Consider the following 72089-nt stretch of genomic DNA (forward strand, 5'->3'; position numbering starts at 1 on the left):
ACGCCAGAAGCATAAAATACAATATAAATATAACAGTTTTTCCAACGTATAAAACGAATAATAGCAACCAGTGTGAAAGTTATGGTCATTTCTACGTTCCGGGCAGCCTAGGCTTCACTCTAGGGCGTTGCTCCACCAGATCAAACAGGTAGGACCTAAGAAGTGAACGCCAGAAGCATAAAATACAATATAAATACAACAGCCTTTCCATCGTATAAAAGGAATAACTGCAACCAGTGTGAATGTACTGGTCATTTCTACGTTCCGGGTAACCTATGTTTCACTCTAGGGCGTTGCTCCACCAGATTGAGTAGCTAGGGACTCAGAATTTAACGCCAGAAGGATAAAATACAATATAAGTACAACAGTATTTCCATCGTATAAAATGAATAATTGCAGACATTGAGAAAGTAATGGTCATTTCTACGTTCCGGTCAACTTAGGCGTCACTCTAGGGCGTTGCTCCACCACGTCTAATAGCTACGGCCTTAGAAGTCAACGCCAGGAGCATAAAATACAATATAAATACAACCGCTTTTCCATCGTATAAAATGAATAATTGCAAACACTGTGCAAGTAATGGTCATTTCTACGTTCCGGGCAACCTAGGCCTCAATCTAGGGCGGTGCTCCGCCATATCGAATAGCTACGGCCTTAGAAGCCTACGCCTGAAGCATAAAATACAATAAAAATACAACGGTCTTTTCATCGTATAACAGGAATAATTGCAACCCGTGTGAAAGTGATGGTCATTTCTACGTTCCGGGCAGCCTAGGCTTCACCCTAGGGCGTTGTTCCACCAGACCGAATAGTTAGGGCCTAACAAGTGAACGCCAGAAGCATAAAATACAATATAAATACAACAGTTTTTCCATCGTATAAAACGAATAATTGCAACCAGTGTGAAAGTAATGGTCATTTCTGCATTCCGAGCAACCTAGGCTTCACTCTAGGGCGTTGCACCTACAGATTGAATAGTTAGGGCCTTAGAAGTCATCGCCCGAAGCATAAAATGCAATAAAAATACAACAGTTTTTCCATCGTATAACAGGTTTAATTGCAACCAGTTTGAAAGTGATGGTCATTTCTACGTTCCGGGCAACCTAGGCTTCACTCTAGGGCGTTGCTCCACCAGATCAAACAGTTAGGGCCTTAGAAGTCAACGCCCGAAGCATAAAATACAAAATAAATAGAACAGTTTTTCCATTGTATAAAACGAATAATTGCTACCAGTGTAAAAGTTATGGGCATTTCTACATTCCGAGCAACCTAGGCTTCACTCTAGGGCGTTGCTCCAACAGATTGAATAGTTAGGGCCTTAGGAGTCAATGCCCGAAGCACAAAATGCAATAAAAATACAACAGTTTTTCCATCGTATAACAGAATTAATTGCAACCAGTTTGAAAGTGATGGTCATTTCTACGTTCCGTTCAACCTAGGCTTCACTCTAGGGCGTTGCTCCACTAGATCGAATAGCTAGGGCCTATGAAGCCAACACCAGAAGAATAAAATACAAAATAAATACAACAGCCTTTACACCGTATAAAACGAATAATTGCAACCTGTGTGAAGGTTATGCTCATATCTACGTTCCGGGCAACCTAGGCTTCACTGTATGGCGTTGCTCCACCAGATCGAAGAGTTAGGGCCTAAGAAGTCAACGCCCGAAGCATAAAATACGATATAAATACAGCAGCATTTCCATCGTATAAAAGGAATAATTGCAAACAGTGTGAAAGTAATGGTCATTTCTACGTTCCGGGCAACCTAGGCTTCACTCTAGGGCGTTGCTCCACCAGATCAAACAGTTAGGGCCTTAGAAGTCAACGACCGAAGCATAAAATACAAAATAAATACAACAGTTTTTCCATTGTATAAAACGGATAATTGCTACCAGTGTAAAAGTTATGATCATTTCTACGTTCCGGGCAACCTAGGCTTCACCCTAGGGCGTTGTTCCACCAGATCGAATAGTTAGGGCCTAAGAAGTGAACGCCAGAAGCATAAAATACAATATAAATACAACAGCCTTTCCATCGTATAAATGGAATAATTGCACACAGTGTGAAAGTAATGGTCATTTCTACGTTCCGGGCAACCTAGGCTTCACTCTAGGGCGTTGCTCCACCAGATCAAACAGTTAGGGCCTTAGAAGTCAACGCCCGAAGCATAAAATACAAAACAAATAGAACAGTTTTTCCATGGTATAAAACGAATAATTGCTACCAGTGTAAAAGTTATGGTCATTTCTACGTTCCGTGCAACCTAGGCTTCACTCTAGGGCGTTGCTCTACCAGGTCGAATAGTAAGGGCCTAAGAAGTGAACGCCAGAAGCATAAAACACAATATAAACACAACAGTTTTTCCATCGCATAAAACGAATAATTGCAACCAGTTTGATAGTGATGGTCATTTGTACGTACCGGGCAACCTAGGCTTCACTCTAGGGCGTTGCTCCACCAGATCGAATAGTTAGGGCCTTAGAAGTCAACGCCCGAAGCATAAAATACAAAATAAATACAACAGTTTTTCCATCGTATAAAACGAATAATTGCTACCAGTGCGAAAGTTATGGTCATTTCTACTTCCCGGGCAACCTAGGCTTCACCCTAGGGCGTTGTTCCACCAGATGGAATAGTTAGGGCCTAAGAAGTCAACGCCAGAAGCATAAAATACGATATAAATACAACAGCTTTTCCATCGTATGAAACAAATAATTGCAACGAGTTTGATAGTGATGGTCACTTCTACGTACCGGGCAACCTAGGCTTCACTCTAGGGCGTTGCTCCACCGGATTGAAGTGTTAGGGCCTAAGAAGTCAACGATCGAAGCATAAAATACAATAGAAATACAACAGTTTTTCCATCGTATAAATCGAATAATTGCAACCATTATGAAACCTATGGTCATTTCTACGTTCCGGGCAACCTAGGCTTCACTCTATGGCGTTCTTCCACCACATCGAATAGCTACGGCCTCAGAAGTCAACGCCCGAAGCATAAAATACAATAAAAATGCAACAGTCTTTCCATCCTATAACAGGAATAATTGCAACCCGTGTGAAAGTGATGGTCATTTCTACGTTCCAGGCAACCTAGGCTTCACTCTAGGGCGTTGTTCCACCAGATCGAATAGTTAGGGCCTGAGAAGTCAACGCCAGAAGCATAAAATACAATATAAATATAACAGTTTTTCCAACGTATAAAACGAATAATAGCAACCAGTGTGAAAGTTATGGTCATTTCTACGTTCCAGGCAGCCTAGGCTTCACTCTAGGGCGTTGCTCCACCAGATCAAACAGTTAGGGCCCTAGAAGTCGACGCCCGAAGCATAAAATACAAAATAAATACAACAGTTTTTCCATTGTATAAAACGAATAACTGCTCCCAGCGTAAAAGTTATGGTCATTTCTACGTTCCGGGCAACCTAGGCTTCACTCTATGGCGTTCTTCCACCACATCGAATAGCTACGGCCTCAGTAGTCAACGCCTGAAGCATAAAATACAATATAAATATAACAGTTTTTCCATCGTATAAAACGAATAATAGCAACCAGTGTGAAAGCTATGATCATTTCTACGTTCCGGGCAACCTAGGCTTCACTCTAGGGCGTTGCTCCACCAGATCAAACAGTTAGGGCCTTAGGAGCCAACGCCCGAAGCATTAAGTACAAAATAAATAGAACAGTTTTTCCATTCTGTAAAACGAATAATTGCTACCAGTGTAAAAGTTATGGCCATTTCTACGTTGCGGGCAACCTAGGCTTCACCTTAGGCCGTTGTTCCACCAGATCGAATAGTTAGGGCCTAAGAAGTGAACGCCAGAAGCATAAAATACAATATAAATACAACAGTTTTTCCATCATATAAAACGAATAATTGCAACCAGTATGAAAGTTATGGTCATTTCTACTTTCCGGGCAACCGAGGATATACCCTAGGGCCTTTCTCCAACAGATTGAATAGTTAGCGCCTTAGAAGTCAACGCCCGAAGCATAAAATGCAAAATAATTAGAACAGTTTTTCCATCGTATAAAACGAATAACTGCAACCAGTGTGAAAGTACTGGTCATTTCTACGACCCGGGCAACCTAGGCTTCACCTTAGGGCGTTGTTCCACCAGATGGAATAGTTATGGCCTAAGAAGTCAACGCCAGAAGCATAAAATACGATATAAATTCAACAGCTTTTCCATTGTTTAAAACGAATAATGGTAACCAGTGTGAAAGTTATGGTCATTTCTACGTTCCGGTCAACCTAGGCTTCACCCTAGGGCGTTGCTCCACCAGATTAAACAGTTAGGGCCTTAGAAGTCAACGCCCGAAACATAAAATACAAAATAAATAGAACAGTTATTCCATTGTATAAAACGAATAATTGCTACCAGTGTAAAAGTTATGGTCATTTCTACGTTCCGGGCAATCTAGGCTTCACCCTTGGGCGTTGTTCCACCAGATCGAATAGTTAGGGCCTAAGAAGTGAACGCCAGAAGCATAAAATACAATATAAATACAACAGTTTTTCCATCGTATAACAGGATTAATTGCAACCAGTTTGAAAGTGATGGTCACTTCTACGTTCCGGGCAACCTAGGCTTCACTCTAGGGCGTTGCTACACTAGATCGAATAGCTAGGGCCTTAGAAGTCAACGCCAGAGTCATAAAATACAATATAAATACAACAGCTTTTCCATCGTAAAGAACGTATAATTGCAACCAGTGTGAAAGTTATGGTTATTTCTACATTCCGAGCAACCTAGGCTTCACTCTAGGGCGTTGCTCCACCAGATCGAATAGTTAGGTCCTTAGAAGTCAACGCCAGAAGCATAAAATACGATATAAATACAACAGCTTTTGCATCGTATAAAAGGAATAATTGCAAACAGTGTGAAAGTAATCGTCATTTCTACGTTCCGGGCAACCTAGGCTACACTCTAGGGCGTTGCTCCACCAGATCAAACAGTTAGGGCCTTAGAAGTCAACGCCCGAAGCGTAAAATACAAAATAAATAGAACAGTTTTTCCATCGCAGAAAACGAATAATTGCAACCAGTGTGAAAGTTATGGTCATTTCTATATTCCGAGCAACCTAGGCTTCACTCTAGGGCGTTGCTCTACCAGGTCGAATAGTTAGGGCCTAAGAAGTGAACGCCAGAAGCATAAAACACAATATAAATACAACAGTTTTTCCATCGTATAAAACGAATAATTGCAACCAGTGTGAAAGTAATGATCATTTCTACATTCCGAGCAACCTAGGCTTCACTCTAGGGCGTTGCTCCAACAGATTGAATAGTTAGGGCCTTAGAAGTCAACGCCCGAAGCATAAAATGCAATAAAAATACAACAGTTTTTCCATCGTATAACAGGATTAATTGCAACCAGTTTGAAAGTGATGGTCATTTCTACGTTCCGGGCAACCTAGGCTTCACTCTAGGGCGTTGCTCCACCATATCAAACGGTTAGGGCCTTAGAAGTCAACGCCCGAAGCATAAAGTACAAAATAAATAGAACAGTTTTTCCATTGTAAAAAACGAATAATTGCTACCAGTGTAAAAGTTATGGTCATTTCTACGTTCCGGGCAACCTAGGCTTCACCCTAGGGCGTTGTTCCACCAGATCGAATAGTTAGGGCCTAAGAAGTGAACGCCAGAAGCATAAAATGCAATAAAAATACAACAGTCTTTCCATCCTATAACAGGAATAATTGCAATCCGTGTGAAAGTGATGGTCATTTGTACGTTCCAGGCAACCTAGGCTTCACACTAGGGCGTTGCTCCTCCAGATCGAATTGTTAGGGCCAAAGAAGTCAACGCCCGAAGAATAAGATACAAAATAAATAGAACAGTTTTTCCATCGTATAAAAGGAATAATTGCAAACAGTGTGAAAGTAATGGTCATTTCTACGTTCCGGGCAACCTAGGCTTCACTCTACGGCGTTGTTCCACCAGATCGAATAGTTAGGGCCTAAGAAGTCAACACCAGAAGAATAAAATACAAAATAAATACAACAGCCTTTACACCGTATAAAACGAATAATTGCAATCTGTGTGAAGGTTATGGTCATATCTACGTTCCGGGCAACCTAGGCTTCACTGTAGGGCGTTGCTCCACCAGATCGAAGTGTTAGGGCCTAAGAAGTCAACGCACGAAGCATAAAATACAATGGAAATACAACAGTTTTTCCATCGTATAAAACGAATAATTGCAACCATTATGAAACTTATGGTCATTTCTACGTTCCGGGCAACCAAGGCTTCACTCTGTGGCGTTCTTCCACGACATCGAATAGCTACGGCCTCAGAAGTCAACGCCTGAAGCATAAAATACAATAAAAATGCAACAGTCTTTCCATCCTATAACAGGAATAATTGCAACCCGTGTGAAAGTGATGGTCATTTCTACGTTCCAGGCAACCTAGGCTTCACTCAAGGGCGTTGTTCCACCAGATCGAATAGTTAGGGCCGAAGAAGTCAACGCCAGAAGCATAAAATACAATATAAATACGACAGTTTTTCCATCGTATAAAACGAATAATAGCAGCCAGTGTGAAAGTTATGGTCATTTCTACGTTCCGGGCAACCTAGGCTTCACTCTAGGGCGTTGCTCCACCAGATCAAACAGCTAGGGCCTTAGAAGTCAACGCCCGAAGCATAAAATACAAAATAAATAGAACAGTTTTTCCATTGTGTAAAACGAATAATTGCTACAAGTGTAAAAGTTATGGTCATTTCTACGTTCCGGGCAACCTAGGCTTCACCCAAGGGCGTTATTCCACAAGATCGAATAGTTAGGGCCTAAGAAGTGAACTCCAGAAGCATAAAATGCAATAAAAATACAACAGTCTTTCCATCCTATAACAGGAATAATTGCAATCCGTGTGAAAGTGATGGTCATTTGTACGTTCCAGGCAACCTAGGCTTCACTCTAGGGCGTTGCTCCACGAGATCGAATCGTTAGGGCCAAAGAAGTCAACGCCCGAAGCATAAAATACAAAATAAATAGAACATTTTTTCCATTGTATAAAACAAATAATTGCTACCAGTGTAAAAGTTATGGTCATTTCTACGTTCCGGGCAACCTAGGCTTCACTCTAGGGCGGTGCTGCACCATATCGAATAGCTACGGCCTTAGAAGCCTACGCCTGAAGCATAAAATACAATAAAAATACAACGGTCTTTTCATCGTATAACAGGAATAATTGCAACAAGCGTGAAAGTAATGATCATTTGGGCGTTTCGGGCATCCTAGACTTAACTCTGAGGCATTGCTCCACCAGATCGAATAGTTAGGGCCTAAGAAGTCATCGCCAGAAGCATAAAATACGATATAAATACAACAGCTTTTCAATCGTATAAAAGGAATAATTGCAAACAGTGTGAAAGTAATGGTCATTCCTACGTTCCGGGCAACCTAGGCTTCACCCTAGGGCGTTGCTCCACCAGATCAAACAGTTAGGTCCTTGAAGTCAACGCCCGAAGCATAAAATACAAAATAAATAGAACAGTTTTTCCATTGTATAAAACGAATAATTGCTACCAGTGTAAAAGTTATGGTCATTTCTACGTTCCGGGCAACCTAGGCTTCACCCTTGGGCGTTGTTCCACCAGATCGAATGGTTAGGGCCTAATAAGTGAACGCCAGAAGCATAAAATACAATATAAATACAACAGTTTTTCCATCGTATAAAACGAATAATTGCAACCAGTGTGAAAGTTATGGTTATTTCTACATTCCGAGCAACCTAGGCTTCACTCTAGGGCGTTGCTCCAACAGATTGAATAGTTAGGGCCTTAGAAGTCAACGCCCGAAGCATAAAATGCAATAAAAATACAACAGTTTTTCCATCGTATAACAGGATTAATTGCAACCAGTTTGAAAGTGATGGTCATTTCTACGTTCCGGGCCACCTAGGCTTCACTATAGGGCGTTGCTCCACTAGATCGAATAGCTAGGGCCTTAGAAGTCAACGCCAGAGGCATATAATACAATATAAATACAACAGCTTTTCCATCGTAAAAAACGAATAATTGCAAACAGTGTGAAAGTAATTGTCATTCCTTCGTTCCGGGCAACCTAGGCTTCACTCTAGGGCGTTGCTCCACCAGATCAAACAGTTAGGGCCTTAGAAGTCAACGCCCGAAGCATAAAATACAAAATAAAAAGAACAGTTTTTCCATTGTATAAAACGAATAATTGCTACCAGTGTAAATGTTATGCTCATTTCTACGTTCCGGGCAACCTAGGCTTCACCCTAGGGCGTTGTTCCACCAGATCGAATAGTTAGGTCCTTAGAAGTCAACGCCAGACGCATAAAATACGATATAAATACAGCAGCTTTTCCATCGTATAAAAGGAATAATTGCAAACAGTGTGAAAGTAATGGTCATTTATACGTTCCGGGCAACCTAGGCTTCACTCTACGGCGTTGTTCCACCAGATCGAATAGTTAGGGCCTAAGAAGTCAACACCAGAAGAATAAAATACAAAATAAATACAACAGCCTTTACACCGTATAAAACGAATAATTGCAACCTGTGTGAAGGTTATGGCCATATCTACGTTCCGGGCAAACTAGGCTTCACTGTAGGCCGTTGCTCCACCAGATCGAAGTGTTAGGGCCTAAGAAGTCAACGCCCGAAGCATAAAATACAATAGAAATACAACAGTTTTTCCATCGTATAAAACGAATAATTGCAACCAGTGTGAAAGTAATGATCATTTCTACATTCCGAGCAACCTAGGCTTCACTCTAGGGCGTTGCTCCAACAGATTGAATAGTTAGGGCCTTAGAAGTCAACGCCCGAAGCGTAAAATACAAAATAAATAGAACAGTTTTTCCATCGCAGAAAACGAATAATTGCAACCAGTGTGAAAGTAATGATCATTTCTACATTCCGAGCAACCTAGGTTTCACTCTAGGGCGTTGCTCCAACAGATTGAATAGTTAGGGCCTTAGAAGTCAACGCCCGAAGCATAAAATGCAATAAAAATACAACAGTTTTTCCATCGTATAACAGGATTAATTGCAACCAGTTTGAAAGTGATGGTCATTTCTACGTTCCGGGCAACCTAGGCTTCACTCTAGGGCGTTGCTCCACCAGATCAAACAGTTAGGGCCTTAGAAGTCAACGCCCGAAGCATAAAGTACAAAATAAATAGAACAGTTTTTCCATTGTAAAAAACGAATAATTGCTACCAGTGTAAAAGTTATGGTCATTTCTACGGTCCGGGCAACCTAGGCTTCACTCTACGGCGTTGTTCCACCAGATCGAATAGTTAGGGCCTAAGAAGTCAACACCAGAAGAATAAAATACAAAATAAATACAACAGCCTTTACACCGTATAAAACGAATAATTGCAACCTGTGTGAAGGTTATGGCCATATCTACGTCCCGGCAACCTAGGCTTCACTGTAGGGCGTTGCTCCACCAGATCGAAGTGTTAGGGCCTAAGAAGTCAACGCCCGAAGCATAAAATACAATAGAAATACAACAGTTTTTCCATCGTATAAAACGAATAATTGCAACCATTATGAAACTTATGGTCATTTCTACGTTCCGGGCAACCTAGGCTTCACTCTACGGCGTTGTTCTACCAGATCGAATAGTTAGGGCCTAAGAAGTCAACACCAGAAGAATAAAATACAAAATAAATACAACAGCCTTTACACCGTATAAAACGAATAATTGCAACCTGTGTGAAGGTTATGGTCATACCTACGTTCCGGGCAACCTAGGCTTCACTGTAGGGCGTTGCTCCACCAGATCGAAGTGTTAGGACCTAAGAAGTCAACGCCAGAAGCATAAAATACAATATAAATACAACAGTTTTTCCATCGTATAAAACGAATAATTGCAACCAGTTTGAAAGTGGTGGTCACTTCTACGTTCCGGGCAACCTAGGCTTCACTCTAGGGCGTTGCTCCACCAGATCGAATAGTTAGGTACTAACAAGTGAACGCCAGAATCATAAAATACAATATAAATACAACAGTTTTTCCATCGCATAAATCGAATAATTGCAAACAGTGTGAAAGTAATGGTCATTTCTACGTTCCGGGCAACCTAGGCTTCACTCTAGGGCGTTGTTCCACCAGATCGAATAGTTAGGGCCTGAGAAGTCAACGCCAGAAGCATAAAATACAATATAAATATAACAGTTTTTCCATCGTATAAAACGAATAATTGCAACCCGTGTGAAAGTGAATGTCATTTGTACGTTCCAGGGAACCTAGGCTTCACTCTAGGGCGTTGCTCCACCAGATCGAATTGTTAGGGCCAAAGAAGTCAACGCCCGAATCATAAAATACAAAATAAATAGAACAGTTTTTCCATTGTATAAAACGAATAATTGCTGCTAGTGTAAAAGTTATGGTCATTTCTACGTTCAGGGCAACCTAGGCTTCACCCTAGAGCATTGTTCCATCAGATCGAATAGTTAGGCCCTAAGAAGTGAACGACAGAAGCATAAAGTACAATATAAATACAACAGTTCTTCCATCGGAGAAAACGAATAATTGCAACCTGTGTGAAGGTTATGGTCATATCTACGTTCCGGGCAACCTAGGCTACACTGTAGGGCGTTGCTCCACCAGATCGAAGTGTTAGGGCCTAAGAAGTCAACGCCCGAAGCATAAAATACTATATAAATACAACAGCTTTTCCATCGTATTAAATGAATAATTGCAAACAGTGTGAAAGTAGTGGTCATTTCTGCGTTCCGAGCAACCTAGGCTTCACTCTAGGGCGGTGCTCCACCATATCGAACAGCTACGGCCTTAGAAGCCTACGCCTGATGCATAAAATACAATAAAAATACAACAGTCTTTTCATCGTATAACAGGAATAATTGCAACATGCGTGAAAGTAATGATCATTTCGGCGTTTCGGGCATCCTAGACTTAACTCTGAGGCATTGCTCCACCAGATCGAATAGTTAGGGCCTAAGGAGTCAACGCCAGAAGCATAAAATACAATATAAATGCAACAGCTTTGCCACCGTATAAAATGAATAATTGCAAACAGTGTGAAAGATATGGACATTTCTACGTTCCGGGCAACCTAGGCTTCACTCTATGGCGTTCGTCCACCACATCGAATAGCTACGGCCTCAGATGTCAGCGCCTGAAGCATAAAATACAATATAAATATAACAGTTTTTCCATCGTATAAAACGAATAATAGCAACCAGTGTGAAAGCTATGTTCATTTCTACGTTCCGGGCAACCTAGGCTTCACTCTAGGGCGTTGCTCCACCAGATGAAACAGTTAGGGCCTTAGAAGCCAACGCCCGAAGCATTAAATACAAAATAAATAGAACAGTTTTTCCATTGTGTAAAACGAATAATTGCTACCAGTGTATAAGTTATTGCCATTTCTACGTTGCGGGCAACCTAGGCTTCACCTTAGGCCGTTGTTCCACCAGATCGAATATTTAGGGTCTAAGAAGTGAACGCCAGAAGCTTAAAATACAATATAAATACAACAGTTTTTCCATCATATAAAACGAATAATTGCAACCAGTATGAAAGTTATGGTCATTTCTACTTTCCGGGCAACCTAGGAGACACCCTAGGGCGTTTCTCCAACAGATTGAATAGTTAGCGCCTTAGAACTCAACGCCCGAAGCATAAAATGCAATAAAAATACAACAGTTTTTCCATCGTATAACAGGTTTAATTGCAACCAGTTTGAAAGTGATGGTCATTTCTACGTTCCGGGCAACCTAGGCTTCACTCTAGGGCGTTGCTCCACCAGATCAAACAGTTAGGGCCAAAGAAGTCAACGCCCGAAGCATAAAATACAAAATAAATAGAACAGTTTTTCCATCGTATAAAAGGAATAATTGCAAACAGTGTGAAAGTAATGGTCATTTCTACGTTCCGGGCAACCTAGGCTTCACTCTAGGGCGTTATTCCACCAGATCAAACAGTTAGGGCCTTAGAAGTCAACGCCCGAAGCATAAAGTACAAAATAAATAGAACAGTTTTTCCATTGTATAAAACGAATAATTGCTACCAGTGTAAAAGTTATGGTCATTTCTACTTCCCGGGCTACCTAGGCTTCACCCTAGGGCGTTGTTCCACCAGATGGAATAGTTAGGGCCTAAGAAGTCAACGCCAGAAGCATAAAATACGATATAAATACAACAGCTTTTCCATCGTATGAAACAAATAATTGCAACCAGTTTGATAGTGAATGTCACTTCTACGTAGCGGGCAACCTAGGCTTCACTCTAGGGCGTTGCTCCACCAGATCGAATAGCTAGGGCCTTAGAAGTCAACGCCCGAAGCATAAAATGCAATAAAAATACAACAGTTTTTCCATCGTATAACAGGATTAATTGCAACCAGTTTGAAAGTGATGGTCATTTCTACGTTCCGGGCCACCTAGGCTTCACTATAGGGCGTTGCTCCACTAGATCGAATAGCTAGGGCCTTAGAAGTCAACGCCAGAGGCATATAATACAATATAAATACAACAGCTTTTCCATCGTAAAAAACGAATAATTGCAAACAGTGTGAAAGTAATTATCATTCCTTCGTTCCGGGCAACCTAGGCTTCACTCTAGGGCGTTGCTCCACCAGATCAAACAGTTAGGGCCTTAGAAGTCAACGCCCGAAGCATAAAATACAAAATAAAAAGAACAGCTTTCCATTGTATAAAACGAATAATTGCTACCAGTGTAAATGTTATGCTCATTTCTACGTTCCGGGCAACCTAGGCTTCACCCTAGGGCGTTGTTCCACCAGATCGAATAGTTAGGTCCTTAGAAGTCAACGCCAGACGCATAAAATACGATATAAATTCAGCAGCTTTTCCATCGTATAAAAGGAATAATTGCAAACAGTGTGAAAGTAATGGTCATTTATACGTTCCGGGCAACCTAGGCTTCACTCTACGGCGTTGTTCCACCAGATCGAATAGTTAGGGCCTAAGAAGTCAACACCAGAAGAATAAAATACAAAATAAATACAACAGCCTTTACACCGTATAAAACGAATAATTGCAACCTGTGTGAAGGTTATGGCCATATCTACGTTCCGGGCAACCTAGGCTTCACTGTAGGGCGTTGCTCCACCAGATCGAAGTGTTAGGGCCTAAGAAGTCAACGCCCGAAGCGTAAAATACAAAATAAATAGAACAGTTTTTCCATCGCAGAAAACGAATAATTGCAACCAGTGTGAAAGTAATGATCATTTCTACATTCCGAGCAACCTAGGCTTCACTCTAGGGCGTTGCTCCAACAGATTGAATAGTTAGGGCCTTAGAAGTCAACGCCCGAAGCATAAAATGCAATATAAATACAACAGCTTTTCAATCGTATAAAAGGAATAATTGCAAACAGTGTGAAAGTAATGGTCATTTCTACGTTCCGGGCAACCTAGGCTTCACCCTAGGGCGTTGTTCCACCAGATTAAACAGTTAGGGCCTTAGAAGTCAACGCCCGAAGCATAAAATACAAAATAAATAGAACAGTTTTTCCATTGTATAAAACGAATAATTGCTACCAGTGTAAAAGTTATGGTCATTTCTACGTTCCGGGCAACCTAGGCTTCACCCTTGGGCGTTGTTCCACCAGATCGAATGGTTAGGGCCTAATAAGTGAACGCCAGAAGCATAAAATACAACATAAATACAACAGTTTTTCCATCGTATAAAACGAATAATTGCAACCAGTGTGAAAGTTATGGTTATTTCTACATTCCGAGCAACCTAGGCTTCACTCTAGGGCGTTGCTCCAACAGATTGAATAGTTAGGGCCTTAGAAGTCAACGCCCGAAGCATAAAATGCAATAAAAATACAACAGTTTTTCCATCGTATAACAGGATTAATTGCAACCAGTTTGAAAGTGATGGTCATTTCTACGTTCCGGGCCACCTAGGCTTCACTATAGGGCGTTGCTCCACTAGATCGAATAGCTAGGGCCTTAGAAGTCAACGCCAGAGGCATATAATACAATATAAATACAACAGCTTTTCCATCGTAAAAAACGAATAATTGCAAACAGTGTGAAAGTAATTGTCATTCCTTCGTTCCGGGCAACCTAGGCTTCACTCTAGGGCGTTGCTCCACCAGATCAAACAGTTAGGGCCTTAGAAGTCAACGCCCGAAGCATAAAATACAAAATAAAAAGAACAGTTTTTCCATTGTATAAAACGAATAATTGCTACCAGTGTAAATGTTATGCTCATTTCTACGTTCCGGGCAACCTAGGCTTCACCCTAGGGCGTTGTTCCACCAGATCGAATAGTTAGGTCCTTAGAAGTCAACGCCAGACGCATAAAATACGATATAAATACAGCAGCCTTTCCATCGTATAAAAGGTATAATTGCAAACAGTGTGAAAGTAATGGTCATTTATACGTTCCGGGCAACCTAGGCTTCACTCTACGGCGTTGTTCCACCAGATCGAATAGTTAGGGCCTAAGAAGTCAACACCAGAAGAATAAAATACAAAATAAATACAACAGCCTTTACACCGTATAAAACGAATAATTGCAACCTGTGTGAAGGTTATGGCCATATCTACGTTCCGGGCAACCTAGGCTTCACTGTAGGCCGTTGCTCCACCAGATCGAAGTGTTAGGGCCTAAGAAGTCAACGCCCGAAGCATAAAATACAATAGAAATACAACAGTTTTTCCATCGTATAAAACGAATAATTGCAACCAGTGTGAAAGTAATGATCATTTCTACATTCCGAGCAACCTAGGCTTCACTCTAGGGCGTTGCTCCAACAGATTGAATAGTTAGGGCCTTAGAAGTCAACGCCCGAAGCGTAAAATACAAAATAAATAGAACAGTTTTTCCATCGCAGAAAACGAATAATTGCAACCAGTGTGAAAGTAATGATCATTTCTACATTCCGAGCAACCTAGGCTTCACTCTAGGGCGTTGCTCCAACAGTTTGAATAGTTAGGGCCTTAGAAGTCAACGCCCGAAGCATAAAATGCAATAAAAATACAACAGTTTTTCCATCGTATAACAGGATTAATTGCAACCAGTTTGAAAGTGATGGTCATTTCTACGTTCCGGGCAACCTAGGCTTCACTCTAGGGCGTTGCTCCACCAGATCAAACAGTTAGGGCCTTAGAAGTCAACGCCCGAAGCATAAAGTACAAAATAAATAGAACAGTTTTTCCATTGTAAAAAACGAATAATTGCTACCAGTGTAAAAGTTATGGTCATTTCTACGGTCCGGGCAACCTAGGCTTCACTCTACGGCGTTGTTCCACCAGATCGAATAGTTAGGGCCTAAGAAGTCAACACCAGAAGAATAAAATACAAAATAAATACAACAGCCTTTACACCGTATAAAACGAATAATTGCAACCTGTGTGAAGGTTATGGCCATATCTACGTTCCGGGCAACCTAGGCTTCACTGTAGGGCGTTGCTCCACCAGATCGAAGTGTTAGGGCCTAAGAAGTCAACGCCCGAAGCATAAAATACAATAGAAATACAACAGTTTTTCCATCGTATAAAACGAATAATTGCAACCATTATGAAACTTATGGTCATTTCTACGTTCCGGGCAACCTAGGCTTCACTCTACGGCGTTGTTCTACCAGATCGAATAGTTAGGGCCTAAGAAGTCAACACCAGAAGAATAAAATACAAAATAAATACAACAGCCTTTACACCGTATAAAACGAATAATTGCAACCTGTGTGAAGGTTATGGTCATACCTACGTTCCGGGCAACCTAGGCTTCACTGTAGGGCGTTGCTCCACCAGATCGAAGTGTTAGGACCTAAGAAGTCAACGCCAGAAGCATAAAATACAATATAAATACAACAGTTTTTCCATCGTATAAAACGAATAATTGCAACCAATTTGAAAGTGGTGGTCACTTCTACGTTCCGGGCAACCTAGGCTTCACTCTAGGGCGTTGTTCCACCAGATCGAATAGTTAGGGCCTGAGAAGTCAACGCCAGAAGCATAAAATACAATATAAATATAACAGTTTTTCCATCGTATAAAACGAATAATTGCAACCCGTGTGAAAGTGAATGTCATTTGTACGTTCCAGAGAACCTAGGCTTCACTCTAGGGCGTTGCTCCACCAGATCGAATTGTTAGGGCCAAAGAAGTCAACGCCCGAATCATAAAATACAAAATAAATAGAACAGTTTTTCCATTGTATAAAACGAATAATTGCTGCTAGTGTAAAAGTTATGGTCATTTCTACGTTCAGGGCAACCTAGGCTTCACCCTAGAGCATTGTTCCATCAGATCGAATAGTTAGGCCCTAAGAAGTGAACGACAGAAGCATAAAGTACAATATAAATACAACAGTTCTTCCATCGGAGAAAACGAATAATTGCAACCTGTGTGAAGGTTATGGTCATATCTACGTTCCGGGTAACCTAGGCTACACTGTAGGGCGTTGCTCCACCAGATCGAAGTGTTAGGGCCTAAGAAGTCAACGCCCGAAGCATAAAATACTATATAAATACAACAGCTTTTCCATCGTATTAAATGAATAATAGCAAACAGTGTGAAAGTAGTGGTCATTTCTGCGTTCCGAGCAACCTAGGCTTCACTCTGGGGCGGTGCTCCACCATATCGAACAGCTACGGCCTTAGAAGCGTACACCTGATGCATAAAATACAATAAAAATACAACAGTCTTTTCATCGTATAACAGGAATAATTGCAACATGCGTGAAAGTAATGATCATTTCGGCGTTTCGGGCATCCTAGACTTAACTCTGAGGCATTGCTCCACCAGATCGAATAGTTAGGGCCTAAGGAGTCAACGCCAGAAGCATAAAATACAATATAAATGCAACAGCTTTGCCACCGTATAAAATGAATAATTGCAAACAGTGTGAAAGATATGGACATTTCTACGTTCCGGGCAACCTAGGCTTCACCTTAGGCCGTTGTTCCACCAGATCGAATATTTAGGGTCTAAGAAGTGAACGCCAGAAGCTTAAAATACAATATAAATACAACAGTTTTTCCATCATATAAAACGAATAATTGCAACCAGTATGAAAGTTATGGTCATTTCTACTTTCCGGGCAACCTAGGATACACCCTAGGGCGTTTCTCCAACAGATTGAATAGTTAGCGCCTTAGAACTCAACGCCCGAAGCATAAAATGCAAAATAAATAGAACAGTTTTTCCATCGTATAAAACGAATAACTGCAACCAGTGTGAAAGTTATGGTCAGTTCTACGTTCCGCGCAACCTGGGCTTTACTCTAGGGCGTTGTTCCACCAGATGGAATAGTTAGGGCCTAAGAAGTGAACACCAGAATCATAAAATGCAATAAAAATACAACAGTCTTTCCATCCTATAACAGGAATAATTGCAATCCGTGTGAAAGTGATGGTCATTTGTACGTTCCAGGCAACCTAGGCTTCACTCTAGGGCGTTGCTCCACCAGATCGAATTGTTAGGGCCAAAGAAGTCAACGCCCGAAGCATAAAATACAAAATAAATAGAACAGTTTTTCCATCGTATAAAAGGAATAATTGCAAACAGTGTGAAAGTAATGATCACTTCTACGTAGCGGGCAACCTAGGCTTCACTCTAGGGCGTTGCTCCACCAGATCGAATAGCTAGGGCCTTAGAAGTCAACGCCCGAAGCATAAAATACAATATAAATACAACAGTTTTTCCATCGTATAAAACGAATAATTGCAACCAGTGTGAAAGTAATGGTCATTTCTACGTTCCGGGCAACCTAGGCTTCACTCTACGGCGTTGTTCCACCAGATCGAATAGTTAGGGCCTAAGAAGTCAACACCAGAAGAATAAAATACAAAATAAATACAACAGCCTTTACACCGTATAAAACGAATAATTGCAACCTGTGTGAAGGTTATGGTCATATCTACGTTCCGGGCAACCTAAGCTTCACTGTAGGGCGTTGCTCCACCAGACTGAAGTGTTAGGGCCTAAGAAGTCAACGCTCGAAGCATAAAATACAATAGAAATACAACAGTTTATCCATCGTATAAAACGAATAATTGCAACCATTATGAAACCTATGGTCATTTCTACGTTCCGGGCAACCTAGGCTTCACTCTATGCCGTTCTTCCACCACATCGAATAGCTATGGCCTCAGAAGTCAACGCCTGAAGCATAAAATACAATAAAAATGCAACAGTCTTTCCATCCTATAACAGGAATAATTGCAACCCGTGTGAAAGTGATGGTCATTTCTACTTTCCGGGCAACCTAGGATACACCCTAGGGCGTTTCTCCAACAGATTGAATAGTTAGCGCCTTAGAACGCAACGCCCGAAGCATAAAATGCAAAATAAATAGAACAGTTTTTCCATTGTATAAAACGAATAACTGCAACCAGCGTGAAAGTTATGGTCAGTTCTACGTTCCGCGCAACCTGGGCTTTACTCTAGGGCGTTGTTCCACCAGATGGAATAGTTAGGGCCTAAGAAGTGAACACCAGAAGCATAAAATGCAATAAAAATACAACAGTCTTTCCATCCTATAACAGGAATAATTGCAATCCGTGTGAAAGTGATGGTCATTTGTACGTTCCAGGCAACCTAGGCTTCACTCTAGGCCGTTGCTCCAACAGATTGAATAGTTAGGGCCTTAGGAGTCAATGCCCGAAGCACAAAATGCAATAAAAATACAACAGTTTTTCCATCGTATAACAGAATTAATTGCAACCAGTTTGAAAGTGATGGTCATTTCTACGTTCCGTTCAACCTAGGCTTCACTCTAGGGCGTTGCTCCACTAGATCGAATAGCTAGGGCCTAAGAAGCCAACACCAGAAGAATAAAATACAAAATAAATACAACAGCCTTTACACCGTATAAAATGAATAATTGCAACCTGTGTGAAGGTTATGGTCATATCTACGTTCCGGGCAACCTAGGATTCACTGTAGGGCGTTGCTCCACCAGATCGAAGAGTTAGGGCCTAAGACGTCAACGCCAGAAGCATAAAATACAATATAAATACAACAGTTTTTCCATTGTATAAAACGAATAATTGCTACCAGTGTAAAAGTTATGATCATTTCTTCGTTCCGGGCAACCTAGGCTTCACCCTAGGGCGTTGTTCCACCAGATCGAATAGTTAGGGCCTAAGAAGTGAACGCCAGAAGCATAAAATCCAATATAAATACAACAGTTTTTCCATCGTATAAAACGAATAATTGCAACCATTATGAAACTTATGGTCATTTCTACGTTCCGGGCAACCTAGGCCTCACTCTCTGGCGTTCTTCCACGACATCGAATAGCTACGGCCTCAGAAGTCAACGCCTGAAGCATAAAATACAATAAAAATGCAACAGTCTTTCCATCCTATAACAGGAATAATTGCAACCCGTGTGAATGTGATGGTCATTTCTACGTTCCAGGCAACCTAGGCTTCACTCTAGGGCGTTGTTCCACCAGATCGAATAGTTAGGGCCTAAGAAGTCAACGCCAGAAGCATAAAATACAATATAAATACGACAGTTTTTCCATCGTATAAAACGAATAATAGCAGCCAGTGTGAAAGTTATGGTCATTTCTACGTTCCGGGCAACCTAGGCTTCACTCTAGGGCGTTGCTCCACCAGATCAAACAGCTAGGGCCTTAGAAGTCAACGCCCGAAGCATAAAATACAAAATAAATAGAACAGTTTTTCCATTGTGTAAAACGAATAATTGCTACAAGTGTAAAAGTTATGGTCATTTCTACGTTCCGGGCAACCTAGGCTTCACCCAAGGGCGTTATTCCACAAGATCGAATAGTTAGGGCCTAAGAAGTGAACTCCAGAAGCATAAAATGCAATAAAAATACAACAGTCTTTCCATCCTATAACAGGAATAATTGCAATCCGTGTGAAAGTGATGGTCATTTGTACGTTCCAGGCAACCTAGGCTTCACTCTAGGGCGTTGCTCCACGAGATCGAATCGTTAGGGCCAAAGAAGTCAACGCCCGAAGCATAAAATACAAAATAAATAGAACATTTTTTCCATTGTATAAAACAAATAATTGCTACCAGTGTAAAAGTTATGGTCATTTCTAGGTTCCGGGCAACCTAGGCTTCACTCTAGGGCGGTGCTGCACCATATCGAATAGCTACGGCCTTAGAAGCCTACGCCTGAAGCATAAAATACAATAAAAATACAACGGTCTTTTCATCGTATAACAGGAATAATTGCAACAAGCGTGAAAGTAATGATCATTTGGGCGTTTCGGGCATCCTAGACTTAACTCTGAGGCATTGCTCCACCAGATCGAATAGTTAGGGCCTAAGAAGTCATCGCCAGAAGCATAAAATACGATATAAATACAACAGCTTTTCAATCGTATAAAAGGAATAATTGCAAACAGTGTGAAAGTAATGGTCATTCCTACGTTCCGGGCAACCTAGGCTTCACCCTAGGGCGTTGCTCCACCAGATCAAACAGTTAGGTCCTTGAAGTCAACGCCCGAAGCATAAAATACAAAATAAATAGAACAGTTTTTCCATTGTATAAAACGAATAATTGCTACCAGTGTAAAAGTTATGGTCATTTCTACGTTCCGGGCAACCTAGGCTTCACCCTTGGGCGTTGTTCCACCAGATCGAATGGTTAGGGCCTAATAAGTGAACGCCAGAAGCATAAAATACAATATAAATACAACAGTTTTTCCATCGTATAAAACGAATAATTGCAACCAGTGTGAAAGTTATGGTTATTTCTACATTCCGAGCAACCTAGGCTTCACTCTAGGGCGTTGCTCCAACAGATTGAATAGTTAGGGCCTTAGAAGTCAACGCCCGAAGCATAAAATGCAATAAAAATACAACAGTTTTTCCATCGTATAACAGGATTAATTGCAACCAGTTTGAAAGTGATGGTCATTTCTACGTTCCGGGCCACCTAGGCTTCACTATAGGGCGTTGCTCCACTAGATCGAATAGCTAGGGCCTTAGAAGTCAACGCCAGAGGCATATAATACAATATAAATACAACAGCTTTTCCATCGTAAAAAACGAATAATTGCAAACAGTGTGAAAGTAATTGTCATTCCTTCGTTCCGGGCAACCTAGGCTTCACTCTAGGGCGTTGCTCCACCAGATCAAAGAGTTAGGGCCTTAGAAGTCAACGCCCGAAGCATAAAATACAAAATAAAAAGAACAGTTTTTCCATTGTATAAAACGAATAATTGCTACCAGTGTAAATGTTATGCTCATTTCTACGTTCCGGGCAACCTAGGCTTCACCCTAGGGCGTTGTTCCACCAGATCGAATAGTTAGGTCCTTAGAAGTCAACGCCAGACGCATAAAATACGATATAAATACAGCAGCTTTTCCATCGTATAAAAGGAATAATTGCAAACAGTGTGAAAGTAATGGTCATTTATACGTTCCGGGCAACCTAGGCTTCACTCTACGGCGTTGTTCCACCAGATCGAATAGTTAGGGCCTAAGAAGTCAACACCAGAAGAATAAAATACAAAATAAATACAACAGCCTTTACACCGTATAAAACGAATAATTGCAACCTGTGTGAAGGTTATGGCCATATCTACGTTCCGGGCAAACTAGGCTTCACTGTAGGCCGTTGCTCCACCAGATCGAAGTGTTAGGGCCTAAGAAGTCAACGCCCGAAGCATAAAATACAATAGAAATACAACAGTTTTTCCATCGTATAAAACGAATAATTGCAACCAGTGTGAAAGTAATGATCATTTCTACATTCCGAGCAACCTAGGCTTCACTCTAGGGCGTTGCTCCAACAGATTGAATAGTTAGGGCCTTAGAAGTCAACGCCCGAAGCGTAAAATACAAAATAAATAGAACAGTTTTTCCATCGCAGAAAACGAATAATTGCAACCAGTGTGAAAGTAATGATCATTTCTACATTCCGAGCAACCTAGGTTTCACTCTAGGGCGTTGCTCCAACAGATTGAATAGTTAGGGCCTTAGAAGTCAACGCCCGAAGCATAAAATGCAATAAAAATACAACAGTTTTTCCATCGTATAACAGGATTAATTGCAACCAGTTTGAAAGTGATGGTCATTTCTACGTTCCGGGCAACCTAGGCTTCACTCTAGGGCGTTGCTCCACCAGATCAAACAGTTAGGGCCTTAGAAGTCAACGCCCGAAGCATAAAGTACAAAATAAATAGAACAGTTTTTCCATTGTAAAAAACGAATAATTGCTACCAGTGTAAAAGTTATGGTCATTTCTACGGTCCGGGCAACCTAGGCTTCACTCTACGGCGTTGTTCCACCAGATCGAATAGTTAGGGCCTAAGAAGTCAACACCAGAAGAATAAAATACAAAATAAATACAACAGCCTTTACACCGTATAAAACGAATAATTGCAACCTGTGTGAAGGTTATGGCCATATCTACGTCCCGGCAACCTAGGCTTCACTGTAGGGCGTTGCTCCACCAGATCGAAGTGTTAGGGCCTAAGAAGTCAACGCCCGAAGCATAAAATACAATAGAAATACAACAGTTTTTCCATCGTATAAAACGAATAATTGCAACCATTATGAAACTTATGGTCATTTCTACGTTCCGGGCAACCTAGGCTTCACTCTACGGCGTTGTTCTACCAGATCGAATAGTTAGGGCCTAAGAAGTCAACACCAGAAGAATAAAATACAAAATAAATACAACAGCCTTTACACCGTATAAAACGAATAATTGCAACCTGTGTGAAGGTTATGGTCATACCTACGTTCCGGGCAACCTAGGCTTCACTGTAGGGCGTTGCTCCACCAGATCGAAGTGTTAGGACCTAAGAAGTCAACGCCAGAAGCATAAAATACAATATAAATACAACAGTTTTTCCATCGTATAAAACGAATAATTGCAACCAGTTTGAAAGTGGTGGTCACTTCTACGTTCCGGGCAACCTAGGCTTCACTCTAGGGCGTTGCTCCACCAGATCGAATAGTTAGGTACTAACAAGTGAACGCCAGAATCATAAAATACAATATAAATACAACAGTTTTTCCATCGTATAAATCGAATAATTGCAAACAGTGTGAAAGTAATGGTCATTTCTACGTTCCGGGCAACCTAGGCTTCACTCTAGGGCGTTGTTCCACCAGATCGAATAGTTAGGGCCTGAGAAGTCAACGCCAGAAGCATAAAATACAATATAAATATAACAGTTTTTCCATCGTATAAAACGAATAATTGCAACCCGTGTGAAAGTGAATGTCATTTGTACGTTCCAGGGAACCTAGGCTTCACTCTAGGGCGTTGCTCCACCAGATCGAATTGTTAGGGCCAAAGAAGTCAACGCCCGAATCATAAAATACAAAATAAATAGAACAGTTTTTCCATTGTATAAAACGAATAATTGCTGCTAGTGTAAAAGTTATGGTCATTTCTACGTTCAGGGCAACCTAGGCTTCACCCTAGAGCATTGTTCCATCAGATCGAATAGTTAGGCCCTAAGAAGTGAACGACAGAAGCATAAAGTACAATATAAATACAACAGTTCTTCCATCGGAGAAAACGAATAATTGCAACCTGTGTGAAGGTTATGGTCATATCTACGTTCCGGGCAACCTAGGCTACACTGTAGGGCGTTGCTCCACCAGATCGAAGTGTTAGGGCCTAAGAAGTCAACGCCCGAAGCATAAAATACTATATAAATACAACAGCTTTTCCATCGTATTAAATGAATAATTGCAAACAGTGTGAAAGTAGTGGTCATTTCTGCGTTCCGAGCAACCTAGGCTTCACTCTAGGGCGGTGCTCCACCATATCGAACAGCTACGGCCTTAGAAGCCTACGCCTGATGCATAAAATACAATAAAAATACAACAGTCTTTTCATCGTATAACAGGAATAATTGCAACATGCGTGAAAGTAATGATCATTTCGGCGTTTCGGGCATCCTAGACTTAACTCTGAGGCATTGCTCCACCAGATCGAATAGTTAGGGCCTAAGGAGTCAACGCCAGAAGCATAAAATACAATATAAATGCAACAGCTTTGCCACCGTATAAAATGAATAATTGCAAACAGTGTGAAAGATATGGACATTTCTACGTTCCGGGCAACCTAGGCTTCACTCTATGGCGTTCGTCCACCACATCGAATAGCTACGGCCTCAGATGTCAGCGCCTGAAGCATAAAATACAATATAAATATAACAGTTTTTCCATCGTATAAAACGAATAATAGCAACCAGTGTGAAAGCTATGTTCATTTCTACGTTCCGGGCAACCTAGGCTTCACTCTAGGGCGTTGCTCCACCAGATGAAACAGTTAGGGCCTTAGAAGCCAACGCCCGAAGCATTAAATACAAAATAAATAGAACAGTTTTTCCATTGTGTAAAACGAATAATTGCTACCAGTGTATAAGTTATTGCCATTTCTACGTTGCGGGCAACCTAGGCTTCACCTTAGGCCGTTGTTCCACCAGATCGAATATTTAGGGTCTAAGAAGTGAACGCCAGAAGCTTAAAATACAATATAAATACAAGAGTTTTTCCATCATATAAAACGAATAATTGCAACCAGTATGAAAGTTATGGTCATTTCTACTTTCCGGGCAACCTAGGAGACACCCTAGGGCGTTTCTCCAACAGATTGAATAGTTAGCGCCTTAGAACTCAACGCCCGAAGCATAAAATGCAATAAAAATACAACAGTTTTTCCATCGTATAACAGGTTTAATTGCAACCAGTTTGAAAGTGATGGTCATTTCTACGTTCCGGGCAACCTAGGCTTCACTCTAGGGCGTTGCTCCACCAGATCAAACAGTTAGGGCCTTAGAAGTCAACGCCCGAAGCATAAAATACAAAATAAATAGAACAGTTTTTCCATCGTATAAAACGAATAACTGCAACCAGTGTGAAAGTTATGGTCAGTTCTACGTTCCGCGCAACCTGGGCTTTACTCTAGGGCGTTGTTCCACCAGATGGAATAGTTAGGGCCTAAGAAGTGAACACCAGAAGCATAAAATGCAATAAAAATACAACAGTCTTTCCATCCTATAACAGGAATAATTGCAATCCGTGTGAAAGTGATGGTCATTTGTACGTTCCAGGCAACCTAGGCTTCACTCTAGGGCGTTGCTCCACCAGATCGAATTGTTAGGGCCAAAGAAGTCAACGCCCGAAGCATAAAATACAAAATAAATAGAACAGTTTTTCCATCGTATAAAAGGAATAATTGCAAACAGTGTGAAAGTAATGGTCATTTCTACGTTCCGGGCAACCTAGGCTTCACTCTAGGGCGTTATTCCCCCAGATCAAACAGTTAGGGCCTTAGAAGTCAACGCCCGAAGCATAAAGTACAAAATAAATAGAACAGTTTTTCCATTGTATAAAACGAATAATTGCTACCAGTGTAAAAGTTATGGTCATTTCTACTTCCCGGGCTACCTAGGCTTCACCCTAGGGCGTTGTTCCACCAGATGGAATAGTTAGGGCCTAAGAAGTCAACGCCAGAAGCATAAAATACGATATAAATACAACAGCTTTTCCATCGTATGAAACAAATAATTGCAACCAGTTTGATAGTGAATGTCACTTCTACGTAGCGGGCAACCTAGGCTTCACTCTAGGGCGTTGCTCCACCAGATCGAATAGCTAGGGCCTTAGAAGTCAACGCCCGAAGCATAAAATGCAATAAAAATACAACAGTTTTTCCATCGTATAACAGGATTAATTGCAACCAGTTTGAAAGTGATGGTCATTTCTACGTTCCGGGCCACCTAGGCTTCACTATAGGGCGTTGCTCCACTAGATCGAATAGCTAGGGCCTTAGAAGTCAACGCCAGAGGCATATAATACAATATAAATACAACAGCTTTTCCATCGTAAAAAACGAATAATTGCAAACAGTGTGAAAGTAATTATCATTCCTTCGTTCCGGGCAACCTAGGCTTCACTCTAGGGCGTTGCTCCACCAGATCAAACAGTTAGGGCCTTAGAAGTCAACGCCCGAAGCATAAAATACAAAATAAAAAGAACAGCTTTCCATTGTATAAAACGAATAATTGCTACCAGTGTAAATGTTATGCTCATTTCTACGTTCCGGGCAACCTAGGCTTCACCCTAGGGCGTTGTTCCACCAGATCGAATAGTTAGGTCCTTAGAAGTCAACGCCAGACGCATAAAATACGATATAAATTCAGCAGCTTTTCCATCGTATAAAAGGAATAATTGCAAACAGTGTGAAAGTAATGGTCATTTATACGTTCCGGGCAACCTAGGCTTCACTCTACGGCGTTGTTCCACCAGATCGAATAGTTAGGGCCTAAGAAGTCAACACCAGAAGAATAAAATACAAAATAAATACAACAGCCTTTACACCGTATAAAACGAATAATTGCAACCTGTGTGAAGGTTATGGCCATATCTACGTTCCGGGCAACCTAGGCTTCACTGTAGGGCGTTGCTCCACCAGATCGAAGTGTTAGGGCCTAAGAAGTCAACGCCCGAAGCGTAAAATACAAAATAAATAGAACAGTTTTTCCATCGCAGAAAACGAATAATTGCAACCAGTGTGAAAGTAATGATCATTTCTACATTCCGAGCAACCTAGGCTTCACTCTAGGGCGTTGCTCCAACAGATTGAATAGTTAGGGCCTTAGAAGTCAACGCCCGAAGCATAAAATGCAATATAAATACAACAGCTTTTCAATCGTATAAAAGGAATAATTGCAAACAGTGTGAAAGTAATGGTCATTTCTACGTTCCGGGCAACCTAGGCTTCACCCTAGGGCGTTGTTCCACCAGATTAAACAGTTAGGGCCTTAGAAGTCAACGCCCGAAGCATAAAATACAAAATAAATAGAACAGTTTTTCCATTGTATAAAACGAATAATTGCTACCAGTGTAAAAGTTATGGTCATTTCTACGTTCCGGGCAACCTAGGCTTCACCCTTGGGCGTTGTTCCACCAGATCGAATGGTTAGGGCCTAATAAGTGAACGCCAGAAGCATAAAATACAACATAAATACAACAGTTTTTCCATCGTATAAAACGAATAATTGCAACCAGTGTGAAAGTTATGGTTATTTCTACATTCCGAGCAACCTAGGCTTCACTCTAGGGCGTTGCTCCAACAGATTGAATAGTTAGGGCCTTAGAAGTCAACGCCCGAAGCATAAAATGCAATAAAAATACAACAGTTTTTCCATCGTATAACAGGATTAATTGCAACCAGTTTGAAAGTGATGGTCATTTCTACGTTCCGGGCCACCTAGGCTTCACTATAGGGCGTTGCTCCACTAGATCGAATAGCTAGGGCCTTAGAAGTCAACGCCAGAGGCATATAATACAATATAAATACAACAGCTTTTCCATCGTAAAAAACGAATAATTGCAAACAGTGTGAAAGTAATTGTCATTCCTTCGTTCCGGGCAACCTAGGCTTCACTCTAGGGCGTTGCTCCACCAGATCAAACAGTTAGGGCCTTAGAAGTCAACGCCCGAAGCATAAAATACAAAATAAAAAGAACAGTTTTTCCATTGTATAAAACGAATAATTGCTACCAGTGTAAATGTTATGCTCATTTCTACGTTCCGGGCAACCTAGGCTTCACCCTAGGGCGTTGTTCCACCAGATCGAATAGTTAGGTCCTTAGAAGTCAACGCCAGACGCATAAAATACGATATAAATACAGCAGCCTTTCCATCGTATAAAAGGTATAACTGCAAACAGTGTGAAAGTAATGGTCATTTATACGTTCCGGGCAACCTAGGCTTCACTCTACGGCGTTGTTCCACCAGATCGAATAGTTAGGGCCTAAGAAGTCAACACCAGAAGAATAAAATACAAAATAAATACAACAGCCTTTACACCGTATAAAACGAATAATTGCAACCTGTGTGAAGGTTATGGCCATATCTACGTTCCGGGCAACCTAGGCTTCACTGTAGGCCGTTGCTCCACCAGATCGAAGTGTTAGGGCCTAAGAAGTCAACGCCCGAAGCATAAAATACAATAGAAATACAACAGTTTTTCCATCGTATAAAACGAATAATTGCAACCAGTGTGAAAGTAATGATCATTTCTACATTCCGAGCAACCTAGGCTTCACTCTAGGGCGTTGCTCCAACAGATTGAATAGTTAGGGCCTTAGAAGTCAACGCCCGAAGCGTAAAATACAAAATAAATAGAACAGTTTTTCCATCGCAGAAAACGAATAATTGCAACCAGTGTGAAAGTAATGATCATTTCTACATTCCGAGCAACCTAGGCTTCACTCTAGGGCGTTGCTCCAACAGTTTGAATAGTTAGGGCCTTAGAAGTCAACGCCCGAAGCATAAAATGCAATAAAAATACAACAGTTTTTCCATCGTATAACAGGATTAATTGCAACCAGTTTGAAAGTGATGGTCATTTCTACGTTCCGGGCAACCTAGGCTTCACTCTAGGGCGTTGCTCCACCAGATCAAACAGTTAGGGCCTTAGAAGTCAACGCCCGAAGCATAAAGTACAAAATAAATAGAACAGTTTTTCCATTGTAAAAAACGAATAATTGCTACCAGTGTAAAAGTTATGGTCATTTCTACGGTCCGGGCAACCTAGGCTTCACTCTACGGCGTTGTTCCACCAGATCGAATAGTTAGGGCCTAAGAAGTCAACACCAGAAGAATAAAATACAAAATAAATACAACAGCCTTTACACCGTATAAAACGAATAATTGCAACCTGTGTGAAGGTTATGGCCATATCTACGTTCCGGGCAACCTAGGCTTCACTGTAGGGCGTTGCTCCACCAGATCGAAGTGTTAGGGCCTAAGAAGTCAACGCCCGAAGCATAAAATACAATAGAAATACAACAGTTTTTCCATCGTATAAAACGAATAATTGCAACCATTATGAAACTTATGGTCATTTCTACGTTCCGGGCAACCTAGGCTTCACTCTACGGCGTTGTTCTACCAGATCGAATAGTTAGGGCCTAAGAAGTCAACACCAGAAGAATAAAATACAAAATAAATACAACAGCCTTTACACCGTATAAAACGAATAATTGCAACCTGTGTGAAGGTTATGGTCATACCTACGTTCCGGGCAACCTAGGCTTCACTGTAGGGCGTTGCTCCACCAGATCGAAGTGTTAGGACCTAAGAAGTCAACGCCAGAAGCATAAAATACAATATAAATACAACAGTTTTTCCATCGTATAAAACGAATAATTGCAACCAGTTTGAAAGTGGTGGTCACTTCTACGTTCCGGGCAACCTAGGCTTCACTCTAGGGCGTTGTTCCACCAGATCGAATAGTTAGGGCCTGAGAAGTCAACGCCAGAAGCATAAAATACAATATAAATATAACAGTTTTTCCATCGTATAAAACGAATAATTGCAACCCGTGTGAAAGTGAATGTCATTTGTACGTTCCAGAGAACCTAGGCTTCACTCTAGGGCGTTGCTCCACCAGATCGAATTGTTAGGGCCAAAGAAGTCAACGCCCGAATCATAAAATACAAAATAAATAGAACAGTTTTTCCATTGTATAAAACGAATAATTGCTGCTAGTGTAAAAGTTATGGTCATTTCTACGTTCAGGGCAACCTAGGCTTCACCCTAGAGCATTGTTCCATCAGATCGAATAGTTAGGCCCTAAGAAGTGAACGACAGAAGCATAAAGTACAATATAAATACAACAGTTCTTCCATCGGAGAAAACGAATAATTGCAACCTGTGTGAAGGTTATGGTCATATCTACGTTCCGGGTAACCTAGGCTACACTGTAGGGCGTTGCTCCACCAGATCGAAGTGTTAGGGCCTAAGAAGTCAACGCCCGAAGCATAAAATACTATATAAATACAACAGCTTTTCCATCGTATTAAATGAATAATAGCAAACAGTGTGAAAGTAGTGGTCATTTCTGCGTTCCGAGCAACCTAGGCTTCACTCTGGGGCGGTGCTCCACCATATCGAACAGCTACGGCCTTAGAAGCGTACACCTGATGCATAAAATACAATAAAAATACAACAGTCTTTTCATCGTATAACAGGAATAATTGCAACATGCGTGAAAGTAATGATCATTTCGGCGTTTCGGGCATCCTAGACTTAACTCTGAGGCATTGCTCCACCAGATCGAATAGTTAGGGCCTAAGGAGTCAACGCCAGAAGCATAAAATACAATATAAATGCAACAGCTTTGCCACCGTATAAAATGAATAATTGCAAACAGTGTGAAAGATATGGACATTTCTACGTTCCGGGCAACCTAGGCTTCACCTTAGGCCGTTGTTCCACCAGATCGAATATTTAGGGTCCAAGAAGTGAACGCCAGAAGCTTAAAATACAATATAAATACAACAGTTTTTCCATCATATAAAACGAATAATTGCAACCAGTATGAAAGTTATGGTCATTTCTACTTTCCGGGCAACCTAGGATACACCCTAGGGCGTTTCTCCAACAGATTGAATAGTTAGCGCCTTAGAACTCAACGCTCGAAGCATAAAATGCAAAATAAATAGAACAGTTTTTCCATCGTATAAAACGAATAACTGCAACCAGTGTGAAAGTTATGGTCAGTTCTACGTTCCGCGCAACCTGGGCTTTACTCTAGGGCGTTGTTCCACCAGATGGAATAGTTAGGGCCTAAGAAGTGAACACCAGAATCATAAAATGCAATAAAAATACAACAGTCTTTCCATCCTATAACAGGAATAATTGCAATCCGTGTGAAAGTGATGGTCATTTGTACGTTCCAGGCAACCTAGGCTTCACTCTAGGGCGTTGCTCCACCAGATCGAATTGTTAGGGCCAAAGAAGTCAACGCCCGAAGCATAAAATACAAAATAAATAGAACAGTTTTTCCATCGTATAAAAGGAATAATTGCAAACAGTGTGAAAGTAATGATCACTTCTACGTAGCGGGCAACCTAGGCTTCACTCTAGGGCGTTGCTCCACCAGATCGAATAGCTAGGGCCTTAGAAGTCAACGCCCGAAGCATAAAATACAATATAAATACAACAGTTTTTCCATCGTATAAAACGAATAATTGCAACCAGTGTGAAAGTAATGGTCATTTCTACGTTCCGGGCAACCTAGGCTTCACTCTACGGCGTTGTTCCACCAGATCGAATAGTTAGGGCCTAAGAAGTCAACACCAGAAGAATAAAATACAAAATAAATACAACAGCCTTTACACCGTATAAAACGAATAATTGCAACCTGTGTGAAGGTTATGGTCATATCTACGTTCCGGGCAACCTAAGCTTCACTGTAGGGCGTTGCTCCACCAGACTGAAGTGTTAGGGCCTAAGAAGTCAACGCTCGAAGCATAAAATACAATAGAAATACAACAGTTTATCCATCGTATAAAACGAATAATTGCAACCATTATGAAACCTATGGTCATTTCTACGTTCCGGGCAACCTAGGCTTCACTCTATGCCGTTCTTCCACCACATCGAATAGCTATGGCCTCAGAAGTCAACGCCTGAAGCATAAAATACAATAAAAATGCAACAGTCTTTCCATCCTATAACAGGAATAATTGCAACCCGTGTGAAAGTGATGGTCATTTCTACTTTCCGGGCAACCTAGGATACACCCTAGGGCGTTTCTCCAACAGATTGAATAGTTAACGCCTTAGAACGCAACGCCCGAAGCATAAAATGCAAAATAAATAGAACAGTTTTTCCATTGTATAAAACGAATAACTGCAACCAGCGTGAAAGTTATGGTCAGTTCTACGTTCCGCGCAACCTGGGCTTTACTCTAGGGCGTTGTTCCACCAGATGGAATAGTTAGGGCCTAAGAAGTGAACACCAGAAGCATAAAATGCAATAAAAATACAACAGTCTTTCCATCCTATAACAGGAATAATTGCAATCCGTGTGAAAGTGATGGTCATTTGTACGTTCCAGGCAACCTAGGCTTCACTCTAGGCCGTTGCTCCAACAGATTGAATAGTTAGGGCCTTAGGAGTCAATGCCCGAAGCACAAAATGCAATAAAAATACAACAGTTTTTCCATCGTATAACAGAATTAATTGCAACCAGTTTGAAAGTGATGGTCATTTCTACGTTCCGTTCAACCTAGGCTTCACTCTAGGGCGTTGCTCCACTAGATCGAATAGCTAGGGCCTAAGAAGCCAACACCAGAAGAATAAAATACAAAATAAATACAACAGCCTTTACACCGTATAAAATGAATAATTGCAACCTGTGTGAAGGTTATGGTCATATCTACGTTCCGGGCAACCTAGGATTCACTGTAGGGCGTTGCTCCACCAGATCGAAGAGTTAGGGCCTAAGACGTCAACGCCAGAAGCATAAAATACAATATAAATACAACAGTTTTTCCATTGTATAAAACGAATAATTGCTACCAGTGTAAAAGTTATGATCATTTCTTCGTTCCGGGCAACCTAGGCTTCACCCTAGGGCGTTGTTCCACCAGATCGAATAGTTAGGGCCTAAGAAGTGAACGCCAGAAGCATAAAATCCAATATAAATACAACAGTTTTTCCATCGTATAAAACGAATAATTGCAACCATTATGAAACTTATGGTCATTTCTACGTTCCGGGCAACCTAGGCCTCACTCTCTGGCGTTCTTCCACGACATCGAATAGCTACGGCCTCAGAAGTCAACGCCTGAAGCATAAAATACAATAAAAATGCAACAGTCTTTCCATCCTATAACAGGAATAATTGCAACCCGTGTGAATGTGATGGTCATTTCTACGTTCCAGGCAACCTAGGCTTCACTCTAGGTCGTTGCTCCACCAGATCAAACAGTTAGGGCCTTAGAAGTCAACGCCCGAAGCATAAAATACAAAATAAATAGAACATTTTTTCCATTGTATAAAACGAATAATTGCAACCTGTGTGAAGGTTATGGTCATACCTACGTTCCGGGCAACCTATGCTTCACTGTAGGGCGTTGCTCCACCAGATCGAAGTGTTAGGGCCTAAGAAGTCAACGCCAGAAGCATTAAATACAATATAAATACAACAGTTTTTCCATTGTATGAAACTAATAATTGCAACCATTGTGAAAGTTATGGTCATTTCTACATTCCGAGCAACCGAGGCTTCACTCTAGGGCGTTGCTCCAACAGATTGAATAGTTAGGGCCTAAGAAGTGAACACCAGAAGCATAAAATGCAATAAAAATACAACAGTCTTTCCATCCTATAACAGGAATAATTGCAATCCGTGTGAAAGTGATGGTCATTTGTACGTTCCAGGCAACCTAGGCTTCTCTCTAGGGCGTTGCTCCACCAGATCGAATTGTTAGGGCCAAAGAAGTCAACGCCCGAAGCATAAAATACAAAATAAATAGAACAGTTTTTCCATCGTATAAAAGGAATAATTGCAAACAGTGTGAAAGTAATGGTCATTTCTACGTTCCGGGCAACCTAGGCTTCACTCTAGGGCGTTGTTCCACCAGATCAAACAGTTAGGGCCTTAGAAGTCAACGCCCGAAGCATAAAGTACAAAATAAATAGAACAGTTTTTCCATTGTATAAAACGAATAATTGCTACCAGTGTAAAAGTTATGGTCATTTCTACTTCCCGGGCAACCTAGGCTTAACCCTAGAGCATTGTTCCATCAGATCGAATAGTTAGGCCCTAAGAAGTGAACGACAGAAGCATAAAGTACAATATAAATACAACAGCCTTTACACCGTATAAAACGAATAATTGCAACCTGTGTGAAGGTTATGGTCATATCTACGTTCCGGGCAACCTAAGCTTCACTGTAGGGCGTTGCTCCACCAGACTGAAGTGTTAGGGCCTAAGAAGTCAACGCTCGAAGCATAAAATACAATAGAAATACAACAGTTTATCCATCGTATAAAACGAATAATTGCAACCATTATGAAACCTATGGTCATTTCTACGTTCCGGGCAACCTAGGCTTCACTCTATGCCGTTCTTCCACCACATCGAATAGCTATGGCCTCAGAAGTCAACGCCTGAAGCATAAAATACAATAAAAATGCAACAGTCTTTCCATCCTATAACAGGAATAATTGCAACCCGTGTGAAAGTGATGGTCATTTCTACTTTCCGGGCAACCTAGGATACACCCTAGGGCGTTTCTCCAACAGATTGAATAGTTAACGCCTTAGAACGCAACGCCCGAAGCATAAAATGCAAAATAAATAGAACAGTTTTTCCATTGTATAAAACGAATAACTGCAACCAGCGTGAAAGTTATGGTCAGTTCTACGTTCCGCGCAACCTGGGCTTTACTCTAGGGCGTTGTTCCACCAGATGGAATAGTTAGGGCCTAAGAAGTGAACACCAGAAGCATAAAATGCAATAAAAATACAACAGTCTTTCCATCCTATAACAGGAATAATTGCAATCCGTGTGAAAGTGATGGTCATTTGTACGTTCCAGGCAACCTAGGCTTCACTCTAGGCCGTTGCTCCAACAGATTGAATAGTTAGGGCCTTAGGAGTCAATGCCCGAAGCACAAAATGCAATAAAAATACAACAGTTTTTCCATCGTATAACAGAATTAATTGCAACCAGTTTGAAAGTGATGGTCATTTCTACGTTCCGTTCAACCTAGGCTTCACTCTAGGGCGTTGCTCCACTAGATCGAATAGCTAGGGCCTAAGAAGCCAACACCAGAAGAATAAAATACAAAATAAATACAACAGCCTTTACACCGTATAAAATGAATAATTGCAACCTGTGTGAAGGTTATGGTCATATCTACGTTCCGGGCAACCTAGGATTCACTGTAGGGCGTTGCTCCACCAGATCGAAGAGTTAGGGCCTAAGACGTCAACGCCAGAAGCATAAAATACAATATAAATACAACAGTTTTTCCATTGTATAAAACGAATAATTGCTACCAGTGTAAAAGTTATGATCATTTCTTCGTTCCGGGCAACCTAGGCTTCACCCTAGGGCGTTGTTCCACCAGATCGAATAGTTAGGGCCTAAGAAGTGAACGCCAGAAGCATAAAATCCAATATAAATACAACAGTTTTTCCATCGTATAAAACGAATAATTGCAACCATTATGAAACTTATGGTCATTTCTACGTTCCGGGCAACCTAGGCCTCACTCTCTGGCGTTCTTCCACGACATCGAATAGCTACGGCCTCAGAAGTCAACGCCTGAAGCATAAAATACAATAAAAATGCAACAGTCTTTCCATCCTATAACAGGAATAATTGCAACCCGTGTGAATGTGATGGTCATTTCTACGTTCCAGGCAACCTAGGCTTCACTCTAGGTCGTTGCTCCACCAGATCAAACAGTTAGGGCCTTAGAAGTCAACGCCCGAAGCATAAAATACAAAATAAATAGAACATTTTTTCCATTGTATAAAACGAATAATTGCAACCTGTGTGAAGGTTATGGTCATACCTACGTTCCGGGCAACCTATGCTTCACTGTAGGGCGTTGCTCCACCAGATCGAAGTGTTAGGGCCTAAGAAGTCAACGCCAGAAGCATTAAATACAATATAAATACAACAGTTTTTCCATTGTATGAAACTAATAATTGCAACCATTGTGAAAGTTATGGTCATTTCTACATTCCGAGCAACCGAGGCTTCACTCTAGGGCGTTGCTCCAACAGATTGAATAGTTAGGGCCTAAGAAGTGAACACCAGAAGCATAAAATGCAATAAAAATACAACAGTCTTTCCATCCTATAACAGGAATAATTGCAATCCGTGTGAAAGTGATGGTCATTTGTACGTTCCAGGCAACCTAGGCTTCTCTCTAGGGCGTTGCTCCACCAGATCGAATTGTTAGGGCCAAAGAAGTCAACGCCCGAAGCATAAAATACAAAATAAATAGAACAGTTTTTCCATCGTATAAAAGGAATAATTGCAAACAGTGTGAAAGTAATGGTCATTTCTACGTTCCGGGCAACCTAGGCTTCACTCTAGGGCGTTGTTCCACCAGATCAAACAGTTAGGGCCTTAGAAGTCAACGCCCGAAGCATAAAGTACAAAATAAATAGAACAGTTTTTCCATTGTATAAAACGAATAATTGCTACCAGTGTAAAAGTTATGGTCATTTCTACTTCCCGGGCAACCTAGGCTTAACCCTAGAGCATTGTTCCATCAGATCGAATAGTTAGGCCCTAAGAAGTGAACGACAGAAGCATAAAGTACAATATAAATACAACAGTTCTTCCATCGGAGAAAACGAATAATTGCAACCTGTGTGAAGGTTATGGTCATATCTACGTTCCGGGCAACCTAGGCTTCACTCTATGGCGTTCGTCCACCACATCGAATAGCTACGGCCTCAGATGTCAGCGCCTGAAGCATAAAATACAATATAAATATAACAGTTTTTCCATCGTATAAAACGAATAATAGCAACCAGTGTGAAAGCTATGTTCATTTCTACGTTCCGGGCAACCTAGGCTTTACTCTAGGGCGTTGCTCCACCAGATGAAACAGTTAGGGCCTTAGAAGCCAACGCCCGAAGCATTAAATACAAAATAAATAGAACAGTTTTTCCATTGTGTAAAACGAATAATTGCTACCAGTGTATAAGTTATTGCCATTTCTACGTTGCGGGCAACCTAGGCTTCACCTTAGGCCGTTGTTCCACCAGATCGAATATTTAGGGTCTAAGAAGTGAACGCCAGAAGCTTAAAATACAATATAAATACAACAGTTTTTCCATCATATAAAACGAATAATTGCAACCAGTATGAAAGTTATGGTCATTTCTACTTTCCGGGCAACCTAGGAGACACCCTAGGGCGTTTCTCCAACAGATTGAATAGTTAGCGCCTTAGAACTCAACGCCCGAAGCATAAAATGCAAAATAAATAGAACAGTTTTTCCATCGTATAAAACGAATAACTGCAACCAGTGTGAAAGTTATGGTCAGTTCTACGTTCCGCGCAACCTGGGCTTTACTCTAGGGCGTTGTTCCACCAGATGGAATAGTTAGGGCCTAAGAAGTGAACACCAGAAGCATAAAATGCAATAAAAATACAACAGTCTTTCCATCCTATAACAGGAATAATTGCAATCCGTGTGAAAGTGATGGTCATTTGTACGTTCCAGGCAACCTAGGCTTCACTCTAGGGCGTTGCTCCACCAGATCGAATTGTTAGGGCCAAAGAAGTCAACGCCCGAAGCATAAAATACAAAATAAATAGAACAGTTTTTCCATCGTATAAAAGGAATAATTGCAAACAGTGTGAAAGTAATGGTCATTTCTACGTTCCGGGCAACCTAGGCTTCACTCTAGGGCGTTGTTCCACCAGATCAAACAGTTAGGGCCTTAGAAGTCAACGCCCGAAGCATAAAGTACAAAATAAATAGAACAGTTTTTCCATTGTATAAAACGAATAATTGCTACCAGTGTAAAAGTTATGGTCATTTCTACGTTCCGGGCAACCTAGGCTTCACCCTTGGGCGTTGTTCCACCAGATCGAATGGTTAGGGCCTAATAAGTGAACGCCAGAAGCATAAAATACAATATAAATACAACAGTTTTTCCATCGTATAAAACGAATAATTGCAACCATTATGAAACTTATGGTCATTTCTACGTTCCGGGCAACCTAGGCCTCACTCTCTGGCGTTCTTCCACGACATCGAATAGCTACGGCCTCAGAAGTCAACGCCTGAAGCATAAAATACAATAAAAATGCAACAGTCTTTCCATCCTATAACAGGAATAATTGCAACCCGTGTGAATGTGATGGTCATTTCTACGTTCCAGGCAACCTAGGCTTCACTCTAGGTCGTTGCTCCACCAGATCAAACAGTTAGGGCCTTAGAAGTCAACGCCCGAAGCATAAAATACAAAATAAATAGAACATTTTTTCCATTGTATAAAACGAATAATTGCAACCTGTGTGAAGGTTATGGTCATACCTACGTTCCGGGCAACCTATGCTTCACTGTAGGGCGTTGCTCCACCAGATCGAAGTGTTAGGGCCTAAGAAGTCAACGCCAGAAGCATTAAATACAATATAAATACAACAGTTTTTCCATTGTATGAAACTAATAATTGCAACCATTGTGAAAGTTATGGTCATTTCTACATTCCGAGCAACCGAGGCTTCACTCTAGGGCGTTGCTCCAACAGATTGAATAGTTAGGGCCTAAGAAGTGAACACCAGAAGCATAAAATGCAATAAAAATACAACAGTCTTTCCATCCTATAACAGGAATAATTGCAATCCGTGTGAAAGTGATGGTCATTTGTACGTTCCAGGCAACCTAGGCTTCTCTCTAGGGCGTTGCTCCACCAGATCGAATTGTTAGGGCCAAAGAAGTCAACGCCCGAAGCATAAAATACAAAATAAATAGAACAGTTTTTCCATCGTATAAAAGGAATAATTGCAAACAGTGTGAAAGTAATGGTCATTTCTACGTTCCGGGCAACCTAGGCTTCACTCTAGGGCGTTGTTCCACCAGATCAAACAGTTAGGGCCTTAGAAGTCAACGCCCGAAGCATAAAGTACAAAATAAATAGAACAGTTTTTCCATTGTATAAAACGAATAATTGCTACCAGTGTAAAAGTTATGGTCATTTCTACTTCCCGGGCAACCTAGGCTTAACCCTAGAGCATTGTTCCATCAGATCGAATAGTTAGGCCCTAAGAAGTGAACGACAGAAGCATAAAGTACAATATAAATACAACAGCCTTTACACCGTATAAAACGAATAATTGCAACCTGTGTGAAGGTTATGGTCATATCTACGTTCCGGGCAACCTAAGCTTCACTGTAGGGCGTTGCTCCACCAGACTGAAGTGTTAGGGCCTAAGAAGTCAACGCTCGAAGCATAAAATACAATAGAAATACAACAGTTTATCCATCGTATAAAACGAATAATTGCAACCATTATGAAACCTATGGTCATTTCTACGTTCCGGGCAACCTAGGCTTCACTCTATGCCGTTCTTCCACCACATCGAATAGCTATGGCCTCAGAAGTCAACGCCTGAAGCATAAAATACAATAAAAATGCAACAGTCTTTCCATCCTATAACAGGAATAATTGCAACCCGTGTGAAAGTGATGGTCATTTCTACTTTCCGGGCAACCTAGGATACACCCTAGGGCGTTTCTCCAACAGATTGAATAGTTAACGCCTTAGAACGCAACGCCCGAAGCATAAAATGCAAAATAAATAGAACAGTTTTTCCATTGTATAAAACGAATAACTGCAACCAGCGTGAAAGTTATGGTCAGTTCTACGTTCCGCGCAACCTGGGCTTTACTCTAGGGCGTTGTTCCACCAGATGGAATAGTTAGGGCCTAAGAAGTGAACACCAGAAGCATAAAATGCAATAAAAATACAACAGTCTTTCCATCCTATAACAGGAATAATTGCAATCCGTGTGAAAGTGATGGTCATTTGTACGTTCCAGGCAACCTAGGCTTCACTCTAGGCCGTTGCTCCAACAGATTGAATAGTTAGGGCCTTAGGAGTCAATGCCCGAAGCACAAAATGCAATAAAAATACAACAGTTTTTCCATCGTATAACAGAATTAATTGCAACCAGTTTGAAAGTGATGGTCATTTCTACGTTCCGTTCAACCTAGGCTTCACTCTAGGGCGTTGCTCCACTAGATCGAATAGCTAGGGCCTAAGAAGCCAACACCAGAAGAATAAAATACAAAATAAATACAACAGCCTTTACACCGTATAAAATGAATAATTGCAACCTGTGTGAAGGTTATGGTCATATCTACGTTCCGGGCAACCTAGGATTCACTGTAGGGCGTTGCTCCACCAGATCGAAGAGTTAGGGCCTAAGACGTCAACGCCAGAAGCATAAAATACAATATAAATACAACAGTTTTTCCATTGTATAAAACGAATAATTGCTACCAGTGTAAAAGTTATGATCATTTCTTCGTTCCGGGCAACCTAGGCTTCACCCTAGGGCGTTGTTCCACCAGATCGAATAGTTAGGGCCTAAGAAGTGAACGCCAGAAGCATAAAATCCAATATAAATACAACAGTTTTTCCATCGTATAAAACGAATAATTGCAACCATTATGAAACTTATGGTCATTTCTACGTTCCGGGCAACCTAGGCCTCACTCTCTGGCGTTCTTCCACGACATCGAATAGCTACGGCCTCAGAAGTCAACGCCTGAAGCATAAAATACAATAAAAATGCAACAGTCTTTCCATCCTATAACAGTAATAATTGCAACCCGTGTGAATGTGATGGTCATTTCTACGTTCCAGGCAACCTAGGCTTCACTCTAGGTCGTTGCTCCACCAGATCAAACAGTTAGGGCCTTAGAAGTCAACGCCCGAAGCATAAAATACAAAATAAATAGAACATTTTTTCCATTGTATAAAACGAATAATTGCAACCTGTGTGAAGGTTATGGTCATACCTACGTTCCGGGCAACCTATGCTTCACTGTAGGGCGTTGCTCCACCAGATCGAAGTGTTAGGGCCTAAGAAGTCAACGCCAGAAGCATTAAATACAATATAAATACAACAGTTTTTCCATTGTATGAAACTAATAATTGCAACCATTGTGAAAGTTATGGTCATTTCTACATTCCGAGCAACCGAGGCTTCACTCTAGGGCGTTGCTCCAACAGATTGAATAGTTAGGGCCTAAGAAGTGAACACCAGAAGCATAAAATGCAATAAAAATACAACAGTCTTTCCATCCTATAACAGGAATAATTGCAATCCGTGTGAAAGTGATGGTCATTTGTACGTTCCAGGCAACCTAGGCTTCTCTCTAGGGCGTTGCTCCACCAGATCGAATTGTTAGGGCCAAAGAAGTCAACGCCCGAAGCATAAAATACAAAATAAATAGAACAGTTTTTCCATCGTATAAAAGGAATAATTGCAAACAGTGTGAAAGTAATGGTCATTTCTACGTTCCGGGCAACCTAGGCTTCACTCTAGGGCGTTGTTCCACCAGATCAAACAGTTAGGGCCTTAGAAGTCAACGCCCGAAGCATAAAGTACAAAATAAATAGAACAGTTTTTCCATTGTATAAAACGAATAATTGCTACCAGTGTAAAAGTTATGGTCATTTCTACTTCCCGGGCAACCTAGGCTTAACCCTAGAGCATTGTTCCATCAGATCGAATAGTTAGGCCCTAAGAAGTGAACGACAGAAGCATAAAGTACAATATAAATACAACAGTTCTTCCATCGGAGAAAACGAATAATTGCAACCTGTGTGAAGGTTATGGTCATATCTACGTTCCGGGCAACCTAGGCTTCACTCTATGGCGTTCGTCCACCACATCGAATAGCTACGGCCTCAGATGTCAGCGCCTGAAGCATAAAATACAATATAAATATAACAGTTTTTCCATCGTATAAAACGAATAATAGCAACCAGTGTGAAAGCTATGTTCATTTCTACGTTCCGGGCAACCTAGGCTTTACTCTAGGGCGTTGCTCCACCAGATGAAACAGTTAGGGCCTTAGAAGCCAACGCCCGAAGCATTAAATACAAAATAAATAGAACAGTTTTTCCATTGTGTAAAACGAATAATTGCTACCAGTGTATAAGTTATTGCCATTTCTACGTTGCGGGCAACCTAGGCTTCACCTTAGGCCGTTGTTCCACCAGATCGAATATTTAGGGTCTAAGAAGTGAACGCCAGAAGCTTAAAATACAATATAAATACAACAGTTTTTCCATCATATAAAACGAATAATTGCAACCAGTATGAAAGTTATGGTCATTTCTACTTTCCGGGCAACCTAGGAGACACCCTAGGGCGTTTCTCCAACAGATTGAATAGTTAGCGCCTTAGAACTCAACGCCCGAAGCATAAAATGCAAAATAAATAGAACAGTTTTTCCATCGTATAAAACGAATAACTGCAACCAGTGTGAAAGTTATGGTCAGTTCTACGTTCCGCGCAACCTGGGCTTTACTCTAGGGCGTTGTTCCACCAGATGGAATAGTTAGGGCCTAAGAAGTGAACACCAGAAGCATAAAATGCAATAAAAATACAACAGTCTTTCCATCCTATAACAGGAATAATTGCAATCCGTGTGAAAGTGATGGTCATTTGTACGTTCCAGGCAACCTAGGCTTCACTCTAGGGCGTTGCTCCACCAGATCGAATTGTTAGGGCCAAAGAAGTCAACGCCCGAAGCATAAAATACAAAATAAATAGAACAGTTTTTCCATCGTATAAAAGGAATAATTGCAAACAGTGTGAAAGTAATGGTCATTTCTACGTTCCGGGCAACCTAGGCTTCACTCTAGGGCGTTGTTCCACCAGATCAAACAGTTAGGGCCTTAGAAGTCAACGCCCGAAGCATAAAGTACAAAATAAATAGAACAGTTTTTCCATTGTATAAAACGAATAATTGCTACCAGTGTAAAAGTTATGGTCATTTCTACGTTCCGGGCAACCTAGGCTTCACCCTTGGGCGTTGTTCCACCAGATCGAATGGTTAGGGCCTAATAAGTGAACGCCAGAAGCATAAAATACAATATAAATACAACAGTTTTTCCATCGTATAAAACGAATAATTGCAACCAGTTTGATAGTGATGGTCACTTCTACGTAGCGGGCAACCTAGGCTTCACTCTAGGGCGTTGCTCCAACAGATTGAATAGTTAGGGCCTTAGAAGTCAACGCCCGAAGCATAAAATGCAATAAAAATACAACAGTTTTTCCATCGTATAACAGGATTAATTGCAACCAGTTTGAAGGTGATGGTCATTTCTACGTTCCGGGCCACCTAGGCTTCACTATAGGGCGTTGCTCCACTAGATCGAATAGCTAGGGCCTTAGAAGTCAACGCCAGAGGCATATAATACAATATAAATACAACAGCTTTTCCATCGTAAAAAACGAATAATTGCAAACAGTGTGAAAGTAATTGTCATTCCTTCGTTCCGGGCAACCTAGGCTTCACTCTAGGGCGTTGCTCCACCAGATCAAACAGTTAGGGCCTTAGAAGTCAACGCCCGAAGCATAAAATACAATAGAAATACAACAGTTTTTCCATCGTATAAAACGAATAATTGCAACCATTATGAAACTTATGGTCATTTCTACGTTCCGGGCAACCTAGGCTTCACTCTACGGCGTTGTTCTACCAGATCGAATAGTTAGGGCCTAAGAAGTCAACACCAGAAGAATAAAATACAAAATAAATACAACAGCCTTTACACCGTATAAAACGAATAATTGCAACCTGTGTGAAGGTTATGGTCATACCTACGTTCCGGGCAACCTAGGCTTCACTGTAGGGCGTTGCTCCACCAGATCGAAGTGTTAGGACCTAAGAAGTCAACGCCAGAAGCATAAAATACAATATAAATACAACAGTTTTTCCATCGTATAAAACGAATAATTGCAACCAGTTTGAAAGTGGTGGTCACTTCTACGTTCCGGGCAACCTAGGCTTCACTCTAGGGCGTTGCTCCACCAGATCGAATAGTTAGGTACTAACAAGTGAACGCCAGAATCATAAAATACAATATAAATACAACAGTTTTTCCATCGTATAAATCGAATAATTGCCACCAGTATGAAAGTTATGGTCATTTCTGCTTTCCGGGCAACCTAGGCTTCACCCTAGGGCGTTGTTCCACCAGATGGAATAGTTAGCGCCTAAGAAGTCAACGCCAGAAGCATAAAATGCGATATAAATACAACAGCTTTTCCATCGTATAAAAGGAATAATTGCAAACAGTGTGAAAGTAATGGTCATTTCTACGTTCCGGGCAACCTAGGCTTCACTCTAGGGCGTTGTTCCACCAGATCGAATAGTTAGGGCCTGAGAAGTCAACGCCAGAAGCATAAAATACAATATAAATATAACAGTTTTTCCATTGTATAAAACGAATAATTGCTGCTAGTGTAAAAGTTATGGTCATTTCTACGTTCAGGGCAACCTAGGCTTCACCCTAGAGCATTGTTCCATCAGATCGAATAGTTAGGCCCTAAGAAGTGAACGACAGAAGCATAAAGTACAATATAAATACAACAGTTCTTCCATCGGAGAAAACGAATAATTGCAACCTGTGTGAAGGTTATGGTCATATCTACGTTCCGGGCAACCTAGGCTACACTGTAGGGCGTTGCTCCACCAGATCGAAGTGTTAGGGCCTAAGAAGTCAACGCCCGAAGCATAAAATACTATATAAATACAACAGCCTTTACACCGTATAAAACGAATAATTGCAACCTGTGTGAAGGTTATGGTCATATCTACGTTCCGGGCAACCTAAGCTTCACTGTAGGGCGTTGCTCCACCAGACTGAAGTGTTAGGGCCTAAGAAGTCAACGCTCGAAGCATAAAATACAATAGAAATACAACAGTTTATCCATCGTATAAAACGAATAATTGCAACCATTATGAAACCTATGGTCATTTCTACGTTCCGGGCAACCTAGGCTTCACTCTATGCCGTTCTTCCACCACATCGAATAGCTATGGCCTCAGAAGTCAACGCCTGAAGCATAAAATACAATAAAAATGCAACAGTCTTTCCATCCTATAACAGGAATAATTGCAACCCGTGTGAAAGTGATGGTCATTTCTACTTTCCGGGCAACCTAGGATACACCCTAGGGCGTTTCTCCAACAGATTGAATAGTTAGCGCCTTAGAACGCAACGCCCGAAGCATAAAATGCAAAATAAATAGAACAGTTTTTCCATTGTATAAAACGAATAACTGCAACCAGCGTGAAAGTTATGGTCAGTTCTACGTTCCGCGCAACCTGGGCTTTACTCTAGGGCGTTGTTCCACCAGATGGAATAGTTAGGGCCTAAGAAGTGAACACCAGAAGCATAAAATGCAATAAAAATACAACAGTCTTTCCATCCTATAACAGGAATAATTGCAATCCGTGTGAAAGTGATGGTCATTTGTACGTTCCAGGCAACCTAGGCTTCACTCTAGGCCGTTGCTCCAACAGATTGAATAGTTAGGGCCTTAGGAGTCAATGCCCGAAGCACAAAATGCAATAAAAATACAACAGTTTTTCCATCGTATAACAGAATTAATTGCAACCAGTTTGAAAGTGATGGTCATTTCTACGTTCCGTTCAACCTAGGCTTCACTCTAGGGCGTTGCTCCACTAGATCGAATAGCTAGGGCCTAAGAAGCCAACACCAGAAGAATAAAATACAAAATAAATACAACAGCCTTTACACCGTATAAAATGAATAATTGCAACCTGTGTGAAGGTTATGGTCATATCTACGTTCCGGGCAACCTAGGATTCACTGTAGGGCGTTGCTCCACCAGATCGAAGAGTTAGGGCCTAAGACGTCAACGCCAGAAGCATAAAATACAATATAAATACAACAGTTTTTCCATTGTATAAAACGAATAATTGCTACCAGTGTAAAAGTTATGATCATTTCTTCGTTCCGGGCAACCTAGGCTTCACCCTAGGGCGTTGTTCCACCAGATCGAATAGTTAGGGCCTAAGAAGTGAACGCCAGAAGCATAAAATCCAATATAAATACAACAGTTTTTCCATCGTATAAAACGAATAATTGCAACCATTATGAAACTTATGGTCATTTCTACGTTCCGGGCAACCTAGGCCTCACTCTCTGGCGTTCTTCCACGACATCGAATAGCTACGGCCTCAGAAGTCAACGCCTGAAGCATAAAATACAATAAAAATGCAACAGTCTTTCCATCCTATAACAGGAATAATTGCAACCCGTGTGAATGTGATGGTCATTTCTACGTTCCAGGCAACCTAGGCTTCACTCTAGGTCGTTGCTCCACCAGATCAAACAGTTAGGGCCTTAGAAGTCAACGCCCGAAGCATAAAATACAAAATAAATAGAACATTTTTTCCATTGTATAAAACGAATAATTGCAACCTGTGTGAAGGTTATGGTCATACCTACGTTCCGGGCAACCTATGCTTCACTGTAGGGCGTTGCTCCACCAGATCGAAGTGTTAGGGCCTAAGAAGTCAACGCCAGAAGCATTAAATACAATATAAATACAACAGTTTTTCCATTGTATGAAACTAATAATTGCAACCATTGTGAAAGTTATGGTCATTTCTACATTCCGAGCAACCGAGGCTTCACTCTAGGGCGTTGCTCCAACAGATTGAATAGTTAGGGCCTAAGAAGTGAACACCAGAAGCATAAAATGCAATAAAAATACAACAGTCTTTCCATCCTATAACAGGAATAATTGCAATCCGTGTGAAAGTGATGGTCATTTGTACGTTCCAAGCAACCTAGGCTTCTCTCTAGGGCGTTGCTCCACCAGATCGAATTGTTAGGGCCAAAGAAGTCAACGCCCGAAGCATAAAATACAAAATAAATAGAACAGTTTTTCCATCGTATAAAAGGAATAATTGCAAACAGTGTGAAAGTAATGGTCATTTCTACGTTCCGGGCAACCTAGGCTTCACTCTAGGGCGTTGTTCCACCAGATCAAACAGTTAGGGCCTTAGAAGTCAACGCCCGAAGCATAAAGTACAAAATAAATAGAACAGTTTTTCCATTGTATAAAACGAATAATTGCTACCAGTGTAAAAGTTATGGTCATTTCTACTTCCCGGGCAACCTAGGCTTAACCCTAGAGCATTGTTCCATCAGATCGAATAGTTAGGCACTAAGAAGTGAACGACAGAAGCATAAAGTACAATATAAATACAACAGTTCTTCCATCGGAGAAAACGAATAATTGCAACCTGTGTGAAGGTTATGGGCATATCTACGTTCCGGGCAACCTAGGCTTCACTCTATGGCGTTCGTCCACCACATCGAATAGCTACGGCCTCAGATGTCAGCGCCTGAAGCATAAAATACAATATAAATATAACAGTTTTTCCATCGTATAAAACGAATAATAGCAACCAGTGTGAAAGCTATGTTCATTTCTACGTTCCGGGCAACCTAGGCTTTACTCTAGGGCGTTGCTCCACCAGATGAAACAGTTAGGGCCTTAGAAGCCAACGCCCGAAGCATTAAATACAAAATAAATAGAACAGTTTTTCCATTGTGTAAAACGAATAATTGCTACCAGTGTATAAGTTATTGCCATTTCTACGTTGCGGGCAACCTAGGCTTCACCTTAGGCCGTTGTTCCACCAGATCGAATATTTAGGGTCTAAGAAGTGAACGCCAGAAGCTTAAAATACAATATAAATACAACAGTTTTTCCATCATATAAAACGAATAATTGCAACCAGTATGAAAGTTATGGTCATTTCTACTTTCCGGGCAACCTAGGAGACACCCTAGGGCGTTTCTCCAACAGATTGAATAGTTAGCGCCTTAGAACTCAACGCCCGAAGCATAAAATGCAAAATAAATAGAACAGTTTTTCCATCGTATAAAACGAATAACTGCAACCAGTGTGAAAGTTATGGTCAGTTCTACGTTCCGCGCAACCTGGGCTTTACTCTAGGGCGTTGTTCCACCAGATGGAATAGTTAGGGCCTAAGAAGTGAACACCAGAAGCATAAAATGCAATAAAAATACAACAGTCTTTCCATCCTATAACAGGAATAATTGCAATCCGTGTGAAAGTGATGGTCATTTGTACGTTCCAGGCAACCTAGGCTTCACTCTAGGGCGTTGCTCCACCAGATCGAATTGTTAGGGCCAAAGAAGTCAACGCCCGAAGCATAAAATACAAAATAAATAGAACAGTTTTTCCATCGTATAAAAGGAATAATTGCAAACAGTGTGAAAGTAATGGTCATTTCTACGTTCCGGGCAACCTAGGCTTCACTCTAGGGCGTTGTTCCACCAGATCAAACAGTTAGGGCCTTAGAAGTCAACGCCCGAAGCATAAAGTACAAAATAAATAGAACAGTTTTTCCATTGTATAAAACGAATAATTGCTACCAGTGTAAAAGTTATGGTCATTTCTACGTTCCGGGCAACCTAGGCTTCACCCTTGGGCGTTGTTCCACCAGATCGAATGGTTAGGGCCTAATAAGTGAACGCCAGAAGCATAAAATACAATATAAATACAACAGTTTTTCCATCGTATAAAACGAATAATTGCAACCAGTTTGATAGTGATGGTCACTTCTACGTAGCGGGCAACCTAGGCTTCACTCTAGGGCGTTGCTCCAACAGATTGAATAGTTAGGGCCTTAGAAGTCAACGCCCGAAGCATAAAATGCAATAAAAATACAACAGTTTTTCCATCGTATAACAGGATTAATTGCAACCAGTTTGAAGGTGATGGTCATTTCTACGTTCCGGGCCACCTAGGCTTCACTATAGGGCGTTGCTCCACTAGATCGAATAGCTAGGGCCTTAGAAGTCAACGCCAGAGGCATATAATACAATATAAATACAACAGCTTTTCCATCGTAAAAAACGAATAATTGCAAACAGTGTGAAAGTAATTGTCATTCCTTCGTTCCGGGCAACCTAGGCTTCACTCTAGGGCGTTGCTCCACCAGATCAAACAGTTAGGGCCTTAGAAGTCAACGCCCGAAGCATAAAATACAATAGAAATACAACAGTTTTTCCATCGTATAAAACGAATAATTGCAACCATTATGAAACTTATGGTCATTTCTACGTTCCGGGCAACCTAGGCTTCACTCTACGGCGTTGTTCTACCAGATCGAATAGTTAGGGCCTAAGAAGTCAACACCAGAAGAATAAAATACAAAATAAATACAACAGCCTTTACACCGTATAAAACGAATAATTGCAACCTGTGTGAAGGTTATGGTCATACCTACGTTCCGGGCAACCTAGGCTTCACTGTAGGGCGTTGCTCCACCAGATCGAAGTGTTAGGACCTAAGAAGTCAACGCCAGAAGCATAAAATACAATATAAATGCAACAGTTTTTCCATCGTATAAAACGAATAATTGCAACCAGTTTGAAAGTGGTGGTCACTTCTACGTTCCGGGCAACCTAGGCTTCACTCTAGGGCGTTGCTCCACCAGATCGAATAGTTAGGTACTAACAAGTGAACGCCAGAATCATAAAATACAATATAAATACAACAGTTTTTCCATCGTATAAATCGAATAATTGCCACCAGTATGAAAGTTATGGTCATTTCTGCTTTCCGGGCAACCTAGGCTTCACCCTAGGGCGTTGTTCCACCAGATGGAATAGTTAGCGCCTAAGAAGTCAACGCCAGAAGCATAAAATGCGATATAAATACAACAGTTTTTCCATCATATAAAACGAATAATTGCAACCAGTATGAAAGTTATGGTCATTTCTACTTTCCGGGCAACCTAGGATACACCCTAGGGCGTTTCTCCAACAGATTGAATAGTTAGCGCCTTAGAACTCAACGCCCGAAGCATAAAATGCAAAATAAATAGAACAGTTTTTCCATCGTATAAAACGAATAACTGCAACCAGTGTGAAAGTTATGGTCAGTTCTACGTTCCGCGCAACCTGGGCTTTACTCTAGGGCGTTGTTCCACCAGATGGAATAGTTAGGGCCTAAGAAGTGAACACCAGAATCATAAAATGCAATAAAAATACAACAGTCTTTCCACCCTATAACAGGAATAATTGCAATCCGTGTGAAAGTGATGGTCATTTGTACGTTCCAGGCAACCTAGGCTTCACTCTAGGGCGTTGCTCCACCAGATCGAATTGTTAGGGCCAAAGAAGTCAACGCCCGAAGCATAAAATACAAAATAAATAGAACAGTTTTTCCATCGTATAAAAGGAATAATTGCAAACAGTGTGAAAGTAATGGTCACTTCTACGTAGCGGGCAACCTAGGCTTCACTCTAGGGCGTTGCTCCACCAGATCGAATAGCTAGGGCCTTAGAAGTCAACGCCCGAAGCATAAAATACAATATAAATACAACAGTTTTTCCATCGTATAAAACGAATAATTGCAACCAGTGTGAAAGTAATGGTCATTTCTACGTTCCGGGCAACCTAGGCTTCACTCTAGGGCGTTGTTCCACCAGATGGAATAGTTAGGGCCTAAGAAGTGAACACCAGAAGCATAAAATGCAATAAAAATACAACAGTCTTTCCATCCTATAACAGGAATAATTGCAATCCGTGTGAAAGTGATGGTCATTTGTACGTTCCAGGCAACCTAGGCTTCACTCTAGGCCGTTGCTCCAACAGATTGAATAGTTAGGGCCTTAGGAGTCAATGCCCGAAGCACAAAATGCAATAAAAATACAACAGTTTTTCCATCGTATAACAGAATTAATTGCAACCAGTTTGAAAGTGATGGTCATTTCTACGTTCCGTTCAACCTAGGCTTCACTCTAGGGCGTTGCTCCACTAGATCGAATAGCTAGGGCCTAAGAAGCCAACACCAGAAGAATAAAATACAAAATAAATACAACAGCCTTTACACCGTATAAAATGAATAATTGCAACCTGTGTGAAGGTTATGGTCATATCTACGTTCCGGGCAACCTAGGATTCACTGTAGGGCGTTGCTCCACCAGATCGAAGAGTTAGGGCCTAAGAAGTCAACGCCAGAAGCATAAAATACAATATAAATACAACAGTTTTTCCATTGTATAAAACGAATAATTGCTACCAGTGTAAAAGTTATGATCATTTCTTCGTTCCGGGCAACCTAGGCTTCACCCTAGGGCGTTGTTCCACCAGATCGAATAGTTAGGGCCTAAGAAGTGAACGCCAGAAGCATAAAATCCAATATAAATACAACAGTTTTTCCATCGTATAAAACGAATAATTGCAACCATTATGAAACTTATGGTCATTTCTACGTTCCGGGCAACCTAGGCCTCACTCTCTGGCGTTCTTCCACGACATCGAATAGCTACGGCCTCAGAAGTCAACGCCTGAAGCATAAAATACAATAAAAATGCAACAGTCTTTCCATCCTATAACAGGAATAATTGCAACCCGTGTGAATGTGATGGTCATTTCTACGTTCCAGGCAACCTAGGCTTCACTCTAGGTCGTTGCTCCACCAGATCAAACAGTTAGGGCCTTAGAAGTCAACGCCCGAAGCATAAAATACAAAATAAATAGAACATTTTTTCCATTGTATAAAACGAATAATTGCAACCTGTGTGAAGGTTATGGTCATACCTACGTTCCGGGCAACCTATGCTTCACTGTAGGGCGTTGCTCCACCAGATCGAAGTGTTAGGGCCTAAGAAGTCAACGCCAGAAGCATTAAATACAATATAAATACAACAGTTTATCCATTGTATGAAACTAATAATTGCAACCATTGTGAAAGTTATGGTCATTTCTACATTCCGAGCAACCGAGGCTTCACTCTAGGGCGTTGCTCCAACAGATTGAATAGTTAGGGCCTAAGAAGTGAACACCAGAAGCATAAAATGCAATAAAAATACAACAGTCTTTCCATCCTATAACAGGAATAATTGCAATCCGTGTGAAAGTGATGGTCATTTGTACGTTCCAGGCAACCTAGGCTTCACTCTAGGGCGTTGCTCCACCAGATCGAATTGTTAGGGCCAAAGAAGTCAACGCCCGAAGCATAAAATACAAAATAAATAGAACAGTTTTTCCATCGTATAAAAGGAATAATTGCAAACAGTGTGAAAGTAATGGTCATTTCTACGTTCCGGGCAACCTAGGCTTCACTCTAGGGCGTTGTTCCACCAGATCAAACAGTTAGGGCCTTAGAAGTCAACGCCCGAAGCATAAAGTACAAAATAAATAGAACAGTTTTTCCATTGTATAAAACGAATAATTGCTACCAGTGTAAAAGTTATGGTCATTTCTACTTCCCGGGCAACCTAGGCTTCACCCTAGGGCGTTGTTCCACCAGATGGAATAGTTAGGGCCTAAGAAGTCAACGCCAGAAGCATAAAATACAATAAAAATGCAACAGTCTTTCCATCCTATAACAGGAATAATTGCAACCCGTGTGAAAGTGATGTTCATTTCTACGTTCCAGGCAACCTAGGCTTCAATCTAGGGCGTTGTTCCACCAGATCGAATAGTTAGGGCCTGAGGAGTCAACGCCAGAAGCATAAAATACAATATAAATAGAACAGTTTTTCCATTGTATAAAACGAATAATTGCTGCTAGTGTAAAAGTTATGGTCATTTCTACGTTCAGGGCAACCTAGGCTTCACCCTAGAGCATTGTTCCATCAGATCGAATAGTTAGGCCCTAAGAAGTGAACGACAGAAGCATAAAGTACAATATAAATACAACAGTTCTTCCATCGGAGAAAACGAATAATTGCAACCTGTGTGAAGGTTATGGTCATATCTACGTTCCGGGCAACCTAGGCTTCACTGTAGGGCGTTGCTCCACCAGATCGAAGTGTTAGGGCCTAAGAAGTCAACGCCCGAAGCATAAAATGCAATAAAAATACAACAGTTTTTCCATCGTATAACAGGATTAATTGCAACCAGTTTGAAAGTGATGGTCATTTCTACGTTCCGGGCCACCTAGGCTTCACTCTAGGGCGTTGCTCCACCAGATCGAATTGTTAGGGCCAAAGAAGTCAACGCCCGAAGCATAAAATACAAAATAAATAGAACAGTTTTTCCATCGTATAAAAGGAATAATTGCAAACAGTGTGAAAGTAATGGTCATTTCTACGTTCCGGGCAATCTAGGCTTCACTCTAGGGCGTTGTTCCACCAGATCAAACAGTTAGGGCCTTAGAAGTCAACGCCCGAAGCATAAAGTACAAAATAAATAGAACAGTTTTTCCATTGTATAAAACGAATAATTGCTACCAGTGTAAAAGTTATGGTCATTTCTACTTCCCGGGCTACCTAGGCTTCACCCTAGGGCGTTGTTCCACCAGATGGAATAGTTAGGGCCTAAGAAGTCAACGCCAGAAGCATAAAATACGATATAAATACAACAGCTTTTCCATCGTATGAAACAAATAATTGCAACCAGTTTGATAGTGATGGTCACTTCTACGTAGCGGGCAACCTAGGCTTCACTCTAGGGCGTTGCTCCACCAGATCGAATAGCTAGGGCCTTAGAAGTCAACGCCCGAAGCATAAAATGCAATAAAAATACAACAGTTTTTCCATCGTATAACAGGATTAATTGCAACCAGTTTGAAAGTGATGGTCATTTCTACGTTCCGGGCCACCTAGGCTTCACTATAGGGCGTTGCTCCACTAGATCGAATAGCTAGGGCCTTAGAAGTCAACGCCAGAGGCATATAATACAATATAAATACAACAGCTTTTCCATCGTAAAAAACGAATAATTGCAAACAGTGTGAAAGTAATTATCATTCCTTCGTTCCGGGCAACCTAGGCTTCACTCTAGGGCGTTGCTCCACCAGATCAAACAGTTAGGGCCTTAGAAGTCAACGCCCGAAGCATAAAATACAAAATAAAAAGAACAGCTTTCCATTGTATAAAACGAATAATTGCTACCAGTGTAAATGTTATGCTCATTTCTACGTTCCGGGCAACCTAGGCTTCACCCTAGGGCGTTGTTCCACCAGATCGAATAGTTAGGTCCTTAGAAGTCAACGCCAGACGCATAAAATACGATATAAATACAGCAGCTTTTCCATCGTATAAAAGGAATAATTGCAAACAGTGTGAAAGTAATGGTCATTTATACGTTCCGGGCAACCTAGGCTTCACTCTACGGCGTTGTTCCACCAGATCGAATAGTTAGGGCCTAAGAAGTCAACACCAGAAGAATAAAATACAAAATAAATACAACAGCCTTTACACCGTATAAAACGAATAATTGCAACCTGTGTGAAGGTTATGGCCATATCTACGTTCCGGGCAACCTAGGCTTCACTGTAGGGCGTTGCTCCACCAGATCGAAGTGTTAGGGCCTAAGAAGTCAACGCCCGAAGCGTAAAATACAAAATAAATAGAACAGTTTTTCCATCGCAGAAAACGAATAATTGCAACCAGTGTGAAAGTAATGATCATTTCTACATTCCGAGCAACCTAGGCTTCACTCTAGGGCGTTGCTCCAACAGATTGAATAGTTAGGGCCTTAGAAGTCAACGCCCGAAGCATAAAATGCAATATAAATACAACAGCTTTTCAATCGTATAAAAGGAATAATTGCAAACAGTGTGAAAGTAATGGTCATTTCTACGTTCCGGGCAACCTAGGCTTCACCCTAGGGCGTTGTTCCACCAGATTAAACAGTTAGGGCCTTAGAAGTCAACGCCCGAAGCATAAAATACAAAATAAATAGAACAGTTTTTCCATTGTATAAAACGAATAATTGCTACCAGTGTAAAAGTTATGGTCATTTCTACGTTCCGGGCAACCTAGGCTTCACCCTTGGGCGTTGTTCCACCAGATCGAATGGTTAGGGCCTAATAAGTGAACGCCAGAAGCATAAAATACAATATAAATACAACAGTTTTTCCATCGTATAAAACGAATAATTGCAACCAGCGTGAAAGTTATGGTTATTTCTACATTCCGAGCAACCTAGGCTTCACTCTAGGGCGTTGCTCCAACAGCTTGAATAGTTAGGGCCTTAGAAGTCAACGCCCGAAGCATAAAATGCAATAAAAATACAACAGTTTTTCCATCGTATAACAGGATTAATTGCAACCAGTTTGAAAGTGATGGTCATTTCTACGTTCCGGGCCACCTAGGCTTCACTATAGGGCGTTGCTCCACTAGATCGAATAGCTAGGGCCTTAGAAGTCAACGCCAGAGGCATATAATACAATATAAATACAACAGCTTTTCCATCGTAAAAAACGAATAATTGCAAACAGTGTGAAAGTAATTGTCATTCCTTCGTTCCGGGCAACCTAGGCTTCACTCTAGGGCGTTGCTCCACCAGATCAAACAGTTAGGGCCTTAGAAGTCAACGCCCGAAGCATAAAATACAAAATAAAAAGAACAGTTTTTCCATTGTATAAAACGAATAATTGCTACCAGTGTAAATGTTATGCTCATTTCTACGTTCCGGGCAACCTAGGCTTCACCCTAGGGCGTTGTTCCACCAGATCGAATAGTTAGGTCCTTAGAAGTCAACGCCAGACGCATAAAATACGATATAAATACAGCAGCCTTTCCATCGTATAAAAGGTATAATTGCAAACAGTGTGAAAGTAATGGTCATTTATACGTTCCGGGCAACCTAGGCTTCACTCTACGGCGTTGTTCCACCAGATCGAATAGTTAGGGCCTAAGAAGTCAACACCAGAAGAATAAAATACAAAATAAATACAACAGCCTTTACACCGTATAAAACGAATAATTGCAACCTGTGTGAAGGTTATGGCCATATCTACGTTCCGGGCAACCTAGGCTTCACTGTAGGCCGTTGCTCCACCAGATCGAAGTGTTAGGGCCTAAGAAGTCAACGCCCGAAGCATAAAATACAATAGAAATACAACAGTTTTTCCACCGTATAAAACGAATAATTGCAACCAGTGTGAAAGTAATGATCATTTCTACATTCCGAGCAACCTAGGCTTCACTCTAGGGCGTTGCTCCAACAGATTGAATAGTTAGGGCCTTAGAAGTCAACGCCCGAAGCGTAAAATACAAAATAAATAGAACAGTTTTTCCATCGCAGAAAACGAATAATTGCAACCAGTGTGAAAGTAATGATCATTTCTACATTCCGAGCAACCTAGGCTTCACTCTAGGGCGTTGCTCCAACAGATTGAATAGTTAGGGCCTTAGAAGTCAACGCCCGAAGCATAAAATGCAATAAAAATACAACAGTTTTTCCATCGTATAACAGGATTAATTGCAACCAGTTTGAAAGTGATGGTCATTTCTACGTTCCGGGCAACCTAGGCTTCACTCTAGGGCGTTGCTCCACCATATCGAACAGCTACGGCCTTAGAAGCCTACACCTGATGCATAAAATACAATAAAAATACAACAGTCTTTTCATCGTATAACAGGAATAATTGCAACATGCGTGAAAGTAATGATCATTTCGGCGTTTCGGGCATCCTAGACTTAACTCTGAGGCATTGCTCCACCAGATCGAATAGTTAGGGCCTAAGGAGTCAACGCCAGAAGCATAAAATACAATATAAATGCAACAGCTTTGCCACCGTATAAAATGAATAATTGCAAACAGTGTGAAAGATATGGACATTTCTACGTTCCGGGCAACCTAGGCTTCACCTTAGGCCGTTGTTCCACCAGATCGAATATTTAGGGTCTAAGAAGTGAACGCCAGAAGCTTAAAATACAATATAAATACAACAGTTTTTCCATCATATAAAACGAATAATTGCAACCAGTATGAAAGTTATGGTCATTTCTACTTTCCGGGCAACCTAGGATACACCCTAGGGCGTTTCTCCAACAGATTGAATAGTTAGCGCCTTAGAACTCAACGCCCGAAGCATAAAATGCAAAATAAATAGAACAGTTTTTCCATCGTATAAAACGAATAACTGCAACCAGTGTGAAAGTTATGGTCAGTTCTACGTTCCGCGCAACCTGGGCTTTACTCTAGGGCGTTGTTCCACCAGATGGAATAGTTAGGTCCTAAGAAGTGAACACCAGAATCATAAAATGCAATAAAAATACAACAGTCTTTCCATCCTATAACAGGAATAATTGCAATCCGTGTGAAAGTGATGGTCATTTGTACGTTCCAGGCAACCTAGGCTTCACTCTAGGGCGTTGCTCCACCAGATCGAATTGTTAGGGCCAAAGAAGTCAACGCCCGAAGCATAAAATACAAAATAAATAGAACAGTTTTTCCATCGTATAAAAGGAATAATTGCAAACAGTGTGAAAGTAATGGTCACTTCTACGTAGCGGGCAACCTAGGCTTCACTCTAGGGCGTTGCTCCACCAGATCGAATAGCTAGGGCCTTAGAAGTCAACGCCCGAAGCATAAAATACAATATAAATACAACAGTTTTTCCATCGTATAAAACGAATAATTGCAACCAGTGTGAAAGTAATGGTCATTTCTACGTTCCGGGCAACCTAGGCTTCACTCTACGGCGTTGTTCCACCAGATCGAATAGTTAGGGCCTAAGAAGTCAACACCAGAAGAATAAAATACAAAATAAATACAACAGCCTTTACACCGTATAAAACGAATAATTGCAACCTGTGTGAAGGTTATGGTCATATCTACGTTCCGGGCAACCTAAGCTTCACTGTAGGGCGTTGCTCCACCAGACTGAAGTGTTAGGGCCTAAGAAGTCAACGCTCGAAGCATAAAATACAATAGAAATACAACAGTTTTTCCATCGTATAAAACGAATAATTGCAACCATTATGAAACCTATGGTCATTTCTACGTTCCGGGCAACCTAGGCTTCACTCTATGCCGTTCTTCCACCACATCGAATAGCTATGGCCTCAGAAGTCAACGCCTGAAGCATAAAATACAATAAAAATGCAACAGTCTTTCCATCCTATAACAGGAATAATTGCAACCCGTGTGAAAGTGATGGTCATTTCTACTTTCCGGGCAACCTAGGATACACCCTAGGGCGTTTCTCCAACAGATTGAATAGTTAGCGCCTTAGAACTCAACGCCCGAAGCATAAAATGCAAAATAAATAGAACAGTTTTTCCATTGTATAAAACGAATAACTGCAACCAGCGTGAAAGTTATGGTCAGTTCTACGTTCCGCGCAACCTGGGCTTTACTCTAGGGCGTTGTTCCACCAGATGGAATAGTTAGGGCCTAAGAAGTGAACACCAGAAGCATAAAATGCAATAAAAATACAACAGTCTTTCCATCCTATAACAGGAATAATTGCAATCCGTGTGAAAGTGATGGTCATTTGTACGTTCCAGGCAACCTAGGCTTCACTCTAGGCCGTTGCTCCAACAGATTGAATAGTTAGGGCCTTAGGAGTCAATGCCCGAAGCACAAAATGCAATAAAAATACAACAGTTTTTCCATCGTATAACAGAATTAATTGCAACCAGTTTGAAAGTGATGGTCATTTCTACGTTCCGTTCAACCTAGGCTTCACTCTAGGGCGTTGCTCCACTAGATCGAATAGCTAGGACCTAAGAAGCCAACACCAGAAGAATAAAATACAAAATAAATACAACAGCCTTTACACCGTATAAAATGAATAATTGCAACCTGTGTGAAGGTTATGGTCATATCTACGTTCCGGGCAACCTAGGATTCACTGTAGGGCGTTGCTCCACCAGATCGAAGAGTTAGGGCCTAAGAAGTCAACGCCAGAAGCATAAAATACAATATAAATACAACAGTTTTTCCATTGTATAAAACGAATAATTGCTACCAGTGTAAAAGTTATGATCATTTCTTCGTTCCGGGCAACCTAGGCTTCACCCTAGGGCGTTGTTCCACCAGATCGAATAGTTAGGGCCTAAGAAGTGAACGCCAGAAGCATAAAATCCAATATAAATACAACAGTTTTTCCATCGTATAAAACGAATAATTGCAACCATTATGAAACTTATGGTCATTTCTACGTTCCGGGCAACCTAGGCCTCACTCTCTGGCGTTCTTCCACGACATCGAATAGCTACGGCCTCAGAAGTCAACGCCTGAAGCATAAAATACAATAAAAATGCAACAGTCTTTCCATCCTATAACAGGAATAATTGCAACCCGTGTGAATGTGATGGTCATTTCTACGTTCCAGGCAACCTAGGCTTCACTCTAGGTCGTTGCTCCACCAGATCAAACAGTTAGGGCCTTAGAAGTCAACGCCCGAAGCATAAAATACAAAATAAATAGAACATTTTTTCCATTGTATAAAACGAATAATTGCAACCTGTGTGAAGGTTATGGTCATACCTACGTTCCGGGCAACCTATGCTTCACTGTAGGGCGTTGCTCCACCAGATCGAAGTGTTAGGGCCTAAGAAGTCAACGCCAGAAGCATTAAATACAATATAAATACAACAGTTTATCCATTGTATGAAACTAATAATTGCAACCATTGTGAAAGTTATGGTCATTTCTACATTCCGAGCAACCGAGGCTTCACTCTAGGGCGTTGCTCCAACAGATTGAATAGTTAGGGCCTAAGAAGTGAACACCAGAAGCATAAAATGCAATAAAAATACAACAGTCTTTCCATCCTATAACAGGAATAATTGCAATCCGTGTGAAAGTGATGGTCATTTGTACGTTCCAGGCAACCTAGGCTTCACTCTAGGGCGTTGCTCCACCAGATCGAATTGTTAGGGCCAAAGAAGTCAACGCCCGAAGCATAAAATACAAAATAAATAGAACAGTTTTTCCATCGTATAAAAGGAATAATTGCAAACAGTGTGAAAGTAATGGTCATTTCTACGTTCCGGGCAACCTAGGCTTCACTCTAGGGCGTTGTTCCACCAGATCAAACAGTTAGGGCCTTAGAAGTCAACGCCCGAAGCATAAAGTACAAAATAAATAGAACAGTTTTTCCATTGTATAAAACGAATAATTGCTACCAGTGTAAAAGTTATGGTCATTTCTACTTCCCGGGCAACCTAGGCTTCACCCTAGGGCGTTGTTACACCAGATGGAATAGTTAGGGCCTAAGAAGTCAACGCCAGAAGCATAAAATACGATATAAATACAACAGCTTTTCCATCGTATGAAACAAATAAGTGCAACCAGTTTGATAGTGATGGTCACTTCTACGTAGCGGGCAACCTAGGCTTCACTCTAGGGCGTTGCTCCACCAGATCGAATAGCTAGGGCCTTAGAAGTCAACGCCCGAAGCATAAAATACAATATAAATACAGCAGTTTTTCCATCGTATAAAACGAATAATTGCAACCAGTGTGAAAGTAATGGTCATTTCTACGTTCCGGGCAACCTAGGCTTCACTCTACGGCGTTGTTCCACCAGATCGAATAGTTAGGGCCTAAGAAGTCAACACCAGAAGAATAAAATACAAAATAAATACAACAGCCTTTACACCGTATAAAACGAATAATTGCAACCTGTGTGAAGGTTATGGTCATATCTACGTTCCGGGCAACCTAAGCTTCACTGTAGGGCGTTGCCTCACCAGACTGAAGTGTTAGGGCCTAAGAAGTCAACGCTCGAAGCATAAAATACAATAGAAATACAACAGTTTTTCCATCGTATAAAACGAATAATTGCAACCATTATGAAACCTATGGTCATTTCTACGTTCCGGGCAACCTAGGCTTCACTCTATGGCGTTCTTCCACCACATCGAATAGCTATGGCCTCAGAAGTCAACGCCTGAAGCATAAAATACAATAAAAATGCAACAGTCTTTCCGTCCTATAACAGGAATAATTGCAACCCGTGTGAAAGTGATGGTCATTTCTACGTTCCAGGCAACCTAGGCTTCACTCTAGGGCGTTGTTCCACCAGATCGAATAGTTAGGGCCTGAGGAGTCAACGCCAGAAGCATAAAATACAATATAAATATAACAGTTTTTCCATCGTATAAAACGAATAATTGCAACCCGTGTGAAAGTGAATGTCATTTGTACGTTCCAGGGAACCTAGGCTTCACTCTAGGGCGTTGCTCCACCAGATCGAATTGTTAGGGCCAAAGAAGTCAACGCCCGAATCATAAAATACAAAATAAATAGAACAGTTTTTCCATTGTATAAAACGAATAATTGCTGCTAGTGTAAAAGTTATGGTCATTTCTACGTTCAGGGCAACCTAGGCTTCACCTTAGGCCGTTGTTCCACCAGATCGAATATTTAGGGTCTAAGAAGTGAACGCCAGAAGCTTAAAATACAATATAAATACAACAGTTTTTCCATCATATAAAACGAATAATTGCAACCAGTATGAAAGTTATGGTCATTTCTACTTTCCGGGCAACCTAGGATACACCCTAGGGTGTTTCTCCAACAGATTGAATAGTTAGCGCCTTAGAACTCAACGCCTGAAGCATAAAATGCAGAATAAATAGAACAGTTTTTCCATTGTATAAAACGAATAACTGCAACCAGTGTGAAAGTTATGGTCAGTTCTACGTTCCGCGCAACCTGGGCTTTACTCTAGGGCGTTGTTCCACCAGATGGAATAGTTAGGGCCTAAGAAGTGAACACCAGAAGCATAAAATGCAATAAAAATACAACAGTCTTTCCATCCTATAACAGGAATAATTGCAATCCGTGTGAAAGTGATGGTCATTTGTACGTTCCAGGCAACCTAGGCTTCACTCTAGGGCTTTGCTCCACCAGATCGAATTGTTAGGGCCAAAGAAGTCAACGCCCGAAGCATAAAATACAAAATAAATAGAACAGTTTTTCCATCGTATAAAAGGAATAATTGCAAACAGTGTGAAAGTAATGGTCATTTCTACGTTCCGGGCAACCTAGGCTTCACTCTAGGGCGTTGTTCCACCAGATCAAACAGTTAGGGCCTTAGAAGTCAACGCCCGAAGCATAAAGTACAAAATAAATAGAACAGTTTTTCCATTGTATAAAACGAATAATTGCTACCAGTGTAAAAGTTATGGTCATTTCTACGTTCCGGGCAACCTAGGCTTCATTCTAGGGCGGTGCTCCACCATATCGAATAGTTACGGCATTAGAAACCTACTCCTGAAGCATAAAATACAGTAAAAATACAACGGTCTTTTCATCGTATAACAGGAATAATTGCAACAAGCGTGAAAGTAATGATCATTTCGGCGTTTCGGGCATCCTAGACTTAACTCTGAGGCATTGCTCCACCAGATAGAATAGTTAGGGCCTAAGAAGTCAACGCCAGAATCATAAAATACATTATAAATACAACAGTTTTTCCATTGTATAAAACGAATAATTGCTACCAGTGTAAAAGTTATGGTCATTTCTACGTTCCGGGCAACCTAGGCTTCACCCTAGGGCGTTGTTCCACCAGGTCGAATAGTTAGGGCCTAAGAAGTGAACGCCAGAAGCATAAAATACAATATAAATACAACAGTTTTTCCATCTTATAAAACGAATAATTGCAACCAGTGTGAAAGTTATGGTCATTTCTACATTCCGAGCAACCTAGGCTTCACTCTAGGCCGTTGCTCCAACAGATTGAATAGTTAGGGCCTTAGGAGTCAATGCCCGAAGCACAAAATGCAATAAAAATACAACAGTTTTTCCATCGTATAACAGAATTAATTGCAACCAGTTTGAAAGTGATGGTCATTTCTACGTTCCGTTCAACCTAGGCTTCACTCTAGGGCGTTGCTCCACTAGATCGAATAGCTAGGGCCTAAGAAGCCAACACCAGAAGAATAAAATACAAAATAAATACAACAGCCTTTACACCGTATAAAATGAATAATTGCAACCTGTGTGAAGGTTATGGTCATATCTACGTTCCGGGCAACCTAGGATTCACTGTAGGGCGTTGCTCCACCAGATCGAAGAGTTAGGGCCTAAGAAGTCAACGCCAGAAGCATAAAATACAATATAAATACAACAGTTTTTCCATTGTATAAAACGAATAATTGCTACCAGTGTAAAAGTTATGATCATTTCTTCGTCCCGGGCAACCTAGGCTTCACCCTAGGGCGTTGTTCCACCAGATCGAATAGTTAGGGCCTAAGAAGTGAACGCCAGAAGCATAAAATCCAATATAAATACAACAGTTTTTCCATCGTATAAAGCGAATAATTGCAACCATTATGAAACTTATGGTCATTTCTACGTTCCGGGCAACCTAGGCCTCACTCTCTGGCGTTTTTCCACGACATCGAATAGCTACGGCCTCAGAAGTCAACGCCTGAAGCATAAAATACAATAAAAATGCAACAGTCTTTCCATCCTATAACAGGAATAATTGCAACCCGTGTGAAAGTGATGGTCATTTCTACGTTCCAGGCAACCTAGGCTTCACTCTAGGTCGTTGCTCCACCAGATCAAACAGTTAGGGCCTTAGAAGTCAACGCCCGAAGCATAAAATACAAAATAAATAGAACATTTTTTCCATTGTATAAAACGAATAATTGCAACCTGTGTGAAGGTTATGGTCATACCTACGTTCCGGGCAACCTATGCTTCACTGTAGGGCGTTGCTCCACCAGATCGAAGTGTTAGGGCCTAAGAAGTCAACGCCAGAAGCATAAAATACAATATAAATACAACAGTTTTTCCATCTTATAAAACGAATAATTGCAACCAGTGTGAAAGTTATGGTCATTTCTACATTCCGAGCAACCTAGGCTTCACTCTAGGCCGTTGCTCCAACAGCTTGAATAGTTAGGGCCTTAGGAGTCAATGCCCGAAGCACAAAATGCAATAAAAATACAACAGTTTTTCCATCGTATAACAGAATTAATTGCAACCAGTTTGAAAGTGATGGTCATTTCTACGTTCCGTTCAACCTAGGCTTCACTCTAGGGCGTTGCTCCACTAGATCGAATAGCTAGGGCCTAAGAAGCCAACACCAGAAGAATAAAATACAAAATAAATACAACAGCCTTTACACCGTATAAAATGAATAATTGCAACCTGTGTGAAGGTTATGGTCATATCTACGTTCCGGGCAGCCTAGGATTCACTGTAGGGCGTTGCTCCACCAGATCGAAGAGTTAGGGCCTAAGAAGTCAACGCCAGAAGCATAAAATACAATATAAATACAACAGTTTTTCCATTGTATAAAACGAATAATTGCTACCAGTGTAAAAGTTATGATCATTTCTTCGTCCCGGGCAACCTAGGCTTCACCCTAGGGCGTTGTTCCACCAGATCGAATAGTTAGGGCCTAAGAAGTGAACGCCAGAAGCATAAAATCCAATATAAATACAACAGTTTTTCCATCGTATAAAACGAATAATTGCAACCATTATGAAACTTATGGTCATTTCTACGTTCCGGGCAACCTAGGCCTCACTCTCTGGCGTTTTTCCACGACATCGAATAGCTACGGCCTCAGAAGTCAACGCCTGAAGCATAAAATACAATAAAAATGCAACAGTCTTTCCATCCTATAACAGGAATAATTGCAACCCGTGTGAAAGTGATGGTCATTTCTACGTTCCAGGCAACCTAGGCTTCACTCTAGGTCGTTGCTCCACCAGATCAAACAGTTAGGGCCTTAGAAGTCAACGCCCGAAGCATAAAATACAAAATAAATAAAACATTTTTTCCATTGTATAAAACGAATAATTGCAACCTGTGTGAAGGTTATGGTCATACCTACGTTCCGGGCAACCTATGCTTCACTGTAGGGCGTTGCTCCACCAGATCGAAGTGTTAGGGCCTAAGAAGTCAACGCCAGAAGCATTAAATACAATATAAATACAACAGTTTTTCCATCGTATGAAACTAATAATTGCAACCATTGTGAAAGTTATGGTCATTTCTACATTCCGAGCAACCGAGGCTTCACTCTAGGGCGTTGCTCCAACAGATTGAATAGTTAGGGCCTTAGAAGTCAACGCCCGAAGCATAAAATGCAATAAAAATACAACAGTTTTTCCATCGTATAACAGGGTTAATTGCAAACAGTTTGAAAGCGATGGTCATTTCTACGTTCCGGTCAACCTAGGCTTCACTCTAGGGCGTTGCTCTACTAGATCGAATAGTTAGGGCCATAGAAGTCAACGCCCGAAGCATAAAATGCAATAAAAATACAACAGTTTTTCCATCGTATAACAGGATTAATTGCAACCAGTTTGAAAGTGATGGTCATTTCTACGTTCCGGGCAACCTAGGCTTCACTCTAGGGCGTTGCTCCACTAGATCGAATAGCTAGGGCCTTAGAAGTCAACGCCCGAAGCATAAAATACAAAATAAAAAGAACGGTTTTTCCATTGCATAAAACGAATAATTGCTACCAGTGTAAATGTTATGGTCATTTCTACGTTCCGGGCAACCTAGGCTTCACCCTAGGGCGTTGTTCCACCAGATCGAATAGTTAGGGCCCAAGAAGTGAACGCCAGAAGCATAAAATACAATATAAATACAACGGTTTTTCCATCGTATAAAACGAATAATTGCAACCAGTGTGAAAGTTCTGGCCATTTCTACATTCCCAGCAACCTAGACTTCACTCTAGGGCGTTGCTCCACCAGATCGAATAGTTAGGTCCTTAGAAGTCAACGCCAGAAGCATAAAATGCAATATAAATACAACAGTTTTTCCATCGTATAACAGGATTAATTGCAAACAGTGTGAAAGTAATGGTCATTTCTACGTTCCGGGCAACCTAGGCTTCACTGTAGGGCGTTGCTCCACCAGATGGAATAGCTAGGGCCTTAGAAGTCAACGCCCGAAGCATAAAATGCAGAATAAATATAACAGCTTTTCCATCGTATGAAACGAATAACAGCAACCAGTCTGAAAGTACTGGTCATTTCTACGTTCCGGGTAACCTAGGTTTCACACTAGGGCGTTGCTCCACCAGATCGAATAGCTAGGGACTTAGAAGTCAACGCCAGGGGCATAAAATACAATATAAATACAACAGCTTTTCCATCGTATAAAATGAATAATTGCAGACATTGTGAAAGTAATGGTCATTTCTACGTTCCGGGCAACCAAGGCTTCACTGTAGGGCGTTGCTCCACCCAAATCGAATAGTTAGGGCCTTAGAAGTCAACGCCCGAAGCATAAAATACAATATAAGTACAACAGCTTTGCCATCGTATAAAATGAATAATTGCAAACAGTGTGAAGGTAATGGCCATTTCTACGTTCCGAGCAACCTAGGCTTCACTCTAGGGCGTTGCTCCACCAGATCGAATAGTTAGGGCCTAAGAAGTCATCGCCAGAAGCATAAAATACGATATAAATACAACAGCTTTTCCATCGTAGAAAACGATTAATGGCAACCAGTGTGAATGTTATGGTCATTTCTACGTTCCGGGCAACCTAGGCTTCAGTCTAGGGCTTTGCTCCACCAGATCGAATAGTTAGGGCCTTAGAAGTCAACGCCAGAAGCATAAAATACGATAAAGATGCAACAGCTTTCCATCGTATAACAGGAATAACTGCAAACAGTGTGATAGTACTAGTCATTACTACGTTCCGGGTAATCTAGGCTTCACTCTAGGGCGTTGCTCCACCAGATCGAATAGTTAGTGCCTTAGAAGTCAACGCCAGAAGCATAAAATACAATATAAATACAACAGTTTTTCCATCGTATAAAACTAATAATTGCAACCCGTGTGAAAGTTATGGTCATTTCTACATTCCGAGCAACCGAGGCTTCACTCTAGGGCGTTGCTCCAACAGATTGAATAGTTAGGGCCTTAGAAGTCAACGCCCGAAGCATAAAATGCAATAAAAATACAACAGTTTTTCCATTGTATAACAGGATTAATTGCAACCAGCTTGAAAGTGATGGTCATTTCTACGTTCCGGGCAACCTAGGCTTCACTCTAGGGCGTTGCTGCACTAGATCGAATAGCTAGGGCCTTAGAAGTCAACGCCAGAGGCATATAGTACAATATAAATACAACAGCTTTTCCATCGTAAAAAACGAATAATTGCAAACAGTGTGAAAGTAATTGTCATTTCTTCGTTCCGGGCAACCTGGGCTTCACTCTATGGCGTTGCTCCACCGAGATCAAACAGTTAGGGCCTTAGAAGTCAACGCCCGAAGCATAAAATACAAAATAAAAAGAACAGTTTTTCCATTGTATAAAACGAATAATTGCTACCAGTGTAAATGTTATGGTCATTTCTACGTTCCGGGCAACCTAGGCTTCACCCTAGGGCGTTGTTCCACCAGATCGAATAGTTAGGGCCCAAGAAGTGAACGCCAGAAGCATAAAATACAATATAAACACAACAGTTTTTCCATCGTATAAAACGAATAATTGCAACCAGTGTGAAAGTTCTGGACATTTCTACATTCCCAGCAACCTAGGCTTCACTCTAGGGCGTTGCTCCACCAGATCGAATAGTTAGGTCCTTAAAAGTCAACGCCAGAAGCATAAAATACGATATAAATACAGCAGCTTATCCATCGTATAAAAGGAATAATTGCAAACAGTGTGAAAGTAATGGTCATTTATACGTTCCGGGCAACCTAGGCTTCACTCTACGGCGTTGTTCCACCAGATCGAATAGTTAGGGCCTAAGAAGTCAACACCAGAAGAATAAAATACAAAATAAATACAACAGCCTTTACACCGTATAAAACGAATAATTGCAACCTGTGTGAAGGTTATGGTCATATCTACGTTCCGGGCAACCTGGGCTTCACTGTAGGGCGTTGCTCCACCAGATCGAAGTGTTAGGGCCTAAGAAGTCAACGCCCGAAGCATAAAATACAATAGAAATGCAACAGTTTTTCCATCGTATAAAACGAATAATTGCAACCATTATGAAACTTATGGTCATTTCTACGTTCCGGGCAACCTAGGCTTCACTCTAGGGCGTTGCTCCACTAGATCGAATAGCTAGGGCCTTAGAAGTCAACGCCCGAAGCATAAAATACAAAATAAAAAGAACGGTTTTTCCATTGTATAAAACGAATAATTGCTACCAGTGTAAATGTTATGGTCATTTCTACGTTCCGGGCAACCTAGGCTTCACCCTAGGGCGTTGTTCCACCAGATCGAATAGTTAGGGCCCAAGAAGTGAACGCCAGAAGCATAAAATGCAATATAAATACAACGGTTTTTCCATCGTATAAAACGAATAATTGCAACCAGTGTGAAAGTTCTGGCCATTTCTACATTCCCAGCAACCTAGACTTCACTCTAGGGCGTTGCTCCACCAGATCGAATAGTTAGGTCCTTAGAAGTCAACGCCAGAAGCATAAAATGCAATATAAATACAACAGTTTTTCCATCGTATAACAGGATTAATTGCAACCAGTTTGAAAGTGATGGCCATTTCTACGTTCCGGGCAACCTAGGCTTCACCCTAGGGCGTTGCTCCACTAGATCGAATAGCTAGGGCCTTAGAAGTCAACGCCAGAAGTATAAAATACGATATAAATACAACAGCTTTTCCATCCTATAACAGGAATAATTGCAACCCGTGTGAGAGTGATGGTCATTTCTACGTTCCGGGCATCCTAGGCTTCACCCTAGGGCGTTGTTCCACCAGATCGAATAGTTAGGGACTAACAAGTGAACGCCAGAAGCATAAAATACAATATAAATACACCAGTTTTTCCATCGTATAAATCGAATAATTGCAACCAGTGTGAAAGAAATGGTCATTTCTACGTTCCGGGCAGCCTAGGCTTCACTCTAAGGCGTTGCTCCACTAGATCGAATAGCTAGGGCCTTAGAAGTCAACGCCAGAAGCATAAAATACGATATAAATACAACAGCTTTTCCATCGTATAAAAGGAATAATTGCAAACAGTGTGAAAGTAATGGTCATTTCTACGTTCCGGGCAACCTAGGCTTCACTCTAGGGCGTTGCTTCCCCAGATCAAACAGTTAGGGCCTCAGAAGTCAACGCCCGAAGCATAAAATACAAAATAAATAGAACAGTTTTTCCATTGTAAAAAACGGATAATTGCTACCAGTGTAACAGTTATGATCATTTCTACGTTCCGGGCAACCTAGGCTTCACCCTAGGGCGTTGTTCCACCAGATCGAATAGTTAGGGCCTAAGAAGTGAACGCCAGAAGCATAAAATACAATATAAATACAACAGCCTTTCCATCGTATAAAAGGAATAATTGCACACAGTGTGAAAGTAATGGTCATTTCTACGTTCCGGGCAACCTAGGCTTCACTCTAGGGCGTTGCTCCACCAGATCAAACAGTTAGGGCCTTAGAAGTCAACGCCCGAAGCATAAAATACAAAATAAATAGAACAGTTTTTCCATGGTATAAAACGAATAATTGCTACCAGTGTAAAAGTTATGGTCATTTCTACGTTCCGTGCAAGCTAGGCTTCACTCTATGGCGTTCTTCCACCACATCGAATAGCTACGGCCTTAGAAGCCTACGCCTGAAGCATAAAATACAATAAAAATACAACAGCCTTTTCATCGTATAACAGGAATAATTGCAACAAGCGTGAAAGTAATGACCATTTGGGCGTTTCGGGCATCCTAGACTTAACTCTGAGGCGTTGTTCCACCAGATCGAATAGTTAGGTCCTAAGAAGTGAACGCCAGAAGCATAAAACACAATATAAATACAACAGCTTTTCCATCGTATAAAACGAATAATTGCAACCATTATGAAACTTATGGTCATTTCTACGTTCCGGGCAACCTGGGCCTCACTCTCTGGCGTTCTTCCACGACATCGAATAGCTACGGCATCAGAAGTCAACGCCTGAAGCATAAAATACAATAAAAATGCAACAGTCTTTCCATCCTATAACAGGAATAATTGCAACCCGTGTGAAAGTGATGGTCATTTCTACGTTCCAGGCAACCTAGGCTTCACTCTAGGTCGTTGCTCCACCAGATCAAACAGTTAGGGCCTTAGAAGTCAACGCCCGAAGCATAAAATACAAAATAAATAGAACATTTTTTCCATTGTATAAAACGAATAATTGCAACCTGTGTGAAGGTTATGGTCATACCTACGTTCCGGGCAACCTATGCTTCACTGTAGGGCGTTGCTCCACCAGATCGAAGTGTTAGGGCCTAAGAAGTCAGCGCCAGAAGCATTAAATACAATATAAATACAACAGTTTTTCCATCGTATAAAACTAATAATTGCAACCAGTGTGAAAGTTATGGTCATTTCTACATTCCGAGCAACCCAGGCTTCACTCTAGGGCGTTGCTCCAACAGATTGAATAGTTAGGGCCTTAGAAGTCAACGCCCGAAGCATAAAATGCTATAAAAATACAACAGTTTTTCCATCGTATAACAGGGTTAATTGCAACCAGTTTGAAAGCGATGGTCATTTCTACGTTCCGGGCAACCTAGGCTTCACTCTAGGACGTTGCTCTACTAGATCGAATAGTTAGGGCCATAGAAGTCAACGCCAGAAGCATAAAATACGATATAAATACAACAGCTTTTCCATCGTATAAAAGGAATAACTGCAAACAGTGTGAAAGTACTGGTCATTTCTACGTTCCGGGTAACCTAGGCTTCTCTCTAGGGCGTTGTTCCACCAGATCGAATAGTTAGGGACTAACAAGTGAACGCCAGAAGCATAAAATACAATATAAATACAAAAGTTTTTCCATCGTATAAATCGAATAATTGCAACCAGTGTGAAAGTAATGGTCATTTCTACGTTCCGGGCAGCCTGGGCTTCTCGCTAGGGTGTTGCTCCACCAGATGGAATAGCTAGGGCCTTAGAAGTCAACGCCCGAAGCATAAAATGCAAAATAAGTAGGACAGTTTTTCCATTGTATAAAACGAATATTTGCAACCAGTCTGAAAGTACTGGTCATTTCTACGTTCCGGGTAACCTAGGTTTCACACTAGGGCGTTGCTCCACCAGATCGGATAGCTAGGGACTTCGACTTCAACACCAGAAGGATAAAATACAATATAAGAACAAAAGTTTTTCCATCGTATAAAATGAATAATTGCAGACATTGTGAAAGTAATGGTCATTTCTACGTTCCAGTCAACCTAGGTGTCACTCTAGGGCGTTGCTCCACCACATCTAATAGCTACGGCTTTAGAAGTCAACGCCAGGAGCATAAAATACAATATAAATACAACAGCTTTTCCATCGTATAAAATGAATAATTGCAAACAGTGTGATAGTACTAGTCATTACTACGTTCCGGGTAATCTAGGCTTCACTCTAGGGCGTTGCTCCACCAGATCGAATAGTTAGTGCCTTAGAAGTCATCGCCAGAAGCATAAAATACGATATAAATACAACAGCTTTTCCATCGTAGAAAACGATTAATGGCAACCAGTGTGAATGTTATGGTCATTTCTACGTTCCGGGCAACCTAGGCTTCAGTCTAGGGCTTTGCTCCACCAGATCGAATAGTTAGGGCCTTAGAAGTCAACGCCAGAAGCATAAAATACGATAAAGATGCAACAGCTTTCCATCGTATAACAGGAATAACTGCAAACAGTGTGATAGTACTAGTCATTACTACGTTCCGGGTAATCTAGGCTTCACTCTAGGGCGTTGCTCCACCAGATCGAATAGTTAGTGCCTTAGAAGTCAACGCCAGAAGCATAAAATACAATATAAATACAACAGTTTTTCCATCGTATAAAACTAATAATTGCAACCCGTGTGAAAGTTATGGTCATTTCTACATTCCGAGCAACCGAGGCTTCACTCTAGGGCGTTGCACCAACAGATTGAATAGTTAGGGCCTTAGAAGTCAACGCCCGAAGCATAAAATGCAATAAAAATACAACAGTTTTTCCATCGTATAACAGGGTTAATTGCAACCAGTTTGAAAGCGATGGTCATTTCTACGTTCCGGGCAACCTAGGCTTCACTCTAGGACGTTGCTTTACTAGATCGAATAGTTAGGGCCATTGAAGTCAACGCCAGAAGCATAAAATACGATATAAATACAACATCTTTTCAATCCTATAAAAGGAATAATTGCAAACAGTGTGAAAGTAATTGTCATTTCTACGTTCCAGGCAACCTAGGCTACACTCTAGGGTGTTGCTCCACCAGATCGAACAGTTAGGGCATTAGAAGTCAACGACCGAAGCATAAAATACAAAATAAATAGAACAGTTTTTCCATCGCAGAAAACGAATAATTGCAACCAGTGTGAAAGTTATGGTCATTTCTATATTCCGAGCACCCTAGGCTGCACTCTAGGGCGTTGCTCTACCATGTCGAATAGTTAGGGCCTAAGAAGTGAACGCCAGAAGCATAAAATACAATATAAATACAACAGTTTTTCCATCGTATAAAACGAATAATTGCAACCAGTGTGAAAGTAATGATCATTTCTACATTCCGAGCAACCTAGGCTTCACTCTAGGGCGTTGCTCCAACAGATTGAATAGTTAGGGCCTTAGAAGTCAACGCCCGAAGCATAAAATGCAATAAAAATACAACAGTTTTTCCATTGTATAACAGGATTAATTGCAACCAGCTTGAAAGTGATGGTCATTTCTACGTTCCGGGCAACCTAGGCTTCACTCTAGGGCGTTGCTGCACTAGATCGAATAGCTAGGGCCTTAGAAGTCAACGCCAGAGGCATATAGTACAATATAAATACAACAGCTTTTCCATCGTAAAAAACGAATAATTGCAAACAGTGTGAAAGTAATTGTCATTTCTACGTTCCGGGCAACCTGGGCCTCACTCTCTGGCGTTCTTCCACGACATCGAATAGCTACGGCATCAGAAGTCAACGCCTGAAGCATAAAATACAATAAAAATGCAACAGTCTTTCCATCCTATAAAAGGAATAATTGCAACCCGTGTGAAAGTGATGGTCATTTCTACGTTCCAGGCAACCTAGGCTTCACTCTAGGTCGTTGCTCCACCAGATCAAACAGTTAGGGCCTTAGAAGTCAACGCCCGAAGCATAAAATACAAAATAAATAGAACATTTTTTCCATTGTATAA

Source organism: Calliopsis andreniformis, unplaced genomic scaffold, assembly GCF_051401765.1.
Source record: "Calliopsis andreniformis isolate RMS-2024a unplaced genomic scaffold, iyCalAndr_principal scaffold0008, whole genome shotgun sequence".
Classification (NCBI taxonomy): domain Eukaryota; kingdom Metazoa; phylum Arthropoda; class Insecta; order Hymenoptera; family Andrenidae; genus Calliopsis; species Calliopsis andreniformis.